The sequence below is a fragment of the Chionomys nivalis genome, chromosome X (assembly GCF_950005125.1).
Source record: "Chionomys nivalis chromosome X, mChiNiv1.1, whole genome shotgun sequence".
Classification (NCBI taxonomy): Eukaryota; Metazoa; Chordata; class Mammalia; order Rodentia; family Cricetidae; genus Chionomys; species Chionomys nivalis.
Window position 1 is genome coordinate 122197454 of NC_080112.1, and position 72089 is coordinate 122269542.

The 72089-nt window shown below is 41.0% G+C and overlaps 1 protein-coding gene across 1 annotated transcript; it reads left to right on the forward strand.

Moving 5' to 3' along the window:
• The first annotated feature begins 30247 nt into the window (after positions 1-30247).
• On the forward strand, positions 30248-37204 carry Arhgap36 (Rho GTPase activating protein 36). Its single transcript, XM_057759957.1, has 12 exons — positions 30248-30543; positions 31736-31801; positions 32277-32503; positions 32729-32921; positions 33140-33195; positions 33539-33689; positions 34216-34364; positions 34498-34674; positions 34879-34976; positions 35102-35208; positions 35661-35837; positions 36048-37204. The coding sequence occupies exons 1-12, from the start codon at positions 30258-30260 to the stop codon at positions 36161-36163; spliced, it is 1803 nt and encodes a 600-aa protein (XP_057615940.1). The 5' UTR covers positions 30248-30257; the 3' UTR covers positions 36164-37204.
• The last annotated feature ends 34885 nt before the right edge of the window (positions 37205-72089 follow it).

Below are 72089 nucleotides of genomic sequence, written 5' to 3' on the forward strand. Positions count from 1 at the left end.
AAGGCTCCCTTCTTCCTGTGGGATGGGGATGAAGGACCAAAAGCATAGCTTGTGTGTTTAGTCCTTGAAGCTGGTCACTATCCCTGAGAGCCCATACTTGAGTACATGGTATATAGTTTCTCTCAGTATCAATGACAAAGATGGAGAGGCAGCTTTGATGAACACCAAGTGTGATGTGAAGGATGATTTGGTGAATCCCTCTAGTTCCCTATGGTGGTGGTAGTAAGCTGTGGTTCTGATCTTAGAGTACTAGATCACAGAGCATGTCCCACTGTGGATGTGAAAACCTACAGTGCGTGTTCCATACCCATGCCACATAGTGTCTTCTTTCTCCCTCTGAAATGTCTGGCCTTCAGTGCCCACAGTCACTTAGAGATGACTTAACTGTTTCTCTCATTTTTTAAAGGTATCGGGGCCTAGAGTTTTGAGATCTAGCCAAATGCATCCTCCCCTGAAGGAAAGAAAAATGAGATTCTTGCATATAACCAGCTCCAGCTCTTTGAGATACACACACAGCATGCTACATATGGCTTACGGTCTTTTTTCCATTTGATCTGGCTCAGTTATAGCTGCTCTTCTCCAGCATGGCTGCTGCCTGTCTTATGTAGGTTCTTCTCCAACTGCACCATCCTACCTTTCTTCTTACTTTCTTGTCTAACAAATTTCTTAGGATCTGCAAGGTAGAACAGTGGGGTAATTATAACCCCTGTGTGCTTGAAAGTAAGAAAGGGTGCTAGACATCCAAAGTCAGGTAAGAAGGCCTTAGGTAGGTACCAGATTCAAAGAAGATTAAATAACATTAAAAAGCAGGATCCTTAGCATCTTTTTTATTGGACCAGCTCTCCAGTGGGTTCATGTACTATCTGTGGTGCCCAGAGATATGAGGAGAGAAGAGAAAATACCTCACTAGCAAGTTCTGCATCTCTCTTTAAGGTTTCAGTTATCTCAGAATTGAATTATAGTAAAGAAAGGCTTATTTGCACTGGCAAATGGCAATTAATGGAGGGGATGATTAAAAGTGAGAGAAGCTACAGACCCTGAAATGTTGGTATGAAAGAGAATTTCTCTATCAAATTTTCTTCTCCCCATTCTTCCTCCTCCCTTCACTTCCCTCCTCTTTCTGCATCTCTCCCTTCTCCTGTCCTTTACTCCTGCTTTATGCATCCACCCCCACTGAGAGTTACTGATGTGATTTCTCATGGTCTACAGTCAAATGCCATTAATCCCACAGACATAGGAGAGTCCAGCTAAGCTGTCCCATGAACCTATCTTGTAAGCAGTCAGAACAGAAGCAGCAGGCAGACAGCTCCCCACCCCGCCCCTCAAGGGTAATGGCTGTTAAACCAATGAACCAGAGTGGCTGCCCCTAAAGTAATGAATAAATCATTGGGGTTCAAGAGAAGTAGAAAACTCCCCAGCAAACAGTGCTCAGGACATTTGCCATGACGTCCTCTGCCTTGAATGCCCATGGTACGCCAGTCACACAGGCGAGCACTGACTGCTCTCAAGGTGCCGCTCCCAGATTCCGCCTGGGCCGTCTCAGTTTCAGAGGGAGCTCATTCATTCCAAAGGGATGTGACAGGTGCCATCTTCAGGCGCCTGGCTCTGCTCCCAGCAGCAGGGATTTTTGCTGCCGGCGAATTCCCCAAGAGCTATGCTTGTCTGAGGAGAGCAAGTCCTGAGGTGGGGAAGTGACCTTTCGAGAACTCAGGAACTCAAGGTGGGATGGCAGTGTGCTGTTAGAAAAAGGAGCCATGGGCTAGAAGGTTGGACAGCTGGCTTCTAGTCTCATTTTATCTACGAAATTGCTAGATGAAGTTGGGTAAGTCACTTCCCTTTTCTAGATTTCTGTACTGCCCCCTGTAGTGTGAGGTTATACTAGATTATCTCTAAAGACACTCTCAGCATTAATAAATCCTGAAACTGAAAAAAAAAATCTCTAGATTTAGAATTTCTTTGGGGATTCCTTCTCTTCAATTTTGCTGACTTGCCATCAAAATTTTCACTCCCAGATGATCACTTAGCGCTTGTTAACCTTGCATTCAAGTTCCTCCGAAGAAGCAGAGTCCTCATAGATTAGGTCTAGCCTTTTTCCTCCTGTTGAGCCAATTCTGCCTTTGGGGCTGGACCATCCTAATGGAGTGCTCTGGGTGGGGGATGAGCTAAGACTGTAACTTAGGTTGGTGAGGCAGCTGCCTAAGAGAAGGGTTCCTTCAGCTCTGTATTTTCATATATTTTTATGTTGAAATAATGGCACAATAAATAATTGTTTAGAATATTAAAGTGTTGATTTCATGGAAACTGAAGGCAAAGTGATGTTACCAGAGGCTGGGAATAAATATTACAGTGCACATGAATTTCAAAATATCACGTGGTATCCTACCAATAAGTACATTTTTTATATTACTGTGTACCAGTCAAAAGTAAATTGAAACTGAAAAATGCTTGTGCATACCTCCATATTAATAACTGCCCCCCCCTTGGGAAGTATATTGCACTTGGATTCTGCTCCTAAGCATTTTGGAATGCATCTAAGAATAAGGAAATTTGTAGTTGGGGACTGTCAGGCTCCTATGGGCTTTTGAACTCTCAGAAAGGGGAATGTCTCCAGTCTGTGACACTGGAGGTATATACAGTGGAAAGACGGTCAGTATATAATATGTAGATTTCAGTTTGCATATGAATAGCATATTCAAGGAAGGCAGGCACAAGAGAAGGAGACACAGTCAACGGCTCAAGTATAAGCTTAAAATAAAAGGCAGTGATCTTGGACAAGTCTATCTTACTTGATCTATAGTTTCTTCATCTGTACATCAGGGGTTATGTTAATTTCTCCTTCACCAGCTTTCCAGACTTCCCAAAGCTGTATGAGACTCAGATGCAAAAATAGAGCCGAGAGCACTGTGGAAGCTGCTGAAGCACATAAGGGCCATTGATTTACAGAGATGAGCTTCAGAGTTAATGGGGGTAAGGCGCTTCTCTGGCCACAGGTCTGGAGGACTCCGGGACACTGAAGTGGATACTCCCTTTGCTCATCCCCAAAACACTTGTAACTAGAAGCCACAGAATTTTCTAGATGAAAAAAAAAAAACCTCTGTAGTTTGTATCTTTTACAGTCTTTCAAGGGTGTGAGCATACATTGTAGTTCTAGTTCTTTTTATGTAATGCCGTTTGCTCTTATTGATTGTGGCAAAAAAAAAAAAAAACTATCACCTCCCCACGTTTTCTTCTTTGTGACAAAGTTCTGTGCCCCCCGCCAGTTTGTACTATTCTTCCTGCCCTACCCTGTTGAAACTTATAGAGTCAGAATTCTTTCATCCTGCCTACCCCCTCACTTAAAGAACAAAATGCTTTAAAAAAATTAAGTGAGCATTTGGGATTTTTAACTTGATTTTTATCTTTTCATTCAACCTGAGGGGTATGTGTGTGGGAGATGCACTTGTCAACTAAAAGCAATTTCTCTGCCTCCTTGGGGACTGAGGCGTAATCGTGACTCTGTCTTTCTAATGTCAGGATGAAACTTGCATTTTCTTGAGTGGTGTCAGCACACTGACAGACAGCTCCTGGGATCTAGCAAGGCATACTGGCAAAGAACGGGCGCGGGGGGGGGGGCGAGAGAACTGGAGACTGGTCTTAGCTCATCTTTCTTCCCCGGGGGTGACTTTAGCCTCCTTCCTCTCATCAGCCCATGTCTTTTAGGTGGTACCTCTCCGTGACCCTGGAATAACTGACCAGCCAGGCGGGTTACAGACCCTAGACAGACTAACCCATCAAGGCGGTCTACAGTTTACCACCCTTTCATAACTTAAAAACACAAGAACAAATCTCTCCATTTTTATATTACAAAGGTTAGTAGTGGACATTGTCAGGCAATGATAAAGCAATAGGGTGGAAATTCCATGGAAGTGGTATATTCTAGAATGTTATGAAAATGCTGGAAAGAAAGATTTAGTTTTCCTTGTACAGTTCTACCTAATGGATAAGAAAGACGAGACCATTTGAGGCTCAAGTCCCACAAAATTTCTTCATGATTTCATGGATAGAGTAACCCATGACCTCAGATAGACTTCCTATGCAGAAAAGCAGGGAGGAAAAATCTTGAGGTTCTTGGTACTGGGGTCTCCTTCATTGAGTATGTATGATTGCCATATGGACATTCTAGTAGGTCTTCTCCAAACAGGACGTGTTGGGAAGCAGGGTTGCTAATTCACCATCCCCTCCAATATCCCCCCAGCAGGATTCAGTGATGGAGGTGGTGGTAGGACTCACCCCATTTCATAGAAGGTCAGAGAAGCAACCATGCTCACACTTATTCACCTGATTATGTAGCATGGTATTTCAGCATCACTCCTGATGTTTGAACTTCAGACACTCCATTCTTTCTACTATGCTTCACCTCCCTTTTCCTTAATGCAAAGAACCCAGCACATAGGATGTTCAAATGAAAAGCCTGACCAGAATACACGAGGACTCTCAGAAAATTCAGACAGATGATCTGTGTGGAGTGTGCTCATTTTGAATATACCCTGGCTATAAAGGTTAAGTTTTAAACATAAGTCCATTTTTATAGTACATGTTTATCCATTTCCCCCAAAAGGAGTTAAGTTAAAGTGATCAGTGTCCCCAGATAGCTGCCCAAAGGTTTCTTGCAGCTTTGGTGCAATGGGAAGAGAGTGGTAGAGGATATGCGGGGGCAGATCTTTTTCCTTGGTACTACACATTTTCCAATTTTAGTGACCATAAAAAAAACTCCAATGAGTAACTTGTGAAATATATATTTTCTGGTCGTTATGCCCAGAACATTTTTGTTTGTTCATTTGTTTTGCAAGGAAGATTCCCTGGGGATTGATTGAATAAAGGGTGTCTCACAGAATAAGGACATTATTATTTTGTGATAGGGTCTCATTTAGCTGCCTATACTGGCCTGGAATTTGTGACTCCATGTTTCAATTTCCTGAGTAGCTGGGATACAGGTGTGTGTCACCATGCTGAGGCCAGAAATTCTTATTCAGTAGAACTGGAGGGCGAGCAAGGAATGACTGTACATTGCTATGGCACCTTCCAATTGATGCTTCTTTGCCACAACTCCATACCCTGAGAAGCAATGAGCAGTAGACTATGACCTACGTTAGGAGCAGAGTTCATAGCCGAGACAGCTAACAGTCAAGCTTTATGCCTTGAACTGGACAAAGATGTCTAGTGTGTCCTTCATTAGCATACACTTAGGAATGAGGAGTTGCAGGTCCTTGCCAGTAGGCTCCTGACTCCTTCATGGGGTTTTTAAGGACTCCTGTGCACAAGGAAAGATGCCCTAACTGGATATGTGCCCCCAAACAGGAAGTGAATCCTGTATTTTACTCATAAACCAATTTCTTCAGCTTTTTCCCAGTCATCAAAGTGAGGACAACCCCAAACTATAGTCCCAAGTCATTAGTATAACTGGCTTAGTCCTTTGTTCAGCAGAGATAGTATTGTCTGTTTTTTTTTTTGAGCAGAGTTCTCTAACTCTAGAAAATAATGTTGTTTATTAAAGAAAAAGTGGAAAATGCTGCAATATGAAAATAATAAAACAGTTAAAATCGTCCATAATTGCATTCCCTAAATACAATCATGATTAAGATTCCTCGGGTTCTGTAAGTCTCTTTCCCAATTAAAGCTAAATATATTATTAAAATTTCTGTCTGCCTTCATTTATGCCGCTACATTTACATATGACAAAACCAAGAACTTGAATAACTCTCTCAAGATTACATACCTAGCACATACCAGCTGGGTTTCCCATCTAGGTATGTGATTACTCTGGCATTTTTTTCCTGTACCACATCACACTTCTTGAAAAACAACAACAAAACAAAAAATTAAACAGAACACAAACAAACCAAAAATGACCAGAGAGAAGGATCACTTCCTGGGTTTAGACTTCAGTTTGAGATATTCTGAAAACAAGACATTCAGTTTCCAAAGACGAGAATGGGAACAGGTAGGCAGGTAGCCTTTGTGCCATGAGCGAGTCAAATAAAACTTCATTTAGTTGAATTTTTTAAAGGAGGGAATCTGTTAAGGCCATGAAAGAGGCTGCTGCTGCCGCTGGATGAGCTCAGAGAGGAGGTCAGGTCAATATCCAGAACCTGAAGGTGAACTTCTCTAGGTGGCAGACATCGTTGGCTTAGGGTGAGTGAGTATTTGCACAGTAGAAATTGGTAAAGGGGCAGGTATGGCAAATGTTTGCTGTCTTTGCCTTGAAAAGATATCAGATACTGGAAATTGTTTAGAAAATGGTGCAAAGGATGAGGGGTGCCATGTTTCCCAGAAAGAAAGAAAAATGAGTTGAGGCCCTTTAAATTCTAGCTATAGCTCTCTGTACTTTGCTAGGAATTGCATGGCTGAGTACAGGTGATCTTTCCATTTTATGCACCCTTTGGGCACATTAACACTAATATCAGTGGTTAGCCAAGCAAATGTAATAACTACCCTCCTCAAAGAACCTGTGATTGCAGCTCCCACTCTACAGGCCCATAAACTAGCTGTTAGAATAGGATTTTTTATTTCTTAACACCTTCTCCCTGCATTTTGACTGACAGAGCACCATTTTCCCGGGGGGGGGGGGGGGACTTGGATGCAGGGTCACATCTGTCCATCTGGCAATGAAGAACAGAGGTTAGAAATTAACGTGGGTCTTCAGGCTTGAAGGGAAAATGGAAGCTGGCGTTAGAAATTCTTCTTGCTCTGTGTATTCTTGCAACATGGTCCATCTCTGGTGGCGATGTCTACCTCAGGATTGGGGAGGGGTAGAACTGGTTTACCTCCACCAGGAGTTCTAAACATCCAGCCCCCTGCAGCAATGCCTTGCATATGTATATAAAAATTAAATACTAAGCCTTAAGAAAAGTGCAAAGAAATTAATATAGTACCACCCCTCACGGAAATATCAAATATCAAATTCTTTCTAAAAATAAATGTTGGTGCCCCTCCTATGCCAGTGCTCTAACAAAAGCATAGGCCGCCGCTGTAAGTTGGAAGCAACTGAAGGTACCCCACATTTATGAGTACTCGACATTTAAGGCAGGTAGGAATCAAATTCCTTAAAACAAAATTTAGCAGGTAGAACATTGCTTCCTTTCCTGAGAAAAATCTCAAGACCAGGACTATAAAATTCCTCTCAGATTCTTCCTGAGGAAAACAAAACATCTCTCCTATTTACCTTCTGGGTCCTCTATACGTGCTTTAAAATCCCTCTAGGATCTGGTGCCACACTAGCTGAGGCTAGGATTCTCCCAAAACGAGTGAGGGGAGTGGTAGACAGGAGCGGGAAATGTTCCCAAGTACTAGGACCTCATTTAGATTCCAGATTGGGGAGGGGGCAGTGCTAATTTCCTCTGGGACTGGGCTTCCTGACAGCCGACATGACCTTCGCTAAAACATGGGTTTCTAGGGGCTGGGATAAAGTCTCACCCTCAGATCTGAGGTTCCCTGGGACAGGTGCACCATGTTGTCCTCAAACGGAGCTTCTGGAAACAGGCCTGATTTTAAATGTTCCACCAAGGACAAGTAGGGGTCCAGGAAAGACCTTTACTTCTTCTCAGATTTGGGGCTCATCGGGGCTAAGATGCTTTTACCCCTCCAAATGTGAGCTCCCAGAGGGTAGGGGCACAGTACAGTCCTCAGAGTCACAGCTTCTCTGGACAGGAGATGTGTCTTGGACTCTCTCTGCGTGGGGGAAGGGGCTGCAGGGCCAGAGGCCCTCCCCTCTGGCGGGAGGGGGCCTCCCATGAGGCCCTGCCCCTTTTGTGACATGTTTGAGGTGTCCGGTGACCAAGATTCTCAGAGCTGGGTGCAGGGTGCGGCCAGGGCGTGGTCACCGGGGGCTACTTAGAGCAGTCCTTTCGGGGAGACTGCACGGAGGTTAGCTGCGAGGCTGCCGGGCACTCAGCACTGATTATGGCGTGGATGCTGGACTGCCTTTTCGCTTCGGCCTTTGAGCCCCGCCCCCGCCGTGGTGAGTGGGGCCCACCTTGTGGCAGGGCTGGGGCGCTCAACTGGGGGCTGCCGGGGGCTGCAGCCCCGGCTGGGTGCCCTAGGGCTTGGCTCCCCACCCCCTCTTGCCTCCTTTCCCTCTGGCTTTTAGCTAATTGTTCTTGGCTGAAGGGACTGCCCCGTCGAGGACCCGCATAAATCACTAGCTTTGCCGGGAACTCAGAGCAATCGCACTAATGGCTAGCAGGACGCGGGGCGAGCACGGGGGAGGAGTCCCTGGCTCTATGCTCAGGCCGGGACGGCCAGAGCCTCCTGGCCAGCAAGCCGTCCCGCAACTCAGGGCTTTAAAGGTCCCAGGAAGACCTTCTCTTGCAGGGCAGCCAGAACCCAGGGACCCTGACTTAGAGGTGGGGTTTCCATTTGCCTTAAAACTTGTCCCCATTGCCCCAATATCAATTAAAGAATAGCAGTTCTGGCCCCTTCAAGTCGTCTAATTCAACCCCTCCATTTAAGAGATGTTGACATTGAAGCCCAGACAAGGGAAAGGCCTGCCCAAGGTCATCCACAGAGTGGCAGCCAATCTGGGACAGTTTAGGCTCTGCTAACTGCTTATTGCCCCAGAGTGCTCAGTCGAGGAGGCCTGGGGCCTTTATTCTGGGTCTTTCCTTGGGTAGTTGAGGTCAGTACTTGGTTATCTTACCCCCATGGAATGGAGGGCATAAATATACAAACTTGAGAGCTCCTGTGTAAGTAAGCTGTGAATTCCGTTTCACCCTTCTGGAAATGCCGTCTACAAAGTAGATTTGGTAAATTTCTTTTCTGTTTGAAAGTTTCAGGAGGCCGATTTTGGAGAATTCCTAGGAATCGTCCTCCCCAATCCACACTGTCCTTCACTTCCCTTTGACAAGCCCCACCCACTTCATGCTGCCACCTGCCCCCTCGGCCACCTGTTTTTCCATAGTCTCCAACTCCAAAATCTATATTGGTGAGAATGCGTCATTGGTCACCAGCCATAGACCAAACCTGGAGTTGTCTCTTTGCTCTGCCCCCTCACAGCAAGGGAGGGGAGGCAGCAAGAGGAGGGGCCAAAGAAACTTAATTCATCAGAGATCTGATTTTAGTTCTTGCCAACCCCAGCACCCTGCTGACAACCATCTCAGTAGTCTAGTTTCCTGCTAGGAGATTCAAACCTCTTAGCCAGTTCAAGTACAGCCTCTGACAGGTCATAAGTTCTCTGAACTAAGAATGGATCTGCATCCACTGAAGGTTAAAGTTTTTCTTTTCTGTGTCTTTAAAGTGTGCATTCTTGGTGAAAGAAAAAAAGAAGGAAGGAAGGAAGGAAGAAAGGAAAGAAAGAAGAAAAGGAAAGAAAGAATCTAGGTGTAGTGGCATTAGCTTGTTAAAGCCAGAAGTAGAAATGCTGAAGTAGGAAGATTGAGAGTTCAAGGTCCACCTAGGCTAAGCAGAAAGTTCGAGGCCAGCGTAGGCTATAGTAAGATGAAGGAGGAAGGGAGAAGGGGAAAAATAGAAAAAGGGGGAAGGAAGGAGGGCACGGGGGAGGGAGGGAGGGAAGGAAGGAGTCTTCTACCTTAAACCTTAAGTCTTGAACACCCTCAAAGGCTGTTGTGTAACTTCAATGGCATCGAGGTTATGAAGGCTCCTTTTTATGGCAAGAGGTCAGTTTCACACAAGAAATTCCGCTCCCATCACAAAACAAGGTCTCTCATAATCAAAGAGTAATTTATGTCCTGGGGGTTTCTACTTGGGACTCTAGAATGGATCATTGTCAGCTCTCTCCATCCTACCACTTAGTCCAGTTCTCATCTTGTTCTAATCTCCCCAATTTCTTCATTGGTTTAACATTGACAGGGTCTACCTCTAGCTGCTCCTCTTGGAACATGCACCAAGTTATAAATGTCAACGACCAGACCAAAAGAGGATTTCTAGCTGTGGCCTGAAATATAGCCTTGAGTGGCTGACCCACCCTCTTCTGGAAGCCTACACTGCACCCAAAGCACACATGTACATAGCCATAAACATGTATGGGTGTACATATCCCAAATCCATGCATACGCCTACACAAATCATGAGCAAACATGAATGCACTACACATGGATTGCATAATTCCCATACAACACAATACTACTCACATCATGCACACCTGCGCCATCCACACATCCCATGCAGATTCTATCCAGTTGATAGACTATTCATACTGCCATGATTTTCAAGTAAAGCTACTTTTAAAAAATTAAGGAAAAACAAATTCTTTTCACAGTGGCCATTCTCTGTTTAGTCAGTGTTTAAACACAAGTACAAGACTTTCTGTTTGCTGCTGCATTTCCAACTGGTGAGATACATTCATCAAATGTTCCCATAGTGTAGCACTGCCTACGCCAGGTCGATTACCTACACAATAGCAGTTAATATATGTAAAGTGCTACCTAAATGCTGGGCCTTTGAGCTCAGCTTTACATGCCTGGTCTCACTTACTCACACAACATCACTTTTAAATATAAAATAAAGGTTAGGGTACAAATTTTGACCAGGTAAGAGTATATTCTATTGCACCCCCACTGGGAAAAACTGCAGCAGCAACTGTAACTGAGGAGTTACTTTGGAGTGGAATAACTGTTGATATTCTATGGCATTATAATTGCCCTTGGCTCCTCTTTCCAAACGCCTTTTAAAAATCCATAGACATCAGAGATGACCAGAGATCGAGCAGAAGGCAGGATGTATTCTAATCAGTTCCTTTGTCAGAGCAATCTTCTGAGGTTGGCAGTGTCAGTGGACAATAATATGAAGGCCTTTGGGAAGGATGTCACTAAGATCTGGGAGGCATGGGGTGGGAACAGAAAGGCCTTCTTTATGAGAAAAGGAGAAAGGGACAACATCATTGTCCCATTTGAATTTCTCTCCCCAGTTCACTCTTGGCTTAAGATTTGGCCTTAAGCAATGGAACTTCCATAGAGTAGTCAAAACTCTGAAACTGGACGGACCCTGAGGTTCACTTCACATACAAATTTAATCTTTTCTTAGAGATAATACCTAATTGGTTTGTTGAAGCCAGGCCTAATTGGGCTATAGCAAGATTATTTTCCTGAGCAATTGTCAATGAGATAGCACAGTCCCCTGGCCAGGGGATCAGATAAATATGCAATTCCCTAAGGGCACGACTTCCTAAAATTCCTTTGTGAAGGACTTCTTTACACCTCAAGACGTTTCCCCTTAGGGAAAAAAGTATGAGGCTAGAGCTAAGCTTACCAGGTCCAACCACACGCTAGTTACCACGAGGATGAAATGCAGAATTTGTGTGATGAAAGCTGGCAGAAATAATCCGTTTGCAAATGTACCCTAGGCTCCAGCAGCAGAGCTGACATTCATCAAGCTTAAATATCAAATGACAGAAAAGCACATTGAACGTTGGGAGATCAGGACACCAGGTCCCCGAGGGTGATTATGGCAATTGTGAAATCAACATCATTCCTTTGTTTCACGCTTAGCTAGTAAGACAACCTAAGTGACCAACAGTAGCGCAGTGGATAAATAAATTTCATGACATATCTACCTGATAGTATAGAACCATAAAATTGGGTCTGTGAAGAACACATAATAACATGGAAAATGGCACAATCAAAGCTGTCACAAGTGAATTTGGGAAAAACCAGAAGAAAATTCACAGCAGGTAAACTGGGAGATTCCATACAAGTAGCAAAAGAGTACTTGGGTTTTTTTTTTTCCCCACTGTTTTCTTAAATCTGCATAAAATTTATCCTTAAATTATTCTTTAAGTTTTAAAGGGTTATAAAAATGGGTAATCAAAGAGATAAGAAATGCAATCAATTTATACACTAAACTTAAATTCCATTATAAATAGCTCAATCTAAACATTTTTCCCTTCATAGTTTTGCTTCAAAATAATGGCTACATCAAATCAGCTGATCATTATCTTCCTGGTGATTGTGAAATGTCCCCTGTTGCTGGGTGAGAAAAAGGCACAGCTGGTTGGAGTTCTAGGCATCCTAGGCCTGATCCTACAGTATTGTTCACAAGTCTGTTACTTTACTTCTCTTAAAGTGACAGGCCTACATCATTGGGTTATTAATGACAGTAATACTTATCATTATTGTTGCTCATGAAATTATATTAAATGTTTTTTATGCTTCAGGTATAAAAAGATATATGCCTTTGTTTCTTCTCCAAATATTTATCAACAACCAGGCACTTTACATAAACTACCTCTTTTTATCTCCAGAACAACTCTCCAAGGTAGTATTATCCCTAGTTAAAAGAAAAAGGCAGGAAAGTTCTATAATTTGCTTATTGTTACTCAATGACTGAGAAAAAAATTACAATCTCTTTTGGTCTAACTAAAAAACTGAGTGAAAGTAGAAGAGATTGTAATTACAAAAGCTGACATAGAGCAGATATTTCCAAAGTATTATGCCATTGGTGATGCCTTGCCTAGGGTCCAAATTCTGGGCTTTGAACTATCTGATGGCTTATGGATTACTTTCCCACATTTCAATGGGGAAATGCAGTCCAAAAGCCACCTGTGTCCTGCGAGCTGGGGCTGTGAGTCACTAGGACACGATTTCTGTTGCCTTTTGTTCTCAGATGCATGTGCAGAAGTGGTAGATGGGATGTTTGATGAGCCTTGGCAGAACCTGGCACATCTCAGATACACCTCTTGAGAAGCCACACAGCTTCCTCAGATGGGCAGGCAGTACCCAGTAGCCCATAGGTCCCTGCTTAATAAGGAAACCCACGCAGCTCTATGGGCTTACTCTAAACTGTTGTTCCAACTGCTCTCTGTATAGTTTGCCTGACTCTTGTTATCCCTCTAACTTTTCCTCTCAAATTAGAGACCTTAGGACCTTCTCAGATGCACATAGACCTACCAATATAATACCTTGCAGAGTAGGTGCCAAGGGTCAGTGAGGGAGGGGGACATGCAGGACACTCGGGTAAAGGAGAGGGTGGGATTTAAAGCATCTTTCAAAGACAAAGGCCATCAAGAGGCTGGCCACTCGGAGCTCTGGCCCCCATGAATAGTAGTACTTTTTTCATCTTTTGTAGTTTTGGTCTCTCCCTAGAATGATACCCACCCCGGCTACCCCACCTCCATCTCTTAACCTTACTTTCCACCCAAGTGTAGCTAAATTAGTAACTTTCTTTGGTCTCTAGAGGGAGGCAATAGCATCAGGGAGGAATGGGGCACAGAATAGGGTCTTGTCCCATGTCATCAACCACTTTTGACAAAGGGGAGAGTTAGTTTTCCTTTAACTGGGAACAAATACTTAAGTATTTAATAGAGACTTAATTTTGATTCTGTCATATCTCTCAGAGAACACGATCCCCCCCTCCAACTTCCTCTTATCCTTGAGGTTTGCTAGAACTTAGGAACTTGTCTTGATTTTCAGGGTGGAGATGAGGGAAAAATATGAAAAAAAAATCGTAAGGCAATTTGGCAAGAAATTCTCTCTCTCTCTCTCTCTCTCTCTCTCTCTCTCTCTCTCTCTCTCTCTCTCTTGCACCTATTTGGGAGGGAAGATTGGGGCTAGGGATGCAGCTGGGGTTGGGGAAGTCTGAATATGTAGCAAAAGGTTTCAGACAAGCATGATGTCTCAAACCTAGGTCTCATTAACCCTGCCAGGAGAAAGTGCAGAGTAAGAATTGGACTTAAGGAACGTCTGATACTTCTGGGGCTGCATTAGGCTGGTCAAGACATCATTCTTAAAGAAGAGGGGGCGTTTCAAGTATGTAATGAGAAACATTGTTAGCTTAGTCAGTGGCACTGCACCATGAACCTCCTCGTTGAGATAGTCTGTGCTCCATGAGAATGTGGGGGATGGAGAAAGGAGTTAATTAACCTGTTCTTGAACACTGGTTTAGAGTGGCAGGGTTTTGGTAGGTACTCTCTATAGTCCATCTCCTTTTGTCGACCAAGCAATTCTAAGGCAGCCATTTGCAAGTGGGGAAACTGAGACTTAAAGGAGCGAAGTAACCCTCCCAAGACCACACAACAAATGTGACCTAGCTGGAATCCAAATTCAAAACTCTCTTACTCCAATATCTGATTTTTTTCCTCAGCTCCCACAGAAGAGACAAAAGTCCCAATGCTCAGTGACATTTTTTTCCCCCATGGAGGAAATGAAAATTTCTTTCCTCAGTAAGATTCACATTTTATTGCCTTCAGTCTGTAGATCCTTATTTTTTTTAGAATGAAGGCAAACAAATCTCAGTTTCTGTTGAAAAGTAATCTGGAGGCTCTAAGGCCCTTTCATCGTTACAATAGTCCGTTTAGTCCCCATTCTGTAGGGACACACTTCCCATCCTCCAAAGTAGCCATATTTAAGATAGAAGGACTAGAAGGAAATTGGTGTGGTGTGGTGTGTGTGTGTTTCAACAATGGTGGCAGTGGTTCTGGCAGCCCCATCTTATCTCATTATTTTCATGGCTCTGGTAAGGTTGTCTCAAAATATGTTAATACCCTTTGACCCAGGACTACATCTTAGAAATCCCCCAAACCTGCAGCCTTTAGCTTCTTCAGAGTTTGTTCCCATTTCATAGGCATAAATACTGAGCCAAAAGGTCTGTGTGGATGCAAGTGGTTTACCTGGATTTAGACATGCCATACAGTGTGTGTGTGTGTTGGGAATGGGACACAGGAAGAGAATCTTCTATAAAGAAGAGGACACAGCTTGTTACAGCTGGTTGGCGGTGAGAAAGCAGAAACAAAGCTGGTGTGTTCAGAAGGGGAGGGGAGGGTGCCAGACTGTCCTGTACAGGGTTGAATGCCTAAGATCAGGTGCTGAGAGAGATGAAATTTGTCGGAACTCCTTGTACAGAGGTACAAGTAAGTGTAGTGTAAGTATAGTGAAATCAAAGATTTCAGGTGCTATTTGCCCTGGGTATCTCAGACCTTCTACCTCTAGTCTTTTTCTACCCCCACTCCCAAAGAAGCCTTTCTGTATACCTAGCAATGCTTTTCCTGCGCCGCCCCACCCAGGATGAGGTGCTGACCCAGGCCCAGCTGGGGGGCAGCTTTATGGATGTTCCTCCTGCTTTTCATCCATACACAAGGCTCATTTGTGCCAGTTGAAAGGGCACAATAATAACGGTGGCAATTTAAATCCTGCTTCTCACATTCCCCCCCCCTGAAAAGTGGCAAAGTGACTCACCACCATTGAATTGTCCCTCTCTCTTCACCCCCTGACCCCTTTGCAGCAGTCCAGGATCGTTCCCTGGGGGCTCAGTTGGGAGCCAGTGCTTCCAGCTATCCTTTGACTGGGACTAGGTTGACACCACGCCCCCATAAATGTGTTCTCCCAAATGCAATGTATTGTTTTAATTAGAATTTCTCAGATGAAGCCAATTGGAAGACAGGAGAGCAGCATGAGCCTCGTTAGGCAAGTACAGTGCCCCCAAGCATGAATAAAACAAAATAGGGCCCATTCAGTAATCAGTTGGGGGAGGTTCTACTTGGTTTTCTATGTGCAGTTTGATATGGAGTATGCTTGGAATTGGCTGCATAGCAGCTTTTGTTGAGGGTGCCATAAGAACAGGTCTGGGGGAGTTATGAAATAGTCCCATACTTCTTCCTCATTCCTCACCTCCATTCCCCACTCATTTTCAATTTTGCCATGCTATGACCAAGGGGGGAAAAAATGCTCATTCTTGGTTTTCTTTCAGCACCAGCCTACGGAGAGCTCCCAGAACCAGAGCTGGTGAGGTACAATTAGGTGGAGAAGGATTCAGCGGTCTGAGGGACTAAGTAATTGTACTGAGTACTCTTGGTACTGTCAGTAAACTCAAAAGAAGGAAGCCCTGGCAAATGACGCTGTTTGATAAAGACTTCACTGTCTAGCAGAGTACTTTTTATTGGAGCTGCCTGCTAGAGTCGAATGATTTTAGGGAGCAGGGCAGACCTGAGTTCAAATACCTCCTATGCATCTTATGATCTGCATGACGTTGGGGAAATGACTTAACTACTCTGAGTCTGATTTCTGAAGTATAAAAGAGTGATAATTATAGCTCTAACTACCTCACAGCCTCATTGTGAGGACTGTAGGAGATAATAATACAATGACACTCATGCCTGGTACACAGGAAGTAGTTAATAAATTAAAACGCTATAATGATGATTATTATCATTCCTCTTATATACCAGGTGGTCTCTGTAGCAACCCCATACTTGAAAGGGTCTAATAAATGCAGTTAGGTATGCCCATGAAGAGTGTAATTGTGATAGCACAGAGGAGGAAGCCCTCAACTAGGAGGGAGGGGTAGAAAAAAAAACAGAGGAACTTTTGTGATTCTTGAGTTAAGCCTTAAAAAAATAAGTAGGTGTTTGTCATTAGGCCCAGGGGGAAAGGGCTTCCAGGCAACTGAATCTGCCCACACAAAGTCAAAGAGGTGTGAAACAACCAGGCCTTGAACAAATAGTTGTGCTCAGCTGGAGACAAACTGGGACCTCCTGGTGGGGTGGTGGTGACATGGGTCAGTGACCAACAATCTTTCCAGATTACTCCCACTAGCCCCTGCATCGCGCATTAGGCGCCCTACCTGGCCAAATCTCGTGCTCCTGCGAAGCCCTCCTCTTCGTTCTCTAAGCAGCAGGTAAGTTCACATCCTGCCTCAGCGGACCTGGACCTGGCAGGCACAGCGATGGAAAAGCTGACCTCCACGGAGGAGACCAAGCCCGTGGGCGCCCCTGCTGGGGTCGCTAGCCCATATCTCCTTTCTTGTCCCAATCTTGGTGCAATGTTCACACACATACACACACACACACCACCACCACCACCATGCTAAAGATCACCAGGGTTCTTTTAAATAACCTTGTGCTTTCACACACTGCTGCACCCATACACTCCCATGATCTCCCTCCAAGACACACCGTATTCAACCCTCTGTGCATGCATATAAACTGGACACACACGTTCAAACCACATACTTAATCATATCAATTAAAATGCACATTAAAAACCCCCACATACACAAATCTTTGAACACAAGCACCTCAGTACACTTAGAGGTTCCTTGCTCACAAATGCACACTCTGCACACCATAATAAAGACTGCCTGTAAAACCACACTGACATAGTACATCTAAGTGTAAGCACACACCAAATATACAAGGTTCTGCAGGGACACACACTGTTAACCTACATACACTCACCACAGCAGAGCCACAGACCCCGGCAGGATTACACAGGGAACACACCTATATCCAGACCGCACCCTCATAGTCACTCGACAGTCAGGCAGAATCATACATCCTATAAGCATGCACACACAAACAGCACAAACACATGCCTCCTTCTGTCAGAGAGCAAAGACACCACACCAAACACTTGGGTTAAAACATGCACCTCACCCCAGCCCCTGCACACATACGCCTGGACACACGCGAACACATACACAGACCGGTGCGCGCACACACGCGTACATGCATACATACATACACATACAGCCCGCGCCCCCTCCTTCTTTCAGGGCGGAAGAGAGGGGGCGAGGAGTGGAGGCGGGGAAGAAAGGAGGGAGGATGGGCGTGCAAGGCGGAGCGGGCACAGAGGCTCTTTTCCCTTTGACCTGAGGGTGTTGCCCCTCTGTCCCAGGCCAAGACAGTGAGTTGGGTCCAGGTATGGTCCAGTCGGAACCCAGGAAAACAAGAAAGTCCCGGGATTTCGCCAGCAGGCGCGAGCACTCTGCAAGGACCCTGACTCAGATTGTGGTCGACCCCGCTGGAGGCTCCTCCTCCCAGGACCCTCCCCCTGTCCCATCTACTTGACCTCTGCCCCTCCCCCAGGGTGTGCTACTTCTTCTTTTTTTTTTTTTTAACACCTAGGAGCGGACGTCTTAGGAGTGTGGGGCTTTATTGGTTTCAAAAAGTAAAGAGTTGAGATTTGCATAGAAGCTTTTTTTTTTTTTCAGAAACCCCTAGCTTCTAGCTCGAAGACCTCTCTTAATGGAGAGCTCATTATTTCGCATAGCAACAGATTTACTACATAAAAGGCAATGGAAATTAGAAATAACTGACTCCGTGCTGGACACCCAGTAGGAATCAGTAAAAGACCCCCCCCCCCCCTTTTAACGTCAGCAAATCCGGCAGGGCTATTTGCAGCCTAGCACAAGCCTGTGTCTGCAGTCACGCAGCCAGGGCACGCTCTCTCTCCCTCCCTCCCTCCTTTCCCTCCTCCCCTTCCTTCCTCTCTTCTCTTCCTTCCTCCTCTCCCTCCCTCCCTCTATCCCCCCTCCCGCCTCTCTCTTTCTCTCTTCTTAGCACTCTAGCCTTTCAAGCCTTGTGCTCCCTGCACGTAGCAACCTTGGACTTGGAACCATTGACGGCAGGGGGCAGCCGAGTGGCTGAAGGTGGTTTTCACTTCCTGCATCTTAGCCTCCGTGGGGAACTCCAAGATCCCATCCTGCTGTTGTAAGCAGGCTAACGGGGTCATTTCACGGTTTTCCACGGACTGTTTAGGCTCCTGTTTTTTGTTTGCGTGCTCTTTCTGTGGAGATGGACCACAGGCAAGGGAAATGGAGGAAGACAAAGTTTTTCCTTCCCAATACCCGATACCCAGAGCCGAGCTGCATAAAATTCTGTGCAAAGCTGGCGGGTTTCCAAATGGCCAATAGTTCGAATTCCCTAGCTGCCACTTTGTAGATGACTACTTTGCAAGTCGCTGGCTTAAGAAGCAGGTAGTTGGGGCCTTGACATACAAAAGATGTCTTCTTCCTTCTGGGACCCTTATCAAAAATATAAAGATATGTGGATTTGAGGCCAGGAATCAGGACAGTTTTGTGGGACTTGGCCACCAGTTGATGCCCCTAAGCCAGGTCAGAAAGGCAATGGGTGGTGGACAGGGGTTCAGCCAACTTCCAATTTCTTAAGCAGTGTTCTGTGTTGAAGGGAAATGCCCGCATGAATGACTTAGTGATGTCACTCCCCAACCATAAGAAACTCCTAGTCACAGCTCCAGTTCTTAACATTGGTTGCCCCGTTGTTGCCAAGTCACGGGAACTTCCTACCCCTCTTGCATACTCCCCCCCAAGAGGTATATTAAAGTTCATAAATTTGTAGTGAACACTCACTGGGTGCTAGGGATGTTCTCATTGCTTTATGTTCTGCCCGTGCCTAGCACAGTGCTAGAAACACAGCCCACTGTAATGCGGAAGAGACATGGCAACACAGACTTGGAGGTTCAAAAAATATAAAGAACACAGAAGCGGGACCCTAATATTGGCACTACTGGCACGGTAGAGATAGAGGGTAGTGACTTTGGGCAAGGGGTTATTCTATTCCTCCTTAAAGCCCTTCATCTCTTAAGTCTGACTGGAAGGTTTTTTTTTTTCAATACAGCAGAGGATTCTGCAATCAATTAAGGAGAAAGCCTCTTTCCTGGAGGGCAGAGGCCTTAGCTAGCCAAAGGGTGAGTCACCACCTAGGAGTTGGGCAGCAGAGTTGGTGCTGAACTGGCAATGAATCAGTCCAAGATAACACAGAGCGATTACCCGAATAGTGATGAGAAGGGGGGATCAGACAGGAGCCTGAGCCTCAGTCCCCTGAGGCTGAGACTAAGTGATAGAAGGACCACATTTATATGCACAGAGTCAACTCTTAACTGGCCTCCCTACTCTCCAAGAAATCCCCAAGGATAGTTCAGGCAGCATTTTTAGAGAAGAAAATAGAATGTAAAGCACTCATCTAGGGCCAGGGGTGTGTGAGGAAGAGCAGAGTTCACATCTGATTCTACTATTTGGTGATCCTGGGCAAGCTCTTTTTCCTCTCAGGGCTTCCTTACTAAGGTAAGTGCTCAGGATTAGCAGGTGTTCTCTGCTCACTTTTCTACAAAGCACTGTGAGGGTAAACTTGTATTCTCCTCTTTTGCAGTTGAGAAAGCAGAGGCCAGGCCTAACAACATCCACTGCTGTACTTACTTAATACTTCAGATGGTCTCTGTGTACTGAAGTTACCACAGCAATCATTGCAATTTACACCAGCAACTTGCCAGTCCTCTGCTTAAATTGGCTTCCTATGAATTCAGGTTCAAAGCATACCTTCCTGCTGCCTTCCAAAACTAATATGTTGCTGGTCACTTAAGTGTTGCTTCTTTCCATCTCTGATAACATCCTCTCCTTCCCCAATACTAGTCTTTCTCTGTCATGCCAGTCTAAACTTCCACCTTAAAAGGCAAGCACCATTAACCGAGGTCTACATTGGTGGTGATACAATGGCCTAACTTGCCCAGGACCCCCCCTCCCCGAGACAAGTCCCCAGTACTACCCAAAGCAAACACTAATAGAAAGATATACCCCTTATCACAAGGAAGAAAGGAATTGTCTGCAGGATGCTGCAGTGAGGATGAGGAATAATGCTGCCAGGGCCAGAAGGAGGGGCTGTAGAAAACTCTAGAGAGGGAGACACAGAGAGACAATGAGAATGAAGATGAATACGCCAGGGACAATTGGACCAGCCTCAAGTGCTCCCTCCCTCCTTTTCTCCATATCCTGGTCTGATGCTCTAGAACGTATAAAGGGGAGGCACCAAGCCCATTTCCAACAAGAGAGGGAGGCAGCCTCTCCTTCAATGGAAAGCAAAGGCATCCTGAGCATTACAATTACACTTCTGAGTGGGGTAAGATTTATTTAATTTTAGGGGGACCAGGGGGAGAGTTCAAGATCATTCTGGTGGTAGTGATGGTAGTACTTGAACCCCAAACAGCCAGCACACACATACAGCCCAAACCAGTAGTTTGTCTTTGTTCTCTCTCTCTCTCTCTCTCTCTCTCTCTCTCTCTCTCTCTCTCTCTCTCTCTCTCTCTCTCTCTCCAGTGCTCTACTGTATCCTCTTGCATCCCCCTTCTCCCTGCCCCCTTTCTGAAGAGAGATTTTCCACCAAGCTTCTGGATTTCTCTTCTAATCTGGATTCTTCAGAGTCACAAGTCTTATTTAGCCTTTGGGGAAGTAAGGCTACATCTTCCTGGACATTCTTTGTAGCCACGTATACCCAGAATCAGCAGCTGCTAACTTTTCCTTCCTCTTTTCATTCTTCTTTCCTTTGCCTGGATTCTGTTTCTGCCTCCTTTTGTTTCTTTTCTTGCTGGGTTCCTATATAGTCTTTAACATTATGGATGCTCACCTTCTCTATTCTTTCACCTTTTAAAAACCATGTTCCCCCATTCTCCATTGACTTGACCCAAGAGAGCAAGAAATTCAGTTGCTAGGGGAAGACAATGTTCACTGGAAGTTCCTCTCTTTTGAGAGTTTGCACCATAGTGCAAATATCAGAGGAGAATATTGGAAATACACTATCCGATCATTTTCTATAAGTTGTTGCTTAATACAATGTTGATTTGTAGATGTGATTGTTTGGCTACAGATTTAAAAAGGGCAGTTTTGGAAGACGTTTTAGATGCATGGTCTTGTGGCTTTCCCGGGTGTATAGACATACAAAAACAATAAGAAGGAGTGAAGATAATAGTAATAGTAAGGGGAAAGTTACTGAGATCATTGCCATCCAGATAGGCGGAGGACTTTGCAAAACCCACTACTGTTTGCTTCGGTTGCTCACTGAACTTTGGACAAACTGACCTTTTTTTCCCACTCCTTGGACAGGAGTGGGAAACATGGAGCTGGAAAACATGGAGCTGGCAAGGTGTGGTGGGTGGTGGTCTTTACACAGCCCCGGCATACAAAGAGACCACAAAGGATGTTCCCTGCTCACAGGAGCAAGGTTAAAAGGGAATAAATGTACATTATCAAGTAGGGTGCCAAACTGGGAGGGAACCAAGAGATGTGGACCCTCACCTTGGCTCTAGAACTAATTAGCTCAGTGTTTGGAAGTACATTTATTAACCGTCTAAACCCCACTTCTGCCTTTCCTTCATCTGTAATGTGAGACTGTGAAGCATGACCAGGAGAGGGGGGTTTTGGAAAGCTCGGGGGTCTCGTAGGGCTGAATAGTAAAGATGAGATTGTTTTAAATAAGAGGAGAAAAAATTGTGGGGTACGTAGAAAAACAGTGGGAGTAGCCCAGGGAATTCAGCAAACAGGTATGCCTAAGGCACAGAGCTTGCTGCTGTGTAGAAAATTGCTATGAATCAGCCCCTACCCCACCGCGGAAAGCTGTACACAGGGTGGGGGAATCGGAGTGGCAGAGCGGAGCGCTCACAGCGTCTGCAGCTCCTCTCAGGACTAGCAGCGGTCTGGTCGCATTGCCAGGCTGACTAGCAAGTCTCAAGTCTCTTTATTCCTTGGCCGGACCAGGAGAGTCACCAAGAGGTAGAGCAGGGGCTCGACTTTAGGGGCCTGAGTGGGGCCCTCTGAGGGGTGGCGGGGGGGGGGGTGAGGGTCCTCTCACTGGAGGGTCCGACGTGTGGGAGGGAAAGGAGAGGAGAGAATGTTGAACCTGTTGCCAAGGTTCTTCAGTAAGGGCACGGGGTGAGTTCTGCGGAAAGAGGAATTTTTTTCAGTTCTCACTGGGTAGGTGATAGTGGTGGGGCAGCGGAAAGTAGTTTTTGGCGCCGGAGGGTCTTGTTTTAACTTTTCAGAATAAGCGCTCTCAGGAGCTACATGGGGGCAGGACACGCGCTAAGAAGTCCAACTCAGTCTGAAGGCCTTGTTCCCCTACGCAGTGGCTCCCACAGGCTGAGGATAACCCCTTGATTCCTTGCTTCGAGGGTATAGAGTTTGCGCTGACCTTCCACCGCCCCCCCCCTCCATCCCCGCTGCAGCTGGGACCCAGCTTGCATAAGATAACGAAGGAGACCAATATAATACCCCCATCTACGGGCCCCCAGGAATCCACTGAGGAGTGGAGGGGAGCTTTCTTTTGAGTAGGAGGTATGGCATCTGCACTGTGACCCTCTGTCCTGGAGTTCATTAAGTCCTTACTTAGAATAATCAAGGATTCTGGAATCAGAGGGCTCTATCTCTACGGTGCTGTTTAGGTAAACAAGACAATGATAAATAATGCCAGCTTTTGGCCTTGGAGGTGCACACTGACTTGCCCAAGGCCACCCAGCTGTGTAATCACTAAGAAGGTCCCCTGACTCTTGGTCTAAGGTGTTTTGAAGAAAACAGTCTTTGGAGAGGGAGAATGTGGAGTTTGACACTGGCATTTTAGAAATATGGTTATTTGAAGGTGGTTTTAAAATGCCATCCTGTTCATGAAAACTCCATGGGGAAAACATCTCCCACAGACCCAATTCCTTATGGTAGTCGTTCAGACAGGATTTTGAAAAAGAAAACTGGCCAAAAATTGTGTGTTTGTTGAGGAAGATATAATCAAAGGGAAGGAAAGTGGGTGGGGATGGGGCACAGAATGAAGGAGAAACCCTGAGCCTAGACTGTGAGGGTTTCTTTATTCTGCAGCTTTCCTTGACATAACCTCTGCCCAGATGGTCTGGGGGATTGTTTCTACTGATGTTTTCTTTCTTGTGTGTTGGTGATGCTCCCTTTGATTCTCATCCCTCTCTATTACAGTGAACACAGTGGAGAGAGGTGTTTGTGTAAATATGTGGAAGAGTGTGGGGATGTGAGTGTGTATACGGATGTTTGTGTTCGGGACACAACAGAGGGGGGTGGGGGAGAGGAGAGGGAGAAGGACTATCTGGGAAGAATGTACAAAAATCTACTGAATGTGTACTGAAAGCTTACAATTAAGTGAGCATCTGTCCAGTGCAAATAGGCCTGAAGATATAGTCAATTCTTAACAGTCCTTAAAGGAGAGATGGAGAGGAAATAGATTTAAATTAGTGAAGAGAAACATTGAAGGATGATGAGCACCCCATTTTTAGTGTGACCTTCAACTAGGCTATAAGATCCCAAGGGCAGGAGTTGGGACTTCCATGCAGGTAGCTCTCCCTTTCTCTCCAGCAGGCCTGGCCAGTAGTGGGTATTCAGTTCCTTTTGTGACCCAATTACTTCTCCCTACATTTCACAAACTAAACCAATCTCCCCATATACTGCATCTCCCATCAAAGAGAACCCAGTGAAGACCTAGCTCTCCTTTCCCCTCTGAAAGTGTGCTTCCTGTTGGCAGTAGGTGAGTATTCATTTTCACTTTTCAAAGCTGGGTCAGGTGTATTCTTTGGCAGGCAGAGACCCCCTTCCCAGAAAGAAGTGCTTCAGTCTAGCAGTCCTTGCAAAGTGAACTTGAGAGAGAGAGGGTCCTCAGTCTGGGACAAATGAACCATTTAGTGGGTTCTTTCATCCCACCTTATCTTTGGTTAACATGTATCATGTTAACACATAACATGTTCCATATTTGTTATATAACAGTGGCATAGACTTGAGACTCACAGAGGTGAGGTACTTTTCTCTAAATCATACACTTGGTTTTTGAATGTGTAAGGCTGAGATTTGAATTTAGACTTCTTGGTTTCCACTGTGAAACACACACAGGAGAGAGAGAGAGAGAGAGAGAGAGAGAGAGAGAGAGAGAGAGACAGAGACAGAGACAGAGACAGAGAGACAGAGACAGAGAGAGAGACAGAGAGAGAGACAGAGAGGCAGAGAGGGGCAACAGATAGAAACAAACAGGGAGGGGAGAGAGACACACAAACAGAAATAGACACACACAGAGAGAAAGAGACAGCGAGGGAGGTAGAGACAGACAGACAGACATAGGCAGAGAGACAGAGAGGAGAGGAAGTGAGGCAAACAGACAGACACACAGAAAGGCCTTTCTTCCCACTTCTCCCATGGTTTTTATATAACTTTAGTTATACCACAAGCTCTCAAGAAAGAACTCTTGTTTGTTGTTGTCCTCTGTAAAGAGGGGATAATCCCAATCCACCACCTTTCCAGGGGTTGTTGTAAGAAGAAAGTGGTATGATTCATTTGTTCATGAATCATAGACACCTGTTTTAATTGTGAGAGCTTTATCTTCTTTCAAGCCCTTAGACTTTATAATCCCATGATTCATCCAATGAACACTTATTGAACACCTACTGTATGCCAGGGTCTAGACATCAAGGACACATAGAAAGCTTTTGAGAAAATGAGAAGTATGAGGCAAATTAAGCATTCATTATTTTTTATGACCCATTGATAGAACATCTTATTTTTGCCTCTTCTGCTACCATTTAATAGAAATAGCAATTAAAAGGGGGGGGATGGCACAGCTTGTATGGCAGCACTATTATGCACCCTGACACATACTGCAGATAATAGTGAGAAAATCTGCATCTTGTATTTGATGTTGCATTGCTTTGTTTACACTATCCTTTGGGATGTTTATAACATAAAAATTGCCCTTCACCATCCTGAGCTGGAATTGTTTCTTTAAAGTTCATAAAATTTAAAAAGGACATTCCACATTCTATGGAATGACGATTGTACTTATTGTACAAAGATGCTGTAATTTCTGGCGGCTGCCTGCCTTCTATATGATTTCCTCTGGCTTTTTGGAATTAGCCTTTGATTATGTATGCATTCTTGAGAGTTCATCATCTAGCAAGGCAAAAATCTTGCAGCCGTTGAGAGGATTGTTAGATGGGCCAGTAGAAAATGTCCTGAGACTAAGAAATAGGTTCATGTCCAGTCTCTAAGTCTTAGCTTTTTGAAATGCAGAAAAGAGGTTTTGGACTAGGTGGCAGCTAAGTTTCACTACAGTTCACATAGTACACTATGCTTTAAACAGATTTTTAAATACGAAGCTTTTCTTGAGACATTTAACAAAACTCTCTTCAGTTTATGAGCTTCTGTTGTGCCATGATAGGCCAACTGCATGGACTGAAGAACGCTGTCCTCAGATTTCATTATCTTGGGGCATCACCACCTCATGGGCTAAAATGAGTCATTTTGTTCACTGCATCTGAAGCCTTTGCTTAAATGGAGGTTTGGGGATAACAACTTAAAGGCTAACTCATTAATGCTTGAGATGAATGAGGTATTGTGTCAGCAGACCATATTGGTGCCCAGATCAGTTCAGGTAAAGCTCTGTATCTCTTTCCCAGGTTGTGATGTAATAATGGGGATGTCTTTACCCATTGTCACTGCCTGTCCACATTTGAATAACATAAATGCAATACCTTCTGGGCACCCAGCTCCATGCTCTATCATTTTCTCAAACTCCAAGGAGCAAAATTCTAATGATGCCACAAGGAGCCTAATTAATAGAGATTCGGATAACAGAGTCAGCGTGATCCCTGTTTTTATTTTCCATCCATGTTTACTAGTGAGTGCTAGACCAATCCTAACTATTTGATGGGAGCAATGGAGTAAATTAGGCTCCCAAGTTGTGAAGGCTGTGGATTTATGGTTAGCTGAGAGCATTTCTGTCCTCTCTGTGTTGAAGTGGTTGACCTTTCCAACGTTAGTTTGTTTCCCCATCTGTGCCATGCTTTTCAGGAGGACATAGAGAACAGTTTTGATGCCACCCAAGGGTGCTTACCCCACCATTTGTATTGCTCAATACTTGATTTCTCCCTCTGTCCTCTGTTCAGAATCTCCTGCTTGATATCTGCTAATTTCTGAATTCCTACACTGATCTAAATGATATTATATGGTCCTTTGCTGGTAACATAGTAAAACTGGATGGTTTGAAAGAGAAATATATTTGAGGACATAGTTGCAGTTTACTAATCTGAATAACAGCATTTGTAATATTTAATTATGCAGTTAGTTTTTCTGACTCTTGTAAGATGATTAAAAATGCTTGAGGTTGAAGAGAGAAGAAGACAGAGCTTTTTCTAATAGATCCCTACATCTCTTTATCTGTGCTAATTTAATTCAAACTTAGTAGAAATTAGGCAGAGTAGATTAGTCAATGCATCAATATAAATTCTTATTTTATGTAATCACTTTTGCAGCCTGATGGTTTTAGACAGATTCGAGCCCTCTATACTACATGTTTATTTAAAAAATTACTGCTACTAACCACAGACACACTATTAATTTAACATGTAACTGTTGAAATGGAATCTATATTATTTCTCCATTTTACAGAGCAGATCACCAAGGCTCAGAATTCAACTGGCTTTCCTATGCATATACAGCTAAGGAATAAGAAAGCTTGGTGTTGGCTCTAACTTTATTGCCCACTACAGGTGTTTGTGTTAAGGAATTATTTTTGCAAATGTCTTGGATTGTTTGCTTTCAAATTCCTCATTGGGTATCTTTTTGATCTCATGGTTGTTTCAATGACTATGAGTTCAAAACGGCATGCTGAAAGGGGGGAGGAGAAGACACTATGCAAGAAAGGTCTCTTGGCACTTTGTTCCCTGTGGTGAGCCTTCTTTTGTGTTCAGTTTGGCAAGTCATGATTGAGGGCAAGTAGATTGGTTAAACCAAAAAAAAAAAAAAAAAAAAAAAAAAAAAGAACCCTTGTTTTCGTGCCTGTCCCTTAGTGCTAAAGCCTGTTTATCCCTTCCTTGTGTTTCCTCTTTGCTTCTTTTGGGGGCATTCTGGTCTTGCTAGCTCTGCTACAGTCTCTGGGCCTACTTGGAATTTGAGAGGGTTGAAGGTACATAAGATGGAGTCAATTTTGTTGGCAATACGGCAGACTATGACTGTTGTTAAGTTCAGCCCTGTATGCTCAAGCAGAGAGGCAATGACAAACGGTTTATTGTAAGGCCTTTGATTTCCTTTGGAATTGTAAGCATCTAGGCTGACTCATCTCTCCAAGGCTCTCCCTCCCTCTCCCTCCCTCTCTCTCTCTCTCTCTCTCTCTCTCTCTCTCTCTCTCTCTCTCTCTCTCTCCCTCTCCTTTTCAGGCTGATGATGATTTGAGGTTTCACTGTTTGTTCTCACCTTTTTTTTTTTTTTGAGGAGGGGAGGGATTTATTTTCATCTTGTATTTTTGGGGAAAGAACCAGCTCTGCTCTTTGCGTGAACAGCTCTGGTAAGCATCAGGAAGAAATAGCTGCAACTCCAAGAGAGGTACAAAGATGTTTGGACTGGAATAAGTGTATGTGTGTGTGTGTGGGGGGGGGGGGACTGGGAGGTTAGAAATTTGAAACCAAAGCTAGACTGTGTGACAAGATGAGACCCTCATTTGATAGTGTTTAGGTTTGTTATTGTTGATGGGGCTTGCTAGAAGTTCAGTCTGAATTGCACTTAAATGCATGTGCCTTTGGTTTAAATGGTCACTTTTGATTGTTATTTGGTGGTCGAGCTTAGGTTCATACCTTGGGTTCAGGGTATATGCTTTGCAGTTGAAGGAGCTTTAGAATCTGTGGGCTTTCATCTTGGCTTCATTTCAAGGCCAAGAAACAGCTTTCATTCTTTCTCAGGCTGGGTTTCAGTTATCCTGCAGACGTTTCTGGTATCTATGGCTTGCTATTAAGGTAAGTGGGTAAAAGAGAATTTTGTTGATAAAACTCAAGAAGTATGTTTTCTTCGTAGACTCTATAGCTCATTTATTTAGACTACTGTATGATAAATACTCTTCTTTGTCAACAATCACGTAATCTGATCTTTGAATTTTAAGCTGCCCTCAGGATAATATATAGAACATATTTGTAAACCCCCAGATGAGAAGAAAGCTTAGAAAATTGGTATGAGGTTACTTTTTTTTGTCAAAAGTCTTAGTTCCCCATGTCCCAAATTACTTTCTCTGACTGAAACTAGCCTTAAACACATCCACACAAACCATAAATGTGGAAGCTATCTTAAACTTTCCTTTTCCATTCAAATTAATTTTGTCCTAAATCTTGTCATTTCCATGCAGGATATCTGATATATGTAACCAATCCTTTGCCCCTTAGTTGATTTACTTGCTTCAGGCTTTCTACTCAAACTAGAGTTTTCATGGTTCTTTGTGATTTTTCAGTTACAGCTATGACTCTGTCACTTCTTGTTTAAAACCCTATAGTGGTACCCTATTACCTGGAGAAAAAAAGTCCACCTTTTTAACATGGCATTATAGGGCCTTTCATGATTTATCTTCTTCCAGCTTCTGTATATTGCTTTAAGTAGATATCAATCTTTCTTTCATCTCTTTGCACAAACTGTTATCTTTCTGTCTCTGTCTCTGTCTCTGTCCTCTGTCTTCTTCCCCCTCCCCTTGACCCTGTCTCCAGGTAGACTTAGGTATTTTCTCCTTTCTGTTCTCACAGTACTCTGTTTATACCTTTGCCAGCTGCTGTATCAAAAGGTTTTATGAACTGTTGCTAGCTTGTCTATGGCTTTCACTGCACTGTACAATCTTTTATGAAAGGAGCAGTATCACAGTGGGCAGCAAATACAGATTTGTTTTTTCTTTTAATAAATGACTAAAAGAAAAAAATGGGTAACAGAGGATGTGAGAAAGGATGCTATGTAGGGTCCAGGGAGGGCTCCGCTGAGGGGTGTGAAGCCTGAGCACAGCATCAGTTAGAGCCATGGAGGAAGGGCATCTAAAAACACTTTTGTCATTACATTAAGACAAACTTCACTGTGATCACTAATTCTGTCTAGAGTCTCACTAGAGATGTTCTAGAGATGAAGTTTATTTTCATAAAAGTTGATTCCCTTCCCCCAGGGAATGCAACACAATCAGATTTAATAAATGAGAAAAAGTAAAAGCAAACAAAATACCGCCACTAAAGACTATTTGTTAGAATTTATGGGTATTTGTTTAGTGTTTTATGCATGTTTTTCTTTACATAGAGGTGATCATAACTTATGCATTTTGTATTTGTTGTTGAAAATCTCTTTATAAGCATCAATATATGGTTGCATCATTTTCCATGCTATTTATTACATAATCTATATAACTAACCTCATTACTGGGCTAGTTTTTTTTTTTTTTTGGATGGTTCATTTGTATATGATGTTTCCTGTCTGTAGCAAGATTTCATTAGAATAGATTCCTAGAAGGGAAATTACTAGGTCAAAAGGTCTGGGGACAAATTTTGGCTTCAGATCCATGTGTCCAGTTTGTCTTCTGAAAGAGTTATTTAAACTTAAAATGCTCCCAGCTTGGGTAGATGCCTCCTCTCTATCTAGCCCAGACAGCTTTAGGGCATCATCATGAAAAAAAAATTATCAGTGCTCTAATTAGTTAACAGAAAATATTATGTTTTATTGCTGTATCAAAGTGCTTTGAAAAAAAATACAAGATTACTTGGTTTTTAAAAACCTGGTTTTTTATTTTTGTTAGTTTTTTTCCTCTTTTCTGAACTGCCTATCAGTTCAGAGCTGGATTTTTTTTCAAGTTGCGTTTGCTTCTCCTACTCCCCGTGAATAAGCTACTAGAGACAGCCCAGCTTGAGAGTGAAGCCGCCTCCCAGTTTTCCCTCCCTCTTTACCTCTCCCCCACAGTTCCCTTCACTAGGTCCAGTGACAGTTGGATGATACAGTCTTGCTTTCCAACTGATTCCAGAATGGGTGGCTGCATCCCTTTTCTGAAGGCAGCAAGGGCTCACTGCCCCAAAATCATGCTTTTTTTGCTGTTGTTGTCTGCTTTCATTTATTTAGTGAGCGTCCTGGGAGGAGACCCAGGACAGAACCCAGACCGCAAGATGGACATGGTATCCATACACAGTCTCTCCGAGCTGGAGCGCCTGAAGCTGCAAGAGACTGCTTACCACGAACTCGTGGCCAGACATTTCCTCTCTGAATTCAAGCCGGACAGAGGTGAGCTATACCCGGAGTGTGGCGTCCTCGCTTTCCGGCGAGTAGACCCCCGGGCGGCATGGGGCAGATAGGAGGTCCTGGAGGGTGGGGGGTCTCACAACGGGGTCCCTGGCTCCCCGGGAACGGAGGAAAAGGGAGTTCAAAACTATCTGTAGAATTTTAGAAGAGACTCCAAAGATTAGTTGAGTAGTCGAAGCCTGGGGTTTTGAGGGGACGGTAAGCCCGGTAAGACCGAGGACAGGTGCAGACACTGGGCTCACCAGGTGTAGTGGGAAAATCGGGCAAAGAGGGACCTAGGCTCAAAGGGGACAGTTTAAAAGAGGACTGGGACGGGAAGAGACTGCTCTGTGGAGAGAGATTAGAGACGGTGGGAAAGAGGCAGAGAGAGACGCGCCAACCCCGGTAAAGAGCTGGAAGGCGCCGCGGGCTTGGGATTGGCGGCGGTGCGCTCGGAGCGCAACCCAGCTCTGCTGGCTGCGGGGAAGTCAGGGGGCCAGGCACAGGACCGGATCCCAGGGCTCGGGAAATCTCAGGGGTGCACACAGATTTGACTGCAGGCTATAGGGGAGGTGGGAGATGTGGGAGATGTTCGCGATGCTCGAGGGGCTCTCCCTTAAGACTGGGAAGTGCAGGGGTGGGAGTCACGTTAGCCAGGCGCGCACCTCTGGCGCAGCTTGAACTGGGTGATGCAAAAAGGCAAGGAGACCCCGCTGGTAGTCATCACTGCGGGGGTTTGGAGCAGAGAAACAGCCAGGTATCTCTCACCGCAGCACAAGGAGCCGACGGCAAATCTGTGCGTGAGCGCTTCCGCAGTAACTTGGCGACCCTCATCCGTGGTGGCGCTGCAGGCAGAGCCCCTCCCCTCGCCTGTTGCATGATCTGAGCGCCTCTGAGCTTTTGAATTTACGTTTTAAGTGTTGTGCCGAGAAATTATTAGTTCGTTACACGATGCATCCAGCTCATTAAACTGGTTAGGTTAAATTTTTGCAATCTTACATGTGTTAGGTAGGACAAATCTCGTTGTCAAGAGAGGAAACAGGCTGGGGGAAAGCAAAAACACTTTTCTTGGGCTGGACAGCTTCCCACTCCACCTCCCCACCCTGCAGATCAATTCATTGCGATGTTTTAGTTACTTATCACTTCCTATATGAATGTGAATGTATATGTCTTTTCTTTTTTTTCCTTTTCATAGCTCTACCCACCGACCGTCCAAACACCCTGGAGAAGTGGTTTCAGATTCTGAGAGGACAGGAGAGGGGTGAGGGGGCTTTTTTCTTTTCCTTAGGAAATAAACAAAAGACAAAATCCCCCCCCCGGTCGTGTGTTCCTGCATACTGTATTCTTGTTGATGCTTATTGCTTCTGAAGACTCTTCCATCTTCGTCCCAGAAACCGCCCCCCCCCCCAAGAGGGTTACATCAGGAAATGGAGGAATAACTGCTAGCTCCTGCTTTAGCTTCCCTGTTGATGTACCCCAGATAGATCTCCCTCATTGCTTCAAGGTGGTCAAACACTGGCAAATATAGGCAGGGATGAGACCTTCAGCTACGTCGGGGTAGCTGAGTAATGTTGAGTCATCTTTAACTATTTCAGGGTCTTGCTTCCCAGGGACAGGCGCTGTGGGCCTCGGGGGAGGGATTGATTATTGATGAGTGCTAGGAAGAGTACCATAAGCCCATGTAGCCCACCTAATACAAATGCTGCGGGTCTTTGACGGTTCTCATTCTTTCCCAGCCGCGTCTCTCAAGACCTTTGGCATCCGTCTGGAAGAGGTGTTGGTCAATGAAATTACCCGCCGCAAGCACCTTGAACTGATGGCGGCAATGGAGGCTGAAAATGCCACAGGTTCCAGCCGTCGGGGAAACGCGGTGCAAAGGATGTTTGGACGCATGCGGCGCTTTTTCAATCACAGGGGAAATGAGCTCATCCTGCCTACAGAGTTCACTCGCCGTGGTCGTCGAGTGAGTTCAGTCTTAGAGGTTTCAGGCAAGGGGCCCATTGTGGAGAGGAGTCAAGGCTTGTGTCCTTATGGTGTCCGTATGGTATGGAGACTGAACAGAAATAGAAGGGGTTGGCTCGTTTTACCACAGAGAGATTATCGGGTTCTGAATGTCAGGCGGCACTCAGGAAGGTCCCAACGAATGCCCCTTCTCCTCCATTTTAAGATAATCTGGATTTTCCCACAGGGTGCAGTGTCTGTGGATAGCCTGGCTGAACTGGAGGATGGGGCCCTGCTGATGCAGACTCTACAGCTCTCTCATCTTTCATTTCCTATCGGGCAGCGCCTTCTGGGATCCAAAAGGAAGATGAGCCTCAACCCAATTGCTCAACAAGTCCCTCAGGTTGTTGAGACTTGCTGCAAGTTCATTGAGGAACATGGTAAGGAAGACATATTACAGTTAAATCAAGGAAGGCGACAACTAAAGGGAAAGGAAAGAATGTTCTAGAAAAGGAGAGAGAGAAGCAAGAGGATGGAGGGCTTGAATCGACTTCCCCTTTTGTCACTGAAAGTTGGGATGCAACTGCTAAAGGAGAAAAAGGGAAGCAATTGGAAAACAGGGGTCATAGATGCTTAGAACTCTGATCTCTTCTTTCAGGGTTAAACTCCGTGGGGATTTTCACCATTGAGTACTCCTTGCAGAAAATGCTTCAGGTAAACTGACTGTATTTGCATGTTTGTTCTTTAGGTAAGAAAAGGAAGAGAGGAATAAGGGCTCTCCCATAGACATAGGGTAGTAGCATGATTGATGGGGAGTAAGATCTTCTATTTATTTATTTATTTATTTGGATTTTCGAGACAGGGTTTCTCCATAGCTTTTGGTTCCTGTCCTGGAACTAGCTCTTGTAGACCAGGCTGGCCTCGAACTCACAGAGACCCCTAAATACACGACATTGCCAGCTGTCTTCACTGAAGCCTTTCACTTCTTGAATAACTGTTCAAGACCAAGACTATGGTGGGAAAGGCAGACATTTTACATCTTCTTTCCCCTTTTTAGCTCCGAGAGTTATTTGACAATGGTCTGGATATTGAGCTGAATAACAGCGTGAATGTCCATGATGTGGCCGCACTCCTCAAGGATTTTTTTGTTGAAATGAAGGACTCCCTGCTGCCTGATGATCTGTACATGTCCTTCCTCCTGACTGCAAGTGAGTCTTCAGCCCCCCCCCCCCCTATTGCTGGTGCAAGTAAAAGAAGCAATACACAAATCTAGGGAGCATAATGAGAGAACTCAATCTATAGGAGCTTCACGAATCTAGGGTAGAATGGACATCAGAATATACATACCTCTCCAGAATACAAATTCATTATTTGTTAATGAAAATAAAAGTTAATAAAAACCCTCTCAAGGTTTCTTTCTGTGTCTCTTGCTGTTCCCTTATGAATCTATTGCTTGGAAATTTCTCTTAAGCCTCTGGAAGTTGTTAATTGTGCCCTCTCAGGGCAAAGAAGAATCAGGCTCTATAGAGGTTTGACTTTGACTTTGAGGTTGAGAAAGGCACTTTTTTTCAGAGACCCTGATCTCAGTCAGATGTCTTGGAAGGGAGCAAAAGCATGTTTCCTGGGTACTGCCTCCACGATCACCAGCAACCCTGAGGCAGAAATGTGTCACCTTTGATATCAGGCTGCTGCCAAGACTAGCCCTCTGAGCCACCCTCATTTTCTTTTCTGTAGCTCTGAAGCCCCAGGATCAGGTTTCTGCCCTGCAACTGCTGGTCTACCTGATGCCGCCCTGCCACAGCGATACCCTTGAACGTCTACTGAAGGCACTCCACAAAATCGCTGAGAACTGCGAAGACTCCATTGGCCCTGATGGACAGCTGGTAAAAATTTGTTGGAAAGCATAGTGAAATAATTGGTTGTAAAGTGGGTAAAGAGAGAAAACCAACAATAAAAAATACATTATCTGGGAAGTTTCTAGTGCTACCTCAAGGTTGATCACACTTCCTTACCTAGGTTCCAGGTAACCGAATGACTTCCAACAACTTGGCCTTGGTGTTTGGAACTACTCTCCTGAAGAAAGGGAAGGTGGCCAAGAGGGAATCCAGGAAGATAAAGCTGGGGATTGATCACTATGTTGCATCTGTCAATGTGGTCCGTGCCATGATTGATAACTGGGATGTCCTGTTCCAGGTAAGAAGTTTTAAAATATACTTATTCTACACATTCCTCTTCTGTTCACAGGATAAGGGAGAGTTCTATATGTATAACCAAGTCCTCTATTCTAGAAATTCCTTCCACATTTGCTTATCACATTGCCTTCAGTCCCAAACACCTAATAAAGATGAGTAAAAATGAGAAGGAATATGCAGTTAAGGTTATTATTTTTACCTCCAGGTGCCCCCCCATATTCAGAAGCAGGTTGCTAAGCGTGTGTGGAAGTTCAGCCCTGAAGCACTGGATTTTATCAGACGCCGTAATCTGAGGAAGATCCAGTGAGTGTGGTTTTAACTTCTGGGTTGTTTATGTTTAGCTTATAGGACTTACAGAGTCATGCCATCTTGGTTTTAATCAACTTTGGGGCAAACATACTAACTTTTTCAAATTTATTCCCATTTAGGAGCGCTCGCATAAAGATGGAAGAGGATGCTATGCTTTCTGATCCAGTGGAAAACGCTACTGAAGCCCTGGCTGCTGTCCTTGCCCAGAGCCCACCCTTTGATGAAGGTCAGTTTCCTTCTAGAGATCAGATCTCTTCTAAAAGTCATGCCCTTCCCAAAGATCAGTCCCTTCCTTGCAGAAGGCTAGGCCCTTCCAGATGACCAGGTCCTTGCTGAAGATGAGCCCCTTGAGGAAGGAAAGTGAATCCTCTGAGAATAATATGTCTGTAAATGAAGAGTTAGTATTTGAATATTTCAGGGAGGGAGTAGTTTAGGGGAAAGTTCAAGGTCTTGAAATCCCATATTACCTAGATATTCATGGCCCACAACTTGAGGGCATATGAGAGCTTGATGAAGAAGATGATGGTGAGGATGAGGAGGGTGCTGGTAAGAATGATGATGACATCTTAAATTTTGATGGCCTACCTCCCATTGAGGATATTCTAGAACTTGATGAAATCCCACAACTCATTGAGATTCCAAACTTTGAAGAATTACCTTGTTTTGATGTGGTTCCAGGTCCTGAAGAAGCCCCAGATGTGCACGATATCTTGAACTCTGGAGACAACCTGGACTATGACTTTGATGAAGGACCATATTTTTATGACAATGACCAGCTGGACCTTGCAGAGGTTCCCTATCTTGATGTAGTTCCAAACATGGAAGATGACAAATCAGATGCTGATGAAATCCCAGGTAATGATGAAACCCCATACAGTAATGAAGTCCCAGATAATATAAATGCCACAAGTAATGATGAACATGTTAAATGGGAGTGAATTTACTTGCTCTGCCTTTTTGCCTTCTATCGTATTTGAAATTCAAAACTAGGTGTTGGTGTGTTAGGTTGTGAGCAAAGTATAAAGTCCAGAAACATAAGAAGTTAACATTGCTACTATTTTCCAGGTTCCTCTGAGGAGCCCACTGTGCCTCCCACCACTGCCAGTTCCCATGACAATGAGGAAGAAGAGGGTAACCCCCAGGAGAAGGGGGGCAAATCTGGCAAAGGCTTCTCTCCTTAGATCTTTTCCCTCCTTTAAGGTGCCTGACAGGGGAAAGGGGAGGGGGTAGACCTGGAATGCCACAGGAAACATTCGGGAGTCTTGAAGACAAAGACTTGAGGGTAAGAAGGAGTTCCACCTGATGCTCGGGTCAGGATGGGAATTCCAAATACACTGCCAGCCCCATTACTGGGGATGCTTGGTATCTTCAGCTGGTAAAAGCAGAGATAGTTCTGCGTCATGCCCAGGCTCCCTGGTGCTACCTTACTTCTCTTTTACCCCTGATCCAGGCTTTCTCTCACTACAGCCCCCTCCTTTAATTGATGTTGCATTTGTGATAAACATCTGTCCCAGAGAAGCTCACAAATCTCGAGGTGCTTTCCCTACCCCCACCCCAGGGGATTGCATGCTTTTCCTGACTTTCCTACCCTCTTCCCCAGAGCTCACTGGAAAGGCCCTCAAGAGGTGTGTTAGAGCATTAGGTCAGCCTACAGACAACTGAAAAACAATTAATGCTAAACTGTGTCACACCAACTCATACATAGCCATGTCCCTGCAGCAACTCCACTGCCTCAGGATTTTTCCCTCTCAAATTATTTAGGCCAATGGCTCGTCAAACAGCCACTCCCAAAATTCTGTGCAGTGTTGATCATGACAAGCCAACAGGGAAATCTTAAGTGTAAGCCTAACTAGCTTTTCTGGGGTCAAAAGTTAGAGGAGAAAAATAGATTTTAGTCCTGGACATGTTTTAAAGACAGTGAGTGTTCACACCCTTGTTGTCAGTAAAACAACTAGCTAGGCACAGACACATAGTTCCAAGTAGTCAATGCAACCTGACTACAAACTTTCTTACCTATCCTCTATGCAGGACGGTACAAATTTGGGGACTTGCTCTGGTAAAACACAGATATGGGTTATGTATGACATCCAAATTATAACTGATATTTATGGGTAACAACTGCTAAGGTCCTTAGAATGAAGAATGTCTTGTATTGAGGGATATAAACTGATCATACAATGGATAACAACCACAGAGCTCGAAGATTTGTGATTGTTAAAACTTCTCTGGCATTTCATCATTAATAAACATCTGTATTGTGTCAGCAGCATATTCATGGTGTACAGTGTGTTTTTTTCTCTTAGAATTTTGGGGGTAAGTTGAGAAGTTCTAAGTGGTGATTTAAAGGGAAAAATAAGATAAAGAAGAGCAATAAAGGGGAAGGGTTGATATGAAATGAAAACAAGGAGATGACAATATAAAAAGGAGAGAGGATGGGGAATAAAAAGGAGAAGTGAATGATATGAGAAGGAGAAGAAGTGATGGGAAATAAAGAAGAGAAGATGACATGGGATAAAGAGAATGATGGGGGATAAACAGGGTATGACATGAAATGAAGGGAAAGATGATGTTGGATGAAGAGGAGGAATGATATGGGATAAGGGAGATGGGTGATGGGGAATAAAGAGGAGATGCCATGAAATAAAGGGGAGAGAGAATGGTTAATAAAGAAGAAGTGATGATATGGGATAAAGACTCAGAGGTGGTGAAGAATAAAGAAGAGGGGATGCCATGGCATAATAGGAAAGGATGATGGATAATAAAAAGGAGGGGATGACATGGTATAAGGGGAAGGAATGATTGTAGATAAAAAGAAAGGGATGGCATGGTATAAAGGGGATAGATGACAGTGGATAAGAAAGAGGGTATGATATGGGTAAGGAGGAAAGAAGATAAAAAAATAAAGAAGATGGAATGACATGGGATAAGGGGGTGATCAGGAATAAGAATGAGGGACATAAAAGGGAAGGATGATGGGGAATAAAATGGAAGGCAGGCAACAAAGGGGAGGGGATGACAGGATAATGGGGAAAGTTGATTGTAGATAAAGATGAGACTACAGCATGGGCAAAATTAAAAGATAGTTGATAAAGAGGAAGGGATGAAATGGGTTAAGGGGGCATATGGAGGGTACAGCATGGGATGAAGGGAATAGATAACAGTGTATGAAGAGAAGGGAATGATATAGGATAAGGTGGAAGGGTGGTGGGGAACAGAAGGGAGATGGTATGGGATAAAGGGGAGGCATGATGGTGGGTAAAGAAGACAGGATGATATAGGGTAAGAAGGGGAGGTGATGGAAAATAAGATGGGTTGACATGGGGCAATGGGGTGATCAGGAATAAGGAAGAGGGGGTGATGGCATAAGAAAAGGAAGATGGGAAAAAGTGGAGAGGGTAACATAGGATAAGGGGGAGGAGTTATTGTGCATACAGATTAAGGGGTGGCATGGCAAAAGGGGGTGATGTGGAATAAAGAGGGGGGTATGATGTGGGATAATGAGGAAGAATGATGCAATAAAGAAGAGATGACACAAGTTAAGGAGGAAGGATAAGGAAGACTAAAGAAGAGAAGATTAAATGAAATAAAGGGGAAAATAATGGAGAAAAAAGAGGAACAGATGACATGGGATAAGAGGAAGAAGTGTAGAGTAAATATGAAGGTATGATGTGAGAAAAAGAGGGAGATGATTGTGAATAAAGAGCGGAGTTGGTATGGGATAAAGGGGAGAGATGATAGTATATAAGGAGGAAGGGATGATGTGGGGTAAGGAGGAGGGGTGATGGACAATAAAGTAGAAGGAATGGCAAGGGATAAGAAAGAAGGGTACTAGGGAGTTAAGAGTAAAATATGATATAAATTAAGGGAGGGAGTGGTAGGCAATAAAGAGGAGAGGATGATGTATGATAAAGTGAAATGGCAGGATAATAAAGAACAAATGATATGAAGTAAATGGTGAGAGAAAAAATAATGGATGATATGAGTTAAAGAGGATGGATAACAAATAAAAACATGAGATGATGAATAACAAATGGAGAGTTATTTTGGAAAGATATAAGGGTATAATATAAAGGAGGGGTTCTCAATCTGTGGATCACAACTCATTGGGGGGTCACATATCAGATATCCTATATATCAGATATTTACATTATGATTCATAACAGTAGCAAAATTACAGTTGTAAAGTAGCAACAAGACAATTTTATGGTTGAGGGTCATCACAACATGAGGAATTGTCTTAAAGGGTCACAGCATTAGGAAGGTTGAGAACCATTGATATAGAAAAAAGAGGCTGGGTTGTATAGAATAACTGGGAAAATGTTATAGTTTGAAATATAGGGATGTAACAACATAAAATATCATAGGGGAAAATCAGAGGACAAAGGTCAATAAAGGTATAAAATAATAAGCTTGGATGAAGGGAAATAATGAGAAGTAAAATGAAAAAGTTAATTGATCTGATAAAGAGAATTTAAGAGTTAAAATAAGATAAATGATTAAAGAAAAGTAAGAAAAAAGAATAAACTAATGAGAGGATCTATAATTTGGATGCAGGAAGCTTAAATGGGAAAAAATGGTAGATTTCTTCAACTGAGACACTCTCCTTGAATTTTTGACAAATGAAAACCTAGAAGCAGTTGGAAACATATAACGTACAAGCATAAGAATAGTGTCAAACTATTGTTTGATTGATGGGGACCACTAACCATTCTTGAAAGCTTATAGCATCAGGACACACTAAGAAATTTCCATGTTCAAAGTGGAATAGTGAGTATTACTTGTTTAATTTATTTTTTGAGAATTTCCTATATGGGTACCGTATTTACATCATTCCCCCCTCTTTCTCCTTTCCTCAATTACTTCTAAATCCAATTAATTCCTTCAGAAAACCAGGGCCTCTTTAAGTATTATTGTTACACACACACACATATGCACACACACACACACATGATCTGTTCGGTTTATTTAGTGTTATTTATTTCTTTTAATAAAGGTTTATAGACAACAGTCATGTAACAAGAGTTTCTACTATAATAATAAACTTTGTAATAATTATAATGATAGTTAATACATGTGGAATTATTCCAAAGTATCTGGTATCATCACACGTTTTATATGCATTTATTTAACTTAATAGTCACACTAATTCCAGGTGATACAAGGCATAGTCCTAAAATTGAAACAGAGAGAGGTGAAATAACCTGTCCAAATACATAGGTATAAATGTAGTCCACCTTCCAAACTGGGTTGGTTAAATACTAGATTCTATTGACCCAGGCATATGGGGTGGTGGTTCTCAATTTCAGTAAGTAAGCTTCAGGTTCTTTTTTCCCCAAATATGTTTTTGTTCTCCACATAGAAAAAGCTACTCAACAAAAATAATGCTATCTCTAACATTTGTATCCAGGTACCACAGATATTAACACTAATTTATCCCAACCTTTCTATTTTGTTAATGGTAATACCAAGGCTGACTTACTCAAGGCCAGAAGTCTGGGGAGAAGATTCAATTCCACAGCTTGGTGGGTGTAAAGATATGACTCACAAAGTTTTTACTTGTGTTATTGCTTACTCAAATAAAAAAACCTACCAAACAATAAAAAATATCCAGATAATTAAAAAAAAGCAAATCACTTTGATACAATCCCTTTACTTTCTGAATTCCCTAAAATGAGGGTTACTTATGTTCTTCCCTGTCAGACTACTAACTGAGGAACTGTAGCTGCATTGGCATAAACATAGACATTTTTATAAACCTTATTGTAAAGACCAGCACACAGACTTCCTTGATATTTCAAATTTTGTGCTCAACCTGAGTGGCATAATAGACACTACTCATATACCCCAACTTCTCCACTCTATAGATTTCAGTACTCGAACCATACCCGGTCACTTGAAACTTCTAGGTATGGATGTACCTCTAATGAGCTGAGCTCCAATCCCTCTGAGACCCAAGTCTTCCAACAATATTTGAGTCCCCCAACATTTGCTCTTGGTATGGAATGAGGAGCACAGGGGCCCAGTGTCCCCTCTTTCACTTATTTCCTACCTAAACAGGATCTTGTGGCAAATGGATTTAGAAGTTAATGTGGGATTCTCCTCTGTATGCTGGACTATATTTTATTACCATTGGTTAATAAAGAAGCTGCTTTGGTCTATGGGAGGGCAGAATATAGAAAGGCAGGAATTCCAAGGAGAGATAGAGGAGGAAAGAAGGCAGAGTCAGGGAGAAACCAGGTAGCTGCCAAAGGAGACAGATGCCTTACTGGTAAGCCACAGACTCATGGCAAAATGCAGAATAATAGAAATGGGTTAATTTAAGATGTAAGAGCTAGCTAGAAACATGCCTAAGTCATTGGCCAAACAGCGTTTTAATTAATACAGTTTCTGTGAAATTATTCAGGTCTTGGCAGCCTGGTAACTAAAGCAGAGCCTCTGGTTAAAATATGGCACCACTGTGGGACAACTACACCCACATAAAACCTGAGAGAGCTTGGGAAGGATTTATAGACACAAAAGAACAGAATTAAACACAGCATCTTGGTAGCAGCATTTTCTTGGGTGGGCTCTGTTTGTTAGAGGCAAGCAGAGGTGTGGCTCCTTTAAGAGCAGGCTTTCTGACTGAGCATTAGCAGCAAAAATTGTACAGTTTCTTTAAGAGCCAGCGTTCTGGTTCATGCTGGCATCATGAAGGACTCTGGCTCTTTTGAGAGGTTTGGCTACAGAGCACTGAAATGAGGCTTGTGAGTAGAGTGCTACAAATTGCTTTATGGCAACATAGACTCCCTGTGTCCCTCAAGCTGGGGTGATGAACATGGCTTGCAGAGGTGGTGAACATACCTCTACCATGTTGGACTGTGCAGAGGCAACAGGAAAAGCCACAGCATTGTTCTTAACCATGCCTACTTAGCATGTCAAAAAAGGAAAAAAAAAGGGAACTCTCCTGGTCAGAAGAGGATTACAGATCTACAATAAGAATGATTCAGATGAAAAAGACCTCGTAATAGGTAACAGTATTGGATAAATGTATATGGGTTTAAGAGAGAGAGAAGAAAGTGTACAGTCATAGATTAAAGGAGTAAAGATAATAAAATAAATATTAAAAAATAATTGAGTAAAAATTACATCACATAAAGATGGAATATAAATGGAGTCTGGATCGTGCATGTTACTATATTTTTTTTTCAATTTTTGATTTCAGAGAGACATTTGACTCTGGGGGCTGCTAAGGAAAACAAACATGTATTTTAAAGATATTTTGACTTCAAAATTTGAGTCTAAGGATATGTTACTTTGGAAAAGAGGTTCTGCTTTTGTTTCCACAGAAGATGAGAACCTGTGGATTCCTTCTAAGCTAATGTAGTTTGATGGAACAAGATCCCCTGAAAGGTCTCTGTGAATCCTAAAAATACTTTGTTCAACAAACAGCAAGAAGCAGTTTGGAGAAAACTACTACCAAATTCCCAAAATGATTGTTTATGAATGTTTGTTTTCATTTAAAGGATGTTGATTATAAGTGGTTAATGGTCACACTAACTCTCTTTCTGAAAAATGTGGAGGTGAGGGTATGATATAGAGATAAATTTAAGGTCAGTTTTTTTGCACTGTGTATGTGTATTTTTTGCTCTTGTTTAAGGTATTGTGATTTTATAGTTCATTTAAAATGTAATATATAATTAAAATTTATAGATTAAAAGATGGTCAATTATAATAGTCAAACTTGTAGTCATGTTAGATTTTTTTAGATATACAGAAATATATTTCAGTTAGATAATCTTCAACACTTCAAAGACCTACAGAATATGGCATTTAAAATATTTTAAGATCTTAGACTTTTCTTGACAGTGAGACATGTTTGCTTCTGGCAGTCCCAATTACTTCAGAGAGGTTGATGGGCTTTGAAGAAACTCATTATGGAATTTGCCTTCAATGTGACAAGGCTAGCCACTTGGGCAAGAAATTGCTGTTTCCTGGACTGCTTGATGGTATGCTGTATGAACTGGACATGCATGACCCACAGAAAAATGACTAGTGAACTTGCCTAAAGAAGGTGAAAAAGTCTTTCAGGGTTTTTGTTTCATAAAATAGTCTGCCAGACATTCTGCAAGACATAGAAGAAAGTGACTGACAAACTGCCAATACAGGTGAAACAGCCTTTCAAATTTCCTGCTTCATGGAAAAGTCTGCCAGATATTATGGGCCTATAGGCTGAAGATGGATGCCACAATGTTACAGAAGAACTTTGAGTGACTGTCAATGCTGCAAGATGTCTCTGTGAAGTCTACAATTTTGGAAGTTGCTTATAATGCAGTTCCTGTTTACTTAGTTCATATTGTATCCTTCTGGGGTCTTTCAAGAGTTGAAGACAGATAGTTATAGTTTTCCTTAATTATGATAAAAGATAAATTAGATATAAAACATTAGACTCACAAATATAGGATAAATGATTGAATATTTTTCTTAATTTGCTAAATAGTAAATGGATTAAATATTGTAACTATAAGTTTTGCTTGATAACTGTTTTGTATATGTAATTTTACTATTTTAAAATTAAAAAAGTTAAAACTTTCCTTTTTATTTAGACAGAAAGGGGGAAGTGATATGGGATTTCTTTCTGTATATGTGTTGCTAATGAATAAAGCTGTTTTTGTCTATGGCAGGGCAGCATATAGCCAGGTGGGAAATCTGAATAGAGATAGAGAGAGAAAGTAGGCAGAGTCAGGGAGATACCATGTAGCTGCCGAAAGAGACAGATGCCAGATCCTTACCAGTAAGCCACAGCCTCATGCTGATACACAGATGAATAGAAATGAATTAATTTAAGTTTAAGAGTTAGTTAATAAGAAGCCTGAGATAATAGAAAAAGCAGAGTTACAATTAATATAGTTTCTGTGTGATTTTTTTGTGTCTGAGTAGCCAGGAAACAAATGAGCAGGCTCAGTCTACAGGCTGTGCTAAAAATGTAAGTGAGTAAACAAGGGTGAAACAATAAGAAACATTGTTTCTGCTTCCAGGTTCCTGCTTTGAGTTCCTGCACTGGCTTCCTAGATCATGATCTGTAACCTGTAAGCTGAAATAAACCCTTTCTTCCTTTAAGATGTTTTTGGTCATGTTTATCATAGCAACAGAAAACCACTGAGGACATATAGAGGTTTTGGGCAGATAATGTGTTTTCATTTCTCTGGAATAAATGCTCAAATATAAAGTTGTAAACCCTAGATAATAATGTGGTAAAATCTATAAGCAGCCAGTCAATTGGTCTTCAGAGCTAATACATGACTTTATATATTCCCAGTAGCAATGTCAGAGTGATATGATTGCTCTGTGTATTTTAAGCATTTGATGTTGTTGCTCTTTATCATATTCTCTGATATTTGTGCATTTGACAAAATCAGTTAGTTGAGTCTTTTGGAGATAGAGATACTATCTTTTTTTGGAGATACTATCTTTATTTTTTATTCCATTGTACTATGCCTGTTGCTCTACCAACTACACATTGTGTGGCTTGTTGTAGCTTTACACTATGCCTTTATACTGAGCAGTGCAAGTTGTCTGACTTTATTCTTCAATATTGGCTTGGTCATTTCAATGTTCATTTACATTCCAGAATAAATAAGTGTATAAATTACATTTATACATGTCCTTTATGTTTAATGCCTCATTATAATCTATATAAGAAATTTCAATTGTTCATTGACAAAACTTATAGAAAAGAAGTAAATTGCTGTATGTTGACATTCTATTCTGTATATTTGAAATACTAGTTTATTTGTTAATACGCAAACAGCTGAGATCTTGATTGGCTTGCTTTGGATAGCACTGAATGAGTAGATAAAGTTGGGAAGAATTGGTATCATTCACACTAATTTATGAACACATATTTGCATGTTCTTTATATTCTTTTCTTTTATCAGTGCTCTCAATTTCTTCTGCACACACATATTTATACATGACATTTATTTTTTACTGCTGTTAGAATTGGTATTGCACATTAAAAATTCCATTTGTTCATTGAGAATATATAGGATAGCAGTGGATTTCTGTATAGAGACAGTCTATTCTGTACATTTGAAACGCTAGTTTGTTCGATGAGTCTTTGTCTTCCTTGACTTTCTTCTTTGAATTTTTCTCTTTTGGTTAGGTTTATTGGAGTTTTCTATAGACAATGATTACTTTAGGGGGAAATCATGTAGTTTAACACTTTTAAATATGATACTGGATGGAATTTTTCTTTATGATTTTTTCATGTTGAATGACTTTCCTTCTACTCTTAGTTGATGGATTTGACCATGAGTAGGAATTTAGTTTTCTCAAGAGACTATTTGTTTATTCAACCATATAATTTTTCTGCTTTAGCTTTGAATATGAAGGATTATAATAACCCATTTTCAAGTATTGAACTAGCCTTGCTAATATGAGGTCAATTGCACTTATTAATGGTGTATAATTAGTCTATATGCGTTATTATATATAATTTGATTTTGTTGTCAAATTTGTAGTTAATTTTCATAACATATTTTTTCTGAAGTTTCTTTTCTGATAATATTCTACTCTGATTTTGGTATGAAGGTAATTCTAGCCTTATAGAATAGTGTTATCTGGGCTGCTGTTTTCTGAGAAATAATTGTGGCAAATTGATAATTATCATCCTTTAAATATCTGAAAGAACTCATAGGTGAAACTAAGAGAGACCAATATGTCTTTTATATAAGACTTTAAGATATTAACTTCACACATATAGGGATATTTGGTCTTCCTGCTTTTATTCAGTCAATATTCCTTTTCTTTGAGTTTTAGTAAGGTTATAAAATGTGTTAGTACAAGTTTAATTTAGTTAGTTCTTTGTTATTCTATTGCTAAACGTGCAACCAGCAATGGTAAATTCTATTTTATTTCTGATATTGAAAATTTGTGTATTTAATCTTATTGTTGGTGAACTTTGTTACAGAATTTTCAATATTGTCTTCAAATATTTGGACGATGAAATGAATGAAGGAAATAGGGACAGCATTAACTGGAAATGGGAGAGGAAGGGTAATACAGAGGGAGAGGGAAGAAGGGCTGCAAATAACCAAGGATGTTTGAGAAAGCCAGAGGAAAGAACATTATTTTATAAGTTTACATTTTATAATGTAGTTATGTCTTATTCCATGTGAGGTGATAATCTCTCCCTAAGACACAAATTATCTAAAATATACCCAGTGCCAGGCATGGGAAGTCTCCTTTTAAGCTGTTGGTTTGTGGGGTTCAATAGGCTACATAAACAATAAAGGCTATTACTGTTGCCCTTAGTACATCCTAGAACGTGAAGGTAAGACTCTGCTGCTGACAATACCACAAAATTCTGAAACAGGACTTGGAAAAATAGGACTGGTACTGACCTGGAACTGAAGCCTCTTCTCTGAGGACTAGCTCTTATACTACCAGAAGATGCTACGCAAGCTACTAAAAGAGAAAAGCAGTCAAAAGCCCTACCCAACTGTAAATACTACATCCTATAGCAACTACCAGCCTGGTAAGATATCTCTAATTGCTCAATAGTGTCATCTTTATCTTGGGAGTAAATAATAGCTATCTAATTGCACTTATGGTCTTCTCAATAGGAGGGAATTCATGTCCTATTGCTGTCATTTTCCAAGTGTGTATAATTTCTCACTGAATTCTAAATACTAACATTTATACTCACCAGCATGCAAAGCTCTTACTCTTCATTGAAGAAGCTTCTTTCTACAGCAGATACCATTACAGAAATTTAATGTAATGGTATTAATGTAACTGGTCAAAACGCAGAGAACAGCTGGCAGCCCCAACTGATGCATCTACAATGCAACCTCTAAACCTAAGGTTCAAGAAAAATCATGGAAGAGGGATGAGAAAGTTTGTAAGAGCCAGAAGACCAGGTTGTCTCCTGCTAGATAGTGTCTTCTAGACATTTTACAGAGATGCAGCAATCGTGAAATCTCAGCAATATGGATGTAGAAACAAGACCAGCATAACGACAGCATCAGTTGACAAGCTGATGTAGATAAAGGAAACTTCATAAGGCCTCGCCCTTAGATAAAGGGGCTTCTAAGTGAGGAAGAATATTTTCTAGGAACAAGAATTCTAATAGGCAATCAACCTTTGTGTGTGTGTGTGTGTGTGCGCGCGCGCGCACGCACGCATGTGTGTGTAATGTAACAAAATTAATTGTAAAAATAGATGAGTTATGGAATTAACCATACAATAGATGTATGTACAACAGTAGAGTAATGGATAAAGAAAACTTGGTATAGACCCACAATTTTTTGTTTTTCCATGAAGAACAAAGCTACGCTGTTTGTAAGTAATTGATCTTAAGTGAACCAGACCAGCCTCTGAAAGGCAAGAATGATTTTGCTCTCATTTGTGGCCCCAAGATTTCATATCTATATTAAATTATATATGCATATATAACATAAAAGTAGAAGCAAACTGTCTAGGGAAACAAAGGGGACAAATGAGAGGGCTAATTGAAAAGGAGGAAGAATGGGAGACTATGCTTAATATACATGCTCTATATACTTGAATGAACATGTGCTTATGTAACACAGAATCATTCACAATGAATGCACACAATGAAAAAAGTTGGAGATTGGAGAGGAGCTCTATGAAACCCTGTGTTCCAGATAGCACATTGCTGCTTCAGCCATAAACATATAACAACTTTGGATACCTGCACCAGACTTCTGTAAGAGCAGCAAAAATGGAAAAAGACATGGGAATAGGAGGAGAGCTAGTCAGGAAGAAAAAGAGAGTAATCAAGAGGAGCAGAGGGATGACAGAAAATAGTGGGAGATACATATGATCACAAAGCATTCTATATTCTAATAAAACTTTCAAAATAAAAATAATGAAAAATAATTGCCTTTGTTTTAATTGATTTTTCTCTCTTACTTCCCTACTATTACTGTAAGTTTGAGCACAATTATTAAAATTAATTTTTAAGTTAGTATGAAAAATAATGGGTTTCCTTATGATGTTTTGAAATTCACATATTACTGTACTTTATTCTTATTTATATCCCTTCACTACTCTCACCCAACCAACCTTTTCCCCCTCATGTTGGTCCCCTTCGGTCCCTCAAATAGGCCCCCTTCTCAAGTCATGTGACCTTATTCTATTTTCCATGCATCTTCTCCCTCCCATCTTCATAAAACTTCTTAGTTCTCTGATTTAATTTTTCAAATTGTTTAATTTCTTCTGGTTGCTTTAGTTGTTCATTTGATAGTTTCTGAAGGTGGAAGTGTGCACTTTTCATCTTGGACCTGCATAGTTTTCTAGTATATCTGTTTAGTGCGGTCTGTGTTCCTTTTAGTTTGTTTTTGTTGTTTGTCACAAATTTTTTTTAATATTTATTTATTTATTATGTATACAATATTCTGTCTGTGTGTATGCCTGCAGGCCAGAAGAGGGCACCAGACCCCATTACAGATGGTTGTGAGCCACCATGTGGTTGCTGGGAATTGAACTCAGGACCTTTGGAAGAGCAGACAATGCTCTTAACCTCTGAGCCATCTCTCCAGCCCCCTTGTCACAAATTTTTATACATTGAATTTTCCTTTTTAATTAATTAAAAGTATTTAAAATTATCTTAAGATGTGTTTATTGGCCCACTAGTTATGCAAAGGTGAATTTTCAATTTCCAAATATTTGAGACTTTGGGCTATCTTTTTTTATGGATTTCTAGTTTAATTCCATCACCATCTAAGTGTGTGACTTCAATTACTTTAAATTTGGTAAGGTGTTTTTTTTTTGTTCAAAAAATCATTTTAATATCACTCATAAGTTGATAGCAAAGTTGAAGTGAAGTTACAGATATTTCTCACATACCTGTTACCACATGTGTGTAGAGCCTTTCCCATTATCAATATTTTCTACTAGGGTAGTATATTTTGTTGTAAGTGATGAACTTGTGTGGATCCATCACTACCACTCAAAGGCTATTGTTTACATTAGTGCTTATACTTGGTATTATACTTTTGTGAGTTTGGACTAGTATTTAATGAATAACATGAGTCCTTCATGATGGTGTTATCTAGGGTGTATTCACAGCCTTAAAATTTCTTTGTGTTCTGCCATCTCTTAGTCCTTCTACTTATTAATTTCCACCGATGCCTTTCTTTTTTATCTTCATAGTTTGTCAGAAAACCATATTATTGAAAATATAGAGTATATGCCCTTTCTAGAACGGTTTCTTTCACTTAGTAAAAACATTTCCATCAGGTCTTTTCATAGATTGATGGCTCAATTCCTTTTAGCATTCAATCATATTCTTCCGTCTAGATGAACCACAATTTATCTGTTCATCTATAGAAGCACACCTTTGTTTTATGCCTCAAATATGGTTTATTTTGATTAATGTTTCATGTATATTTGAGAAGAATGTCAATTGTGCTGTGGTGTTAGAGATATATAAATGTCTAATAGGCCAAGTTCACTAATAGTGCAATTGAGAAGATTTTTTTCCTTACTGATTTTCCCTCTTCTTAATCTATCTTTATCAGTAATGACATTCCCTGTTCCAGAATCATTCTTGTTTAACTATAACAGTTCTAGTGCTATATCTGTCCTCATATCTTTTTCTTTTAACCTACTTATCTTTACCAGCAGAGTTTTGCTTAAACACAAGTCAGTTCTTATTGGTCTTTAGTGCTGCACTTTGATCAGTGACATTTAGGATTGTTGTTGCTATATTTAGATTAATTTTTACTATATTTATGTTTTCTATTTGTTGTAAGAGGTACTTTTCTGTTCTTAATGAAGCATTTTTACATGATTCCATTTTTAGCTCATCCATTAGAGTATCAATTATACATATATATCTCAAAAAACTTTCAGAGATTGTACTAAACCTTACTGCATGTATTTTAATTAATTTTTAATTAATTAATTTTTTTTCAAATTCCTTCCTTTGGTCCATTAATGCAATATGGTTTTTATTTCACTTATACATATGTTAATATTACCTCATGTGTCATTACTATGCATAATTTAATAAAAATTTTAAGAGGAGTAGGGACTCAAGTGATAGCTCAGTGGTAAAGCACACTTACTGTATTTGCAGATGGCCTGGGTTCAGTTCCCAATACCGGCATGAAGGTTCACGACTGTCTGAAACTCTGGTTTCAAAGGATCCTACACCCTTTTCTAACTTTTGAAGGCACTAGGCATATATGTGTTACACATATAAACATATAGGCAAAACACTCATACACATAATATAAAAATAAATCTTTTTTTAAAAGTTAGAGTATTTGAAGTTGTGAGAGAAAGTGTACTAATGATAGGTATGAACAAAACACATTGTATTCAAGTATGAAATTTCCAAACAATAAATAAAAAACAAGATAAGTTAAATGTTAGATAATCTAAGGATAACAAAACTAACCCATCATTCTTTTAAAATAGGGAGAGGTTGCATTTCTGGCTGTATTATTTTTCTTCTATGTTAGGATATCTTTAACTATTTCTTTTTAAAAGGTACACCTGGAACAAAATGCTTCTTGGATTCATCCTAGGAACTCTTCTTTCCCTTTCCTTTGGAGAGATAATTTTATTAAATATTGAATTCAGTGTTGGCAGATCTTTCCCTCACTCTTTTTCACAACTTCTTATAAGAAGCCCACTGTGTTTCTATGTCTGGGTTACCTTACTAAAAATAATGTTTTCTAGCTCTATCCATTTACCTGCAAAATTCAAGATGTCATTATTTTTTTCTGCTGTGTAATATTCCATTGTGTAAATGTACTACATTTTCCTTCATAGCTGGTTTGTGAACATAAAGCAAAAAAAAAAAAACCAGCTTACAAATCACAATCTCAGAGAACTTAGACAATGATGAGGACACCAAGAGAGACTTACATAGATCTAATCTACATGGGAAGTAGAAAAAGACAAGATCTCCTGAGTAAATTGGGAGCATGGGGACCTTGGGAGAGTGTTGAAGCAGGGAGGGGAGAGGCAGGGAGGGGATCAGAGAAAAAAGTAGAGCTCAATAAAAATCAATAAAAAAATAAAAAAGAAGCCCATTGTGATTCCTACTTGTGTTCTTTTCCAAAGTGGTATTGTGTCTAGCTTCTTAGAAAACTATATTATTATCTGTGCTTTTCTGTACATGAATACAATATGTTTATTTTAATATTTTAAATACTTGATTTGCTCACTGTATTTTGAGATTCCTAGATTCATGGCTTGGTGTCTAACATTGATTTTTGAAAGTTACCTGCTATGAGTATTTCCAATATAATTTCTTCATTCTTTCTTTTTTTTTTCCATTTTTTTTATTCTTTTTTAATTAAAATTTCCAACTGCTCCCCGTTTCCCATTTCCCTCCCCTCCTCCCACACATTGCCCCCTCCCCCCACTCCCCTCCCCCATTCCCACTCCTCTTCTCCTCCCCCCAGTCCATTCCCCCTCCCTCTTGATACTGAAGAGCAGTCCAAATTCCCTGCCCTTCAGGAAGACCAAGGTCCTCCCACTTCCATCCAGGCCCAGGAAGGTGAGCATCCAAACAGGCTAAGCTCCCACAAAGCCAGTTCATGTATTAGGATCGAAACCTAGTGCCATTGTCCTTGGCTTCTCATCAGCCTTCATTGTCCGCCATGTTCAGAGAGTCCAGTTTCAACCCATGCTTATTCAGTCCCAGTCCAGCTGGCCTTGAAGAGCTCCCAATAGATCAGTTCCACTGTCACAGTGGGTGGGTGCACGCCTCGTGGTCCTGATTTCCTTGCTCATGTTCTCCCTCCTTCTGCTCCTCATTTGGACCTTAAGAGCTCAGACCGTTGCTCCAATTTGGGTCTCTGTCTCTCTCTCGATCTATCGCCAGTTGAAAGTTCCTGTGCCATTCTCCTTGGCCTCTCATCAGCTCTCATTGTCCGCCACATTCCGAGAGTCCGGTTTTATCCCATGTTTTTTCAGTAGCAGTCCAGCTGACCTTGGTGAGCTCCCAATAGATCGGCCCCACTGTCTCAGTGGTTGGGTGCACCCCTCATGGTCCTGACTTCCTTGTTCATGTTCTCTCTCCTTCTGCTCCTCATTATAACCTTGGGAGCTCAGTCCGGTGCTCCAGTGTGGGTCTCTGGCTCTATCTCCATCCATCGCTAGATGAAGGTTCTATGGCGATATGCAAGATATTCATCAGTATGATTATAGGATAGGTTCATTTCAGGTTCCCTATCCTCAGGTGCCACAATGAACTAACTGGGGACATTGCCTTGGGCACCTGGTAGCCATTCCAAGTTCAAGTCTCTTGCCACCCCTTATGTGGCTCCCTTACCTAAGGTATGAGTTTCACTGCTCCCCTATCCAACCTTCCTTTATCCCCAACCACCCCGATTCCCCCAGTTCCCCTCATCCTCTCCTTCACACTTTTCTCTCCCCATCACCCCTCATCCCCATCCCACCCCACCCCCAAGATTCCAATTTTTTGCCCATCAGTCATGTCTATTTCCCATAGCTGGGAGGATATCTATATGATTTCCTTGGGTTTACCCTCTTGATTAGCTTCTTTAGGATCACAAATTATAGACTCAGTGGCCCCTATCCATGGCTAGAAACCAATTATGAGTGAGTACATCCCATGTTCTTCTTTTTGGGTCTGGGTTACCTCACTAAGGATCGTATTTTCTATTTCCATCCATTTGCATGCAAAATTCGAGAAGTCATTGTTTTTTACCGCAGAGTAGTACTCTAATGTGTATATATTCCACACTTTCTTCATCCATTCTTCCATTGAAGGGCATCTAGGTTGCTTCCAGGTTCTGGCTATTACAAATAATGCTGCTATGAACATAGTTGGACAAATGCTTTTGTCATATGCTAGGGCATCTCTTGGGTATATTCCCAAGAGTGGTATTGCTGGGTCCAGGGGTAGGTTGATCCCAATTTTTCTGAGAAACCACCACACTGATTTCCAAAGTGGTTGTACAAGTTTGCAGTCCCACCAGCAATGGATGAGGGTACCCCTTTCTCCACAACCTCTCCAGAAAAGGCTATCCTTGGTGTTTTTGATTTTAGCCATTCTGACAGGTGTAAGATGATATCTCAAAGTTGTTTTGATTTGCATTTCTCTAATCGCTAAGGAGGTGGAGCATGACCTTAAGTATCTTTTGGCCATTTTAACTTCTTCTGTTGAGAATTCTCTGTTCAGTTCAGTGCCCCATTTTTTAATTGGGTTAATTATCCTTTTAAAGTCTAGTTTCTTGAGTTCTTTATATATTTTGGAGATCAGACCTTTGTCTGTTGCGGGGTTGGTGAAGATCTTCTCCCAGTCAGTAGGCTGCCTTTTTGTCTTAATGACAGTGTCCTTTGCTTTACAGAAGCTTCTCAGTTTCAGGAGGTCCCATTTATTCAATGTTGCCCTTAATGTCTGTGCTGCTGGGGTTATACATAGGAAGCGATCTCCAGTGCCCATATGTTGTAGGGTACTTCCCATTTTCTCTTCTATCAGGTTCAGTGTGTTCAGATTGATATTGAGGTCTTTGATCCATTTGGACTTGAGTTTTGTGCATGGTGATAGATATGGGTCTATTTTCATTCCTCTACAGGTTGACATCCAATTGTGCCAGCACCATTTGTTGAAGATGCTTTCTTTCTTCCATTGTATACTTTTAGCTCCTTTATCGAAAATCAGTTGTTCATAGGTTTGTGGGTTAAAATCTGGGTCTTCTATACGATTCCATTGGTCGACTTCTCTGTTTTTATGCCAGTACCACGCTGTTTTCATTACTGTAGCTCTGTAATAGAATTTGAAGTCAGGGATGGTAATGCCTCCAGAAGTTCCTTTATTGTATAAGATTGTTTTGGCTATCCTGGGTTTTTTGTTTCTCCATATAAAGTTGATTATTGTCCTTTCAAGATCTGTGAAGAATTTTGATGGGATTTTAATGGGGATTGCATTGAATCTATAAATTGCCCTTGGTAGAATTGCCATTTTTACTATGTTGATTCTCCCAATCCAAGAGCAAGGGAGATCCTTCCATTTTCTGGTATCCTCTTCAATTTCTTTCTTCAATGCCTTAAAGTTTTTGTCAAATAGATCTTTCACTTCCTTGGTTAGAGTTACCCCAAGATATTTTGTGCTGTTTGTGGCTATCGTGAAAGGTGATGATTCTCTTATTTCTCTCTCTGCTTCCAGATCCTTTGTGTATAAAAGGGTGACTGATTTTTTGGAGTTGATCTTGTATCCTGCCACATTACTAAAGGCGTTTATCAGCTGTAGGAGTTCTTTGGAGGAGTTTTTGGGGTCGCTCATGTACACTATCATATCATCTGCAAATAATGCAAGTTTAACTTCTTCCTTTCCAATTTGAATCCCCTTTATCCCCTTATGTTGTCTTATTGCTATTGCTAAAACTTCGAGAACTATATTGAAGAGGTATGGAGAGAGTGGACAGCCTTGGCGTGTTCCTGATTTTAGTGGGATGGCTTTAAGTTTCTCTCCATTTAATTTGATATTAGCTGTCGGCTTGCTGTATATAGCTTTAATTATATTTAGGTATGACCCTTGTATCCCTAATCTCTCCAAGACTTTTATCATAAAGGGATGTTGAATTTTGTCAAATGCTTTTTCAGCATCTAATGAAACGATCATATGGTTTTTTTTCTTTCAGTTTATTTATATGATGGATTACATTGATAGATTTGCGTATGTTAAACCAGCCCTGCATCTCTGGTATGAAGCCTACTTGATCATAATGGATAATTTTTCTAATGTGTTCTTGGATTCGGTTTGCCAGAATTTTGTTGAGGATTTTTGCGTCGATGTTCATGAGTGAGATTGGCCTGTAATTCTCTTTCTTGGTTGGGTCTTTGTGTGGTTTTGGTATCAGAGTTACTGTAGCTTCATAAAAGGAATTTGGCAATGACTCTTCTGTTTCTATATTGTGAAATACATTAAGGAGAATAGGTATTAGGTCTTCTTGGAAGTTCTGGTAGAATTCCGCATTGAAACCATCTGGTCCTGGACTTTTTTTGGAAGGGAGGTTTTTGATAACAGCTTCTAATTCTTCACGACTAACAGGTCTATTTAGGTTGTTCACCTGGTCCTGGTTTAACTTTGGTAAATGGTATTTATCTAAAAAAGCGTCCATTTCTTTTACATTTTCCAGTTTTGTGGCATACAGGCTTTTGTAGTAAGATCTAATGATTCTCTGAATTTCCTCTGTGTCTGTGGTTATGTCTCCCTTTTCATTTCTGATCTTATTAATTTGCAAATTCTCTCTCTGCCGTTTGATTAGTTTGGAGAGGGGTTTATCAATCTTGTTGATTTTCTCCAGGAACCAGCTTTTTGATTCATTGATTCTTTCAATTGTTTTCTGTGTTTCTATTTTGTTGATTTCAGCCCTCAGTTTGATTATTTCCAGTCTTCTACCCCTTCTAGGTGAGTCTGCTTCTTTTTTTCTAGAGCTTTCATGTGGGCTGTTAAGTCTCCAATGTGTGCTTTTTCTGTTTTCTTTAAGTGGGCAGTTAGTGCTATGAACTTTCCTCTCAGGACTGCTTTCATAGTGTCCCATAGGTTTGAGTATGTTGTTTCTTTATTTTCATTGTCTTCAAGGAAGAGTTTAATTTCTTTCTTTATTTCTTCCTTAATCCAGGTATGGTTCAGTAGTTGACTATTCAGTTTCCATGAGTTTGTAGGCTTTCTGGGGGTAGCATTGTTGCTGAATTCTAGCTTTAATCCATGGTGATCTGATAAGATACAGGTGGTTATTAATATTTTTTTGTAACTGTGGATGTTTGCTTTGTTACCGAGTATGTGGTCGATTTTTGAGAAGGTTCCATGAGCTGCAGAGAAGAAGGTATATTCTTTCCTATTTGGGTGGAATATTCTATAGATGTCTGTTAAGTCCATTTGATTCATTACCTCCATTAATTCTCTTATTTCTCTGTTAGGTTTCTGTCTACTTGACCTGTCCATTGGTGAGAGAGGAGTATTAAAGTCTCCTACTATTAATGTGTGCGGTTTGATGGCTGCCTTGAGTTTTAACAATGTTTCTTTTACGTACGTGGGTGCTTTTATATTAGGGGCATAGATATTCAGGATTGAGACTTCATCCTGATGAATTGTTCCTGTTATGAGTAGAAAATGTCCCTCTCCATCTCTCCTGATTGATTTAAGTTTGAAGTCAACTTTGTTAGAAATTAGTATGGCCACCCCTGCTTGTTTCTTAGGTCCATTTACTTGATAAGCCTTATCCCAACCCTTTACTCTGAGTAGGTGCCTGTCTTTGTGGTTGAGGTGTGTTTCTTGTAAACAGCAGAATGTTGGATCCTGTTTTCGTATCCAATCTCTTAGTCTGTGCCTTTTTATAGGAGAGTTGAGTCCATTGACATTAAGTGATATTAATGACCAGTGGTTGTTAACTCCGGTCATTTTTTAAGTTGTAAATTTTGTGTGTTCCCCTTCTTTGTGTTGCGCTGGTGAAGGGTCTCTAGTTGTCTGAGATATTGTGGTCATTGTTGGACTCCTTGGTTAGTGATTTTCCTTCTATTACTTTCTGTAAGGCTGGATTTGTGGCTACGTATTGTTTAAATTTGTTTTTATCCTGGAAAATTTTGTTTTCTCCATTTATAGTGAACGAAAGCTTGGCTGGGTATAGTAGTCTGGGCTTGCATCCATGGTCTCTTAGTTTCTGCAGTACATCTATCCAGGACCTTCTGGCTTTCATGGTTTCCATAGAGAAGTCAGGTGTAAGTCTGATAGGTTTACCTTTATAAGTAACTTGGCCTTTTTCCTTTGCTGCTCTTAGTATTCTTTCTTTATTCTGTATGCTTTGTGTTTTGATTATGATATGGCGAGAGGATGTTTTTTTTTGATCCAGCCTATTCGGTGTTCTGTATGCTTCTTGAACCTTCATAGGTATATCTTTCTTTAGGTTGGGAAAGTTTTCTTCTATAATTTTATTAAATATATTTTCTGGACCGTTGAGCTGCGCTTCTTCTCCTTCTTCTATTCCTATTATTCTTAGGTTTGGTCTTTTTAATGTGTCCCATATTTCCTGAATGTTTTGTGATGAGAATTTGTTGGCCTTGCTGTTTTCTTTGATCAGCGTGCTTATTTTCTCTATGGTATCTTCAGAATCTGAGATTCTTTCTTCTATCTCTTGTATTCTGTTGGTTATGCTTGCTTCTGTATTCTCTATTTGTTTACCTAGATTTTCCCTGTCCAGCTGGCCTTCTGTTTGTGTTTTCTTCTTTGCCTCCATTTCAGTTTTTAAGTATTGAACTGTTTCCATTATCTGTTTGATTGTTTTTCCTTGGTTTCCTAGGGTATCATTCACTGATTTACTCAATTCTTCAAACTTTCTGTTATACTTCTCATCCATTTCTATAAGGGCATTTTTTACATGTTGTTTAAGGGCGTCAATCACTTTCATAAAGTCAATTTTATCTACTTCTTCATGATTAAGGTGTTCATGTCCACCTGTTGGGAGGTCGCTGGGTTCTGGTGGTTTCATATAGTTTTTCAGATTGTTAGGTGAATTCTTGCATTGGCGCCTGCCCATCTCTTTCTCCGAATGCTCCCCTCTGGATCTTCTTTTACCGGATCAGGTCTCCTTGCCTACTGATGTACCTTCCCAGTGATGGCTCTCTGCAGTGCTAGCTCTCCTGGTGTTCTAGTGATGTCTCTCCTTGCTTGTTGCAGGCAGGCCAGTGAAACAAAGGAAGTCTCGCCTGCCTACTTGCCCTGAGGATTTGCCCCCAGCGCCAGACAGACTGAGCTGGATGGTGTTATGTGCCCAAAGAGGAAAGGGGGCAGAAGGAAGAAGGGTTCTGGATGCAAGCTGGGTGGGACAAGAAGAGAGAGGCAGTATGCAGGGTAAAGAGCCCCTGCAGGGAGCCCAGGGAGTATAGGGAGGGGGATGAGGAACTTCAGAGTTCCCTGTCCAGGGCTGCTTCCGCCGCCGCTGGTCACAAACTCACCGCACTGCTGTCTCTCCTGGTGCCGAGATCAGATCTCCGTGCAGGTTGGGTAGTTCATAAACAAAGCGCCTACCTTGGTTGGTGCAGGCGGGCCAGTGAGACAAAGGAGGTCTAGCCTGCCTACTTGCCCTGAGGATTTGCCCCCAGCGCCAGACAGACTGAGCTGGATGGTGTTATGTGCCCAAAGAGGAAAGGGGACAGAAGGAAGAAGGGTTCTGGATGCAAGCTGGGTGGGACAAGAAGAGAGAGGCAGTATGGGGGGGTAGAGCCCCTGCAGGGAGCCCGGGGAGTATAGGGAGGGGGATGAGGAACTTCAGAGTTCCCTGTCCAGGGCTGCTTCCACTGCCGCTGGTCACAGACTCACCTCACTGCTGTCTCTCCTGGTGCCGAGATCTGATCTCCGTGCAGGTTGGGTAGTTCGTAAACAAAGCGCCTACCTTGGTTGGTGCAGGCGGGCCAGTGAGACAAAGGAGGTCTAGCCTGCCTACTTGCCCTGAGCATTTGCCCCCAGCGCCAGACAGACTGGGCTGGATGGTGATATGTGCCCAAAGAGGAAAGGGGACAGAAGGAAGAAGGGTTCTGGATGCAAGCTGGGTGGGGCAAGAAGAGAGACTTCATTCTTTCTTATTTATCTTTTTGGGTAATCATTTACATATAACTTATCCTGTGGATATTTCTCACAGTTCTCGATGTTCTTAGCTTTTCATTGCTTTCTCTCCTTGCTCTAAGGTTTGGAAAATGTCTCTGGACCTACCTATAAGATCACCTATCAGTTCCTGAGCTCTGTTGATTCCACTAATGAACCTATTAATAGCATTCGTTTTTCTCTTTAGTGTTTTTCATTTTAAAGAGCATTTAAAACATTCTTGATTTGAATTCCCTTCACTCTGATTATATTACTCATCTACTCCTACATGTTGCTTGCTTTTTTATTAAATCCTGTAATATACTTGTTTTAAAATTTCTCTCTGAAAAGTCCTAAATCAATAGTACATAGAAGTCTTGTTCTGATGTCTGTGCTTCTGTGCTTTTTCTTTTGGAGAACTTTATAATTTTTGTTGAAAACTCAATATATATTTGGTATTAGGAATTAAGGTAATTAGCCTCTAGTTGAGAATTCATATTCTTCTTACAGGAATTGGGTTGTATTTAATCCCTTCCATAATTATAGGTGCCCTGAGCTTCCACTTTTTCTAGTGGTCTTATTTTTCTTTCCCCAGTTGATGTTGTACTTTGCTCATTTTTTCTGTGAAGGATAGTCTGTATCTTCCAGCTCTTTCAGCTGGAATCCACTAATATTATACTGAAGTCTGATGTGCTATTAAGGTGTGAAGGGGGGCGCTAAAATTTTACTTAGCCCATCTTAATCATGCAAAAATTGGGGTTTCATGGTGGCATTTGTGTGTGTGTGTGTGTATAACATACTTTATTCTTATTCATCCCTTATTGCTCCCTCTCATCCTTGCAGGAGGTAATTTATAATCTTCTGAATAAATCTATTTTTAATGAACCTGTGCCTCTGAGATATGATCTTTTTCAATGGGTTTTTATAGTGAGAGTTTTTTCTATTCTGTTCACTATTGCTTTCCTTTCCTGAAAATGTTTCTGATCAGTTTCCTTAAAATTCTCACCCTTCAACCAGGTGTGATGGGTAGATCATACCTATAAATCCCACTACTTTGAAGGTGGAGGTAGGAGGTTTTCTGGGAATTCAAGTCTACTGTAGGTTACATGAGAGATCAACCTGGGCTACAGACTACGATCCTGTCTTAGCAACAATAAAATCTCCAAAGCTTCGAAAACAAAACTTTGTATCTTCAGAATGGTTCCTTCATGTAAAACAGGAAGGTTAGAGGGCACTGAAGATTTGAGGAGTCCTGGGATAAAGTTTCAGAATTATTGTTAATGGCTGTAAGAAACCTGGAGAAGTAGATTTATTGTGCAGAATGTTCTAGGTATATTTCAGAACGGTGACTTTTCTAGTTCTTCTTCCAAAGTCATCAGATTTTTCTTTGGATTCTGGAACCTCTTTGTGAAACCCTGGTAGGATTCCTAGATGGAAAATGTTATTTGAATGAAAATAGCCTCCATAGGTTCATACATTTGAATTCTTAGCCCCTAGTAGGTGACTGTTTGGGAAAGGGTTAGGTAGGGGTCTGGCCTTAGAGGAGATATGTCACTGGAGACAGCATTTGAGGTCTTAAAATTCCTTACCCAGACCAGTCTTGTCTTCTGTGCCTCCAACTTGTGCCTCCACCATGCTCCTGCTGTGGTGGGCATGGACTCGCTCTCCAAAACTACAAACAAGGCTCCAATTAAATACTTTTTTTTTTATGAGTTGCTTTGGTCAAGGTGTCTCTTCATAACAACATAATGTAACTAAGACAGAAAGTTTATAAAAATGTGGGAACTTCCTAAGCTGTGACAGCCCTAGTTTCCCATACTCATCCTAATACACACTCATCTCATAAATGTCCCAAAATTACCATTTCAATGTTCCTACCACCTTATGCCCCCAGTGGTTTCTACTCTAGTAAAGCAGATTGCAATTGCTATATACTTTAAGCATGTCTCTTCCTCCAGTTGTGGTATAATAGTTTATAGTACCTTAGATATCTAATGAATCTAGGAAATGTTACTTTTTTCAATATTTTTATTTCTAATGAGAATATAAAATAATGACTTCATTATGCTTTATTTTTGTTTTTCCTCTACTCCTTTATCCATTCCCTGTGCTACCATGCTCATATATCCCTAGTTTCCAGTTCTTTCTTTTTTATTAGTTCTCTGAGGGTTTTGTATGTATTTTGATGATATTCACCCAAGTCAACTCTTCCCGTTTCCAAACCATGCCCTACCCACTCAAATTTGTGGCCTTTTCCTTTAATTCTTCAAGACCAGTTTTTTTGTCACCCAAAGATTCTTGAATATATATTAGAGAAAATTGTCACTTATACTCCCAGCAGATAAAAATTGCAAATAGCTTCATAGCAAGGCATAAATTTTTTTCTTTTAAAAATGTATTATTAATTTATTTACTTTATTTATTTTACTTGCCAACCAGTTTCTCCTCCTTTCACTCCTCCTGTTCCCTCCCACCATCTCTCTTCTACCCCCCACTAATCTGTTCCTCATCTGGCTCTATTCAGAATGGGTAAGGTTTCCCATGGGAGTCAACAAAGCATGTTATATCAAGTTGAGGCAGGACCAAGATCCTCCCCATCACATCAAGGCTGGGCAAGGCATCCCACCATAGAGCATAGGTTCCAAAGAGTCAACTCATGTACCAGCGACAGATCCTAGTCCCAATGCTAGGGACCCCACAAAAGACCTATACAACTGTCACCCACATGCACAGGACCTAGGTCTGTCCCATGCTGGCTCCCTAGTTGTTGGTCCAGAGTCCTTGAGTTCCCACAAGCTTAGGCCAACTGTCTCTGTGGATTTCCCTGTCATCATCCTTACTCCACTTTGTTCATATGATCCCTCTTCCATCTCTTCAACCTGACTCCCAGAGCTCACTCCAGTGCCTGGCTGTGGATCACTGTATCTGCTTCCATCAGTTACTGGATGTAGGGTCTATGGTGACAATTAGGGTAGTCAATAATCTGATTATAAGAGAAAGCCAGTTCAGGCACCCTCTCCAACATTTCTAGGAGTCTTAGCTGGGGTCATCTGTGTCAGTTAGTGCGAGTTTCCCTGACATCATGTTTCTCCCTAACCCTATAATTGCCCCCTCTCTATCAAGATATCTCTTTCATTACTCTCCCCCTGTCTCTAGCCCCCAGCTCAACAATCCTGATCCCTCATGCTCCCATGCCTCCATCCCATTCCCTCTATCCCCACCCCCAGTTTACATTGAACATCGCATCTATTTGCTCTTCCAAGGGAGTTCCATGCATCTCTCTTAGGGTCTTCCTTGTTACCTAGCTTCTCTGGGATGAAGATAGTAAAGGCATAGTTTTTCATTCTTAACTCCAGTCCGTGCTGGAATGTAATCTGATTTTCACTTGCTCTTTTGCACGATGTCACAAATAATTAAGTTTGTAGCTGTTTCGTTTGAATAAGAATGATCCCTATATGTTGGTATACTTGAGTGCTTAGTCATCATGGAGTGCAGATACATAATGTTACTTTTGAAAGTTTGTGTGTTTTCAGAGAAAGGGGACCAGATATCGATGAAAATGTGTGGCCCAGGTGATCCAACCTTCAGAGTGCTTCTGTTTCCGTTTCCTCAGAGTTCTGCATTCAGAACAATCTCAAGGCTGTTAGCTGAGTTGACTCAACCTCACAGACTATTCTAGCCAGGACTAGAGGTAAGCCCTAAACTTTTCCATTACACAGACTGGATAGCAAATGCTATAGCTAGTTTTCTTAGGACTTAACAATTATCACAATTTTCTCAGGGTCCCCTGGGTATGTTATTGTCTCCAGACAACAGGAAGCAGTCTAGAGAATGCAATGACCACATTACCAAGAGATGGTTTTTGGTGATTCAGTGGGTTATGGACATTTGTCAATGTTTAATTGAGATATAGGAATACAGGATAAAAAGACAACTATTCATTTCAAATATTTTATAGTGGCATGGACTTTTGTATATTGATACAAATTTAAGGTTATTTTTGTTATACCATATATGTGTTTTACTCTTGTTTAAGGTATTATACCTATGCAGCTCATTTAAAAATGTAATATGAAGTTCTAGTCCTTGCAAGTTATTATTACAAACTGTTTAGGATAATTAAGGAATGTAGCTCAGTGTTTAGTAATTTATAACAATCAAACTTGTAGTCATATTAGGTACATTTACAAGGTAAAACAGAGATATTTTAGATAGATGATCTTCAAACAGTTCAGAGACCTACAGAATATGCTATTTAAGATGCTTAATAACCTAATGATTTCATGACAGTGAGACAAGTCTGTTCCTGACAGCACCAATCTACGTTATAAAGGAATGATGGACATTGAATAACCTCCATATGGAGTTTGCTTTCATTTTGGCAAAACTAGCCATTTGGGCAAGAAACTGCCCTTGCCTCAACTGCTGACAGGACACTGTACAAACTGGACAAGCAGAACACAAAAGACAGCAACTGCTGAACTTTGCCAAGAAAAGGTGGAAAAGTCCTTTAAAATTCTTGATTCATAGAAAAGTCTGCCAGGTAATCTAGGCCTGTAGGCCAAAGATGGATGCCCAACATTGTAGTGAAACCTTGGGTGACTGTTTAGGCAGCTAGATATCTTTGTCATTTCCATAGAATTGGAAGTTCCATGGTCTGCACTTTCTTTTTACTCAAGGGATATATCCTTCTCAGGTCTCTGATGGAGTTGAAGATGAGATAGTTAAAATTATAGTTTTCCTTGTTACCAAATTCAGAAAATAAACTTAAATAAGAGATATAAACTTTGTAAGGTTGAGAAACATAAAAATTTAAATTGTTAATCTAATAAAATGTTTTGAAGTCTAAAAAGATAATTTTGGGTTGGTAATACAAGTTAGGAAAGAAAGTAAATTGGATATACAACTTTGAACTTACCAAGATAGAATAGACAATGTAGTATTTTCTCTGAATTTGCCAAATACAAATGAACTGGATATTGTAAATACACTTCTTACTTGATAAAAGTTCTTATTGTATATATTTGTACTATGTTAAAGCTAATTTTTTTCTTTTTATTTAGACAAAAGGGGTGAAATGTTGCAGAATATATGTTTATCTACTCAAAGATATGCGGTGTTTATTTAACTATACAAAAATGTATGGCATTCATTTATGTTGCAGAACATTTGTTTAACTATGTAAAGATGTGCTGTATTGTTTGCTTATGTAAATATGTATTGCTGTTTTACCTTGCCTGCTTAAGGCACCTGATTGTTCAATTAAAAAGTTATAGGTGGGACTTCCAGGGAGGCAGAGTATGTAAGAGAAGGAATTTAGGCTAGGGGGAACAAAGAAAAAGAGTTGCCCAGGGAGACTCTAGCTAGACACCAGAGGCTAGACTAATAGATTAAGAAAAAGCAGGAAAGTGAGACATAAAAACCACTTATGAATGAGTACATGTGATAATTGTCTTTCTGGGTGTGAATTTCCTCACTCAAAATGATATTTTCTTGTAAGAGGAGGGCCTGCTTGTTCATCCTAGATACACAGAACTGAAATAATCACACAGAAACTGTATTAATTAAATCACTGCTTGGCCCATTAGCTCTAGCTTCTTATTGGCTAACTCTTACATCTTCGTTTAACCCATTTCTACTAATCCGTGTTTCGCCACATGCTTGTGGTTTATTGGCAAGGTTCTGCATCTGCCTCTGGCAGCTCCATAGTGTCTATCTCTCCACCTTCCTTCTCCCAGCATTCAGTCCAGTTTCCCCCACCTATCTAAGTTCTGCCCTATCAACAGGCTAAGGCAGTTTCTTTATTCATTAATGGTAATCACAGCACACAGATTCCCACATCATTTTCTGGGTCCCTCTATTCGCCTGCAAAATTCACGGTGTAATTATTTTTTTCTGCTGTGTAGTACTCCATTGTGTAAATGTACCACATTTTCCTTTTCCATTCTTAGGTCGAGGAGCATTTAGGTTGTTTCCAGGTTCTGGCTATAACAAACAAGGTAACACTCCTGCATTGCTGGTGGGAATGCAAGCTGGTACAGCCCCTTTGGATGTCAGTGTGGCAATTTTTCAGAAAATTAGGAAACAACCTTCCTCAAGACCCAGTAATACTACTTTTGGGAATATATCCAAAGAATGCTCAATCGTGCCACAAAGACATGTGTTCAACTATGTTCATAGCAGCATTGTTTGTCATAGCCAGAACCTGGGTGCTACTTCTTAAAATTAGGGATCTAATTAATTTAATGATGATAGAAATATTCAGATTATCCATTTCATTTCATTTAATTTGTTGGTATGCAAAGAATGAGGTTTTCAAAGTTGAAGAGTTTACAGCTATAAAGTTTTTTTTAGCTTCACCTTATTAGCCTGTAAATATCCAAAGGGTTTTCCATGATACAGCATCTTTCACTAATAACATCAACAATAGGTTTCTCCTTTTCTGGTTTTCAGTCTTTCTAAAGATTTTTTCACATTTATCATTGTTTAAAATATAGTGTTTTATTTTGATTTCTGTTGTCTTGTTGTTTTTATTTTATTTATTTCTATGGTTTTCTTTATTATTTCTTCTTTCTGCTTAGTTCCAGTTTTGTTTCCTCTTTGTTTTCTAGTTTCTTAAGACAAGAGCTTTGTTACCTTCTTGTTTTTATCTTATGCAAGAATTTTATACTTCATGTTTTTACTTTAGGGTTGCTGGTATATTGCAACATGTGTTTTGATTTGTTTCTCTTCATTGTTATTCTGTTGATACCTTTTTATTACCTCTGAGACATTATAATTGACCCATGGCTTTTTTAGGTGCTTACTTAAGTATGTAAGTGTTTTCTCAACATCTGTACTTTCTCTCATCTTGATTTGCAGTACTGTTTCATCCACTCTATGTGCCACAGATGCTCTAGAAGAGTAATAAGACTATGGTGGGCCACTTTCTATTGCAAAGCTTCTAGCTAAGAAATGGAAGGCTTGGATTACAGATTTCTGTTGAATGGGAGCTCATTGATGCTCTGTTTCTGTGCTGTTTACCTAGTCATGATGGGGAGGGTCCAAAACTGGTACACCCTTTTCCATCTTTCAAGGCTCTCACTTAATTTATCACTTATTTGTAGGGTTTATACTTAGTACTTAGTATAGAAAAATTTGTATAGAAAGGTTCCTATGAATTTTTTCTCTTGGGGACATTTAAAAAATATTTAGGTAATTTCTGTAATATACAATTTAGAATATATAATTCAAGTTTTAGAATATGTGAAGACTTACATTCCTATAATTTAAAATAATAATACTCTCATCATCCCCCAAAGAATCCATGGACTTATTAGCTTCTACTCTCCATTCTTCTCAACTCCCAAGTCTATGTAACTATCAAACTTTCTGTTTTCTACTAGTGCCCATTAAGTATTTCATTCATAGCAAAATCATGTAGTATATAATCTTCTGTGAGTGATTTCATTCCATTTAGCATATTTTTTATATTCCTCTATGTTGAATCAGAACTTCATTCCTTTTTAATACTGACTAATATTTCATTGTATAGCTATTCCATGTTTAATTTGCATTTAACTATAAAATAAGTATGCTTAACATTCTTCATATTTTCCTCCATTCTTTGGTAATGTATCTGTCCAAATCTTTTGCTGTCATTTTAACTGGCATTTTAAACAGAGTATCAATTATTTTTGTGCAATCTGAATAATTCTTTCTAGTTTGTGACTCAAATTTCATTCTCTTGTGTCTTTTAAGAAGTGGAATTTAAATTTCTCTGTAAAGTCTATTGTATTATTTAAAAATTCTATGAATCCTTTTTTGATAACATTGCTAAGAAATCTGCTTAACTCAGGATCATAAGACATATCATTCAGGGTTGACAACAGTGTGAGGAGAAAGGCAATGTAAATCATGAATTTCAGTGGGAACTAACTCTCTGGAGTTTTAAGTTTTAGAGAGTGACAGAATCTCAAAATTTTGCACTCTTAAATGTTCTTTTATTGATTTTTATTGCTCTCTACATTTTTCTCTGCTCCCCTCCCTGCCTCTCCCCTCCCCTTCAACTCTCCCCCAATGTCCCCATGCTCCCAGTTTACTCAGGAGATCTTGTCTTTTTCTACTTCCCATGTAGATTAGATCCATGTATGTCTCTCTTAGTGTCCTCATTGTTGTCTAAGTTCTCTGGGATTGTGATTTGTAGGCTGGTTTTCTTTGCTTTAATTTTAAAAACCACTTATGAGTGAGTACATGTGATAATTGTCTTTCTGTGTCTGGGTTACCTCACTCAAAATAATGTTTTCTAGCTCCATCCATTTTCCTGCAAAATTCAAGTTGTCATTACTTTTTTCTGCTGTGTACTACTCCATTGTGCAAATGTACCACATTTTCCTTATCCATTCATCTGGCTGGGGGAATTTAGGTCGTTTCTGGTTTTGGCTATGACAAACAATGCTGCTGTGAGCATAGCTGAGCACATGTCCTTGTGGCAAGATTGAGCATCCTTTGGATATATACCCAAAAGTGGTATTACTGTGTCTTGAGGAAGGTTGTTTCCTAATTTTCTGAGAAATTGCCACACTGACATCCAAAGGGGATGTACCAGTTTGCATTCTCATCAGCAATGCAAAAGTGTTCCCTTTTCTCCACAACCTCTCCAGCATAACCTGCCATCAGTGTTTTTGATCTTGGTCATTCTTACAGGTGTAAGATGCAATCTCAGAGTTGTGTTGATTCGCATTTCTCTGATGAATAAGGATGTTGAACATTTCCTTAAGTCTCTTTCAACCATTTTAGATTCCTCTGTTGAGAGTTCTCTGTTTAGGTCTGTACTCCATTATTTTTATTGGATTATTTGTTCTTTTGATGACCATTTTTTTGATTTCTTTGTATATTTTGGAGATCAGACCTCTGTATGATGTGGGGTTAATGAAGAACTTTTCCCATTCTATAGGCTGTTGTTTTGTTTTGTTGACTATGTCCTTTGCTTTACAGAAGCTTTTCAGTTTTAGGAAGTCTCATTTATTAATTGTTTCTCTCAGTGTCTGTGCTGCTGGAGTTATATTTAGGAAGTCATCTTGTGTGCCAATGTGTTTAAGTGTACTTCTTACTTTCTCTTTGCTGACTTAGGTTTTTGTCCTGCCTGGTTCCTACAGTCATTAAGTCCCAATGAAATCACACAGAGGTCTACATTAACTGTAAACTGACCCATTAGCTCAGGCTTCTTATTAACTCTTAGAACTTATATTAGCTCATTATTCTTGTCTATGTTATCCACGTGGCTCAGTACCTTATTCAGCTTAGCAGTAACCTTTGAGGCTAGGTCATGACTGCAGACTAGGACTTCCTTCTTCCCAGAATTCTCCTGTTCTCATTGACCCACCTACATTCTGTCTGGTTGTCCCGCCGGTACTTCCTGCCTGGCTACTGGCCAATTAGTGTTTTATTAAAATACAATTGACAGGGTACAATCCATTTTCCCACAGAACTTCCCCCCACCATTTTTTTAAGGAACAAGAACTATGAATCTAATATCCTCTGTTTAGCTTTTCTCCTGACGATTATCCACAACAACTTATAACAAACATTCTAAACGAAAGAAAATGTCCATAGTCCATTTTTTGGTAATGTGGACATAGTTTTCCAGGCTACTTCCTGCTGGTTGAGGGCACTGATAATCATATGGAGACCTAAGGAAAATTTAGAATTATCATCAAGTCAGAATACCAGAGTATCCTGTGAGGCTTAATCATCTCAGGCAGCAGTCTGGAATCTGTTTTGGATGTAGAACTCAGACATCTGGCCCATCTTCTCCTACCAGAGATTTCTCAGGTTGTCTTCCTTGATAAAACCTGATTTTTCTTAACTTAGAATGAATCCACAGCCTCTCATTTCCTGTGGAAACAAAAACAAAACCTCTTCTCAAAAGTAACATACCTTTTGACTTCAATTTTGAAGTCAAAGTATTTTTAAAATACTTATTTTGGATTAATTCAGCAACATTTATAAACAAATATCTTTTAGCAGCTGCCATTCCTTCCTCAGCGTTCAAACAATTCAAAGAGAAAATAATAATATACAGTATCCAGACTCTCTGTGTATTTTTCATCTTTACATGGCTTTATTTTAACCTCTATTTCTTTTATTTTTGTTTTCAATTTTTGACTTTTTGAGACAGGTTTCCTCTATGTATCTTTGTCCTAGAACTCACTCTGTTGACCAGGCTGTCCTTGAACTCACAGAGATCCACCTGCCTCTGCCTCCCAAGGACTGGGACTAAAGGTGTGTGCCACCACACTTGGAACTCACAGAGGTCCATTTACCTTTGCCTCCCAAGTGTTGGGATTAAAGGTGTGTGCCACCATACCCAACTACTCTCTTTTTTTCTTTTAGAGATTTTATGCTTTTTTTTTCTCTCCCAAGCCTACATATATTTTTAAACACACAGTAAATCATTTAGAGGTTCTTTTCATCATTGAATCAATCTTTACCGTATATTTCTCTCTTTTTCTGACCACATGAGTCTTTAATTTGATAAGCAATATGGGTAAAGTCAAAGCCATGACTTTGACAGGTGGATCCAGCCCATTTTTAGCTTTCTAAGAGTCCAGACTCGTGGCAAATGTACTGGTTGGAGCCCTGTTTATTGCTACAACTCTATGGCATTTCAAGGTCCCTGCCAACACCAAAAAGCATGCAGTCAGCTTTTCATCAACACCATTTAAGTGTCCTGTGGCAGGACCTCTTTAAAAAAGCTGCAAAGTTTTGTAACTAAAGCTGAGTCAAGATGCATCTCTTAAATGAGAGCACTCTGCACTCTAGCAAGCACAGCAGACTTGAGAAATTGCTGATACCAAGAAATAATGCATAATGCTGCTATTTTCTGTCTTGAGTTACTTACCAAGCTCTCTCAGGCTTTATGTAGATGGACTAGTCCACATGTTGGACACTATTCTGTAGGAGGCGCACCTGCTTGTTCGTCCTGGCCACCCAGCTGTCTTAGCCCCGATATAATCACACAGAAACTGTACTACTTAAATGACTGCTTGGCCCACTAGCTCTAGTTTCTTATTGGCTAATTCTTACATCTTAATTTAATCCATTTTTATTAATCTGTGTATCACCATGTGGCAGTGACTTACCAGGTAAAATTCCCACCATTTGTCTCTGGTGGATCCATGGCATCTCCCTCACTCTGCTTTCTTTGTCCCAGAATTCAGTTCCATCTTCCTTACCTTTCTAAGTTCTGCCCTATCAACAGGCCCAGGCAGTTTCTTTATTAATTAACCAGTGAAAGATGCACATGGACAGAGGGACATCCCACACCATCTCTTCTATAAGGTTCAGTGTGATTGACTTTATGTTGAGGTCTTTGATTCATTTGAACTTGAGTTTTGTGCATGGTCATAGATATGGGTCTATTTTCATTCTTCTACATATTGATATCCAGTTATGCTACCACCATTAGTTAAATATGCTTTTTTTCCATTTGATATATTTTGCTTCTTTGCCATTTTTACTATGTTAATTCCACTTTCTGGTATCTTCTTCAATTTCTTTCTTCAAAGATTTAAAGTTCTTGTTATACAAATCTTCCATTTGTTTGCTTGAAGTTACTCTGAGATATTTTATGCTATTTGTCGCTATTGTGATGGGTGTTGCTTCTCTGATTTCTTTCCCAGCCCTTTTTTCATCTGTGTACAGGAGGGCTACTCATTTTTTTGAGTTAATCTTGTATCCTGCTACATTACTGGAAGTTTTAATGAGTTATAGAAGTTCCTTGGTAGAAATTTGGGGACCACTTATGTAAGCTATCATATCAGCAAACAATGAGAGTTTGACTTCTTTTCTGATTTGTATCCCCTTGATCTCCTTTTGGTGTCTTATTGCTCTAGCTAGGACCTCAAGAACTATATTAAATAGAAATGGAGAGAGTGGAAAACCTTGTATTTTTCCTGATTTCAGTGGAATCGCTGGGAGTTTCCCTCCATTTAGTTTGGTGTTGGCAGTTGGCTTGCTGTATATTGCATTTATTATGTTTAGGTATGTTCCTTGTATCCCTGCTCTCTCCAAGATCTTTATTAAGAAAGATTGCTGTATTTTTTGCAAGCATTTTCAGCACCTAATAAGATGATCATGTGGTTTGTATTTTTCAGTTTGTTTTTATTGTGGATTACGTTGACAGATTTTTGTATATTGAACCATCCCTACATCTCTGGTATGAAGCCAACTCGATCATGGTGGCTGATGGTTCTGATGTGTTGTTCTTGGATTCGATTTGCCAGTATTTTATTGAATATTTTTGCATCATTGTTCATGAGTGAGATTGGTCTATAATTCTCTTTCTTAGTAATGTCTTTCTGTGCTTTGGGTATCAGGGTAATTGTAGCTTCATAAAAAAGAGTTTGGCAATGTTCCTTCTGTTTCTATTGTGTGGAATAATTTGATGAGTATTGGTATTAGTTCTTCTCTGTAAATCTTGTAAAATTCTGAGCTGAAACTATCTGGTCCTGGGCTCATTTTGGTTGGGAGACTTTTGACACTGTTTCTCTTTCTTCAGTCATTATAAGTCTGTTCAATTTGCTTATCTGGTCTTGATTTAGTTTTGGTAAAAGATATTTATCCAGAAAGTTGTCCATTTCCTTTAAGTTTTCCAATTTTGTGAAGTACAGATTTTCAAAATATGACCTGATAATTCTCTGTATTTCCTCCATGTCTGTTGTTATGTCCCTCTTTTTATTTCTGATTTTGTTAATTTGGATATTCTCTTCTCTCCCTTTTGGTTAGTTTGGATAAAGGTCTGTCTGTTTTGTTGATTTTCTTGAAGAACCAACTCTTTGTCTCATTAATTCTTTGTATTGTTTTCTTTGTTTCTATTTTGTTGACTTCAGCTCTCTGATTATTTCCTGCCATCTAGTTCTCTTGGGTGAGTTTACTTCTTTTTTTTTCTAAAGTTTTCAAATGTTCTGTTAATTCACTAGTGTGGGATTTTTCCAGCTTCTTTATGTAGGCATTTAATCCTACTTTCATTGTGTCCCATAAATTTGGGTATGTTGTGTGGTCATTTTCATTGACCCATTGATGATACAGATGAGCATTGTTTAATTTCCATGTGTTTATGGGTTTTTCTGGAATTAGTGTTGCTGTTGACTTCTAGTTTCAAACCATGGTGATCTGATAGGATACATAGGGTTATTCCAATTATTTTATATTTCTTGAGGTCCCAGATCCACTCCTGGACCTGCAGAGAGATCTCCGTTTCATGCCTACTCTCTCAGAGGTTCCAGATTCATGCCCAGACCCACTGAGGTCCTGGCTCAGGCCTTGTTTCTAGGAAGTCCTAACCTCACACCCACACCCACAGGGGTCCTGGCTTATGTCTACTCCCTTGAAGGTCCCAGATTCATGTCTGGACCCTCAGTGGTCACTGGCTCTGGCTCACTTGCTCAGCAGTTACTCCTACCTGTTATGGCAGAGTTTTCTGTCTCAGGTCTGCTCTGAACCAGGTCTCTGGCTCAGTCCTGGTCCACCGGTGTCCCGAGACGATTGGCTCCCAG

Excerpts from the sequence above, each read along its gene's own strand:
- Arhgap36 (XM_057759957.1), top strand. The coding sequence starts at position 30,258 with ATGATACAGTCTTGCTTTCCAACTGATTCCAGAATGGGTGGCTGCATC. Across the intron at positions 31,802-32,276 it reads TCTGAGAGGACAGGAGAGGG|CCGCGTCTCTCAAGACCTTT; the intron begins GTGAGGGGGCTT and ends ATTCTTTCCCAG. Across the intron at positions 32,504-32,728 it reads TCACTCGCCGTGGTCGTCGA|GGTGCAGTGTCTGTGGATAG; the intron begins GTGAGTTCAGTC and ends ATTTTCCCACAG.